The sequence below is a fragment of the Haliotis cracherodii genome, unplaced genomic scaffold (genome assembly GCF_022045235.1).
Source record: "Haliotis cracherodii isolate W230 unplaced genomic scaffold, xgHalCrac1.p SCAF_15, whole genome shotgun sequence".
NCBI classification, from domain to species: domain Eukaryota; kingdom Metazoa; phylum Mollusca; class Gastropoda; order Lepetellida; family Haliotidae; genus Haliotis; species Haliotis cracherodii.
In genome coordinates this window covers 8,619,397-8,691,485 of record NW_027266270.1, presented here as the reverse complement: position 1 = coordinate 8,691,485, position 72,089 = coordinate 8,619,397, and the positions used below count along the sequence as shown (strand labels likewise).

Sequence of the window (72,089 nt, the reverse complement as noted above, 5' to 3'; positions counted from 1 at the left end):
GCCGACCAGTCCTTGCTTTAACCCCTTAATGCCGAGCGCCAGACAGGGTAACAACGAGTACCATCTTTTAACGTCATTTGGTATGACGCGGCCGGGGATCGAACCCGGGCCACGGAGGCGGTCTTGACTGGATAACAGCGAGATGACAATGAAGACTTGCTTGTTTCCTATCATGTCAGACTAGAGTTGAGAATAATAACTCGACGTAATTAAAATGCATTACTGGACACATTTTCTGTGGATCCTTTTAAACTTTTGAAATCGTGGTACTTGAATTGTCCGATGGAAAATATCAGAACTGTGAAAAAACAATCCAAAACATTTACAGACATGTTTGTTTTCAGCGTAAAGAGAAAGACTGGAGCATTTTACAAAAATAAGGTATTGAGCATGAAGGTATCGGATCGATGTATGGAGCTTAGTAATGAAAGTCCCTCCAAGGTGACCTTTCTGCACACATATCGCATCGTGGTACCATATTTTTATTGGATTGATTTTTCGTAAGTATAATACTCTCCATTAAGTAATAAAACTGAATCACTTCTTCAATGCTTAGCAAGATTGTTAACACTAGTTCCTCCATCACAAACGACTACTTTGTGGTGTAATTGCTACGTCAAACCAACCAATCAAGAAACGGCGGTCTTAGCGAGAGAAAGAACAGCAAGTATTCAGACAAATAAGCGCTGAGGTTACAGCGCCTTGCGGCCTTCTGCTCCACACACTGCCTCATTGTCGGGCAATAGGGTTCGCACAAAATTAACGTGCGGATTAGGGTTGGTGTGATATTTTGGCCTCATTTCTTTAGCTAACTTGAGTGAGTGACTGAGTATGGTTTTACGCCTCTTTTAGCAATATTCCAGCAATATCACGGCGGGGTACCTAACATGGGCTGCACTCACTGTACCCATGGTGCGTCAAACCCGGGTCTTCGGCGTGACGAGCGAACACTTCAACCACAGGACTACCTCATCGCACCCTTCAGCTCAGAAAAAACCCATTACTTCGTATGTATTCACTAGGGTTTTGACGAATCATACACGGCTTATAATCTCTGTTATCTTCACGGTACAATAACCTACCAGCAAACTGTTTGCAAGTTGGGGAAAATGATTTTCTTACACTGAGTCAAGATAAGAAGTAGTCATCAACTGACATAATTTCACCTCACAATAAATTACTAGCTTCCGATATGTGGAGCGGGCAATTATGTTCCACGTAGCCCGCTGAGAAATCACATCGCAGGTAAATCTTTGAAAGGCATATATAACTGATAGTCTTAAAGAAGTGAATTTATGGATGTCAACTTGTTTATTATGAGGAACACAACGTTACGTAGTGTATACTTACTCCTTCATCATTAACCTGATGAAGGAGAAAGTATATACTCCGTAACGTTGTGTTCCTCATAATAAACAAGTTGACATCCATAAATTCTCTTCCTTACATCGTAGGTAACCTGCGTTTCTCGAATATGTATTGAGTTGAAATAAACCAACGTTTATCCGATTGTATTGAGCAAAGGGAAGTAACTCGGTTCTCCTACGTGCTCAGTGAAACTGCGGGCTCATATATGTATGTATTCCCTCAGAGCCTGGCGGCTCGGGGTACACAGCTTCACACCCAGGGTACATTACACCATATACCCCTCGAGATCGATTGACAACTTATCATGCCGCTAAAACGTAGGCCAACTAGCCCATTAAGGATGATTGTGTGCTTATAAGATGTCAACTGTACTTACCCCTCTCTTCTGATAGCACAGCACAACATCATAGCAAACATCATTCCCACAAGCTGTGAAGTAAACAAGTTATAACAGTTCATTGCAGGGATACAAGGGGATATATTCCGGGTAAAAACAGATCCCCAGCAGACTCTGCAGGAAGTAAAAGATGACTTATGAATCTACTGTTCAGACGTCGTACCCCTGTCGTTGCTCCTTATGTCAATCACTGGATTGTCTACCCCAGATTTTATTATTTACCGGCCGCGGTATTACAACTGAAATATTGCTATGTGCGGCATTATACAAGAAACAAACACATATTTTATTGGTTATTGTAGGCTGAATTGTTATAGAATATATAACAACAGAAGGGCACTGCTACTGAATGTTTGTTAGTTTGTTGTTTAAATCCCCACTCAGCAATATTCCACATATATGACGGCGGTCTGTAAATAATTGAGTCTGGATCCAGTCACAATCCAGTGATTGACACCATGAGCATCGATCCACGCAATCGATCAACCACGTCAGCGAGCCTGACCACCCGACGCATAGTCATCTTTTACGGCAAGCATGGGTTGCTGAAGACCTATCCTACCCCGGATCTTCACGAGTCGCAATTGAATGCAATACTTTCGTGATAGTAGAATCAGTACCTTTGCCACAATGTGCATATCCAGGCAACATTTAACTGTATATAAAAGCCTACCACGTCCATCGTTTTTCTGGGTTTAACAGATTGCTTGGTATCCGTTTGGAAATCGCTAAATGAGCAGGTAAAACAATGATGTGTCGAAAGGGCTGAGTTTAGTTTCGAGAAGCGTTTTGAGCTGATGTTCTAAAGACATATAGGTCATGTAGGTTTGTTTGTTTGTTTGTTTTTTAACGCCGAACTCAGCAATATTCCACATATATGACGGCGGTCTGTAAATAATCGAGTGTGGACCAGACAATCCAGTGAGTGACATCATGAGCATCGATCCACGCAATTGGGATACGATGACATGCATCAACCAAGTCAGCGAGCCTGACCACCCGATCCCGTTAGTCGCCTCTGTGGGTGAGTGATTGACTGAGTAATACTTTATGCTTTCAGCAATATTCAAGCAATATCAGGGCGGAGGACACTTGATGTGGGAGGAAAGCACGAAGTGATGAAGTTCTTAGAAAAAAGCCCACAAGAACGCGTATGGTGCAGACAAACCCAAAAACATTATCAGGGTGAATCTGGGATTCGAACCGATTATAAGTTTCTGATGGACGGAACTCTGACCTTCCTTTCTCAAAGTTGCTTAATAATTGATCTCAGTGTTGTTTTCACACTAGTTGTTTACAAAAATCTGTGATATGTTATCAGTTATTTCACTGTTCTTTGTTGACAGGTCTTTCAGTAAATAAAAATGCATTAATTTGGTCATGTGCCGATGTGATTTACAATTTTAACTCACAACAAATACTTTACTCACCAAAGGCAGCGCAAATACTATTGGGATGCAGATAATTAGTGTCGTGTAAGATTCAGGGACAATCTTGTCAAGACATGGCTGTAAATAAAAAGGAACGATCAAGGTTACAAAAATCGTGTATCGATCATGACATATCACATGTAAGTAGGAAATGCTTTTAAAGACATATGACCACGGTTTGTGTTCACAGGTCTTATAATGAATCGCACGTTCAGGCTCGGCTGAAGACTGATTATACTGTACTCGTCAGACGTTGGTGCTGAGGACTACTGACGTTGACGTTGGCACAGCTGACTACTGACGTCGACGGAATTGACGTTTGATGTGATGTACAGATGTTGACGTTGACCTAGTGGACAACAGATATTGGCTTTGTGGAGAACACATATAGAAGTTAGTGTCATTTACAACTGACACTGGAATTGCGGGTAATTGGCATTGACGTAGTGGACACCTTACGTTACCTTACACATCCGACTAGGTGTAGTGGATAACTGACGTTGATGTGGTGGACATCTAACGATGACACAATGGACATCTAACATTGACCATGAGGATAACAGACGTTGAGGTGGTGGACATCTTAACATTGACACATTGGACACCTTACGTTAAGTGGATAACTGACGTGACGTTGACATCGTGGATAACTGACGTTGACATTGGCATAGTCAACATCTGACATTGATGTAGTGGACACTTGACTTTACCATCGTGGATAACTTATTTTGACATTGGAATAGTCTATACATGTAGCTGGCGTTGACGTACTGAACAGCTGATGCTGACGTACTGAACAGCTGATGTTGACGTACTGAACAGCTGACGTTGACGTACTGAACAGCTGATGTTGACGTACTGAACAGCTGATGACGTAGTGGACATCTGATGTTGACGTCGGGGACACTACTGTGATAAGTCATCAGTTCGGAAGGATCACGAAGTCACGATTCTATTGTTGTAACTTTATACCCATCGCAAAATCTTGACTGGACAGTGATGACACAGAGAAGTGAGTGAGTGAATTGAGTTTAACGCCGCTTTGAACAATATTTCAGTAACATCATGGCGTGTCAGCTTCGTGTGGGAGGAAAGCCCGAAAAGGTGTAGGACCGAGCGAGTAATGCCGACAAGTCTAGATACACAATCATAGGTTTCTGGTCCTCCTTGGGGAAGCAACTTTGCACTGGGCATAGCGGAGCTTTAATCGATTGGCCCATCCGTATCTCTTGACACAAGGACGAATGTAGATGTGTAATCCCGAAGTGATGAAGTTACATGGTAAAACTCCTCCAGCATAAGTTATAAATAAATGTGCCCTACTGTTCGTCATACCACTGTCAAATGTATAAGTCTACAAGTTTAATACTTACCGTAGCGTAGTTAATAATGCTGCAGCTTGATGGCAATTGAAAGACGACGCTGTAATCAACAGCACCAATTGAGGAGCCGCAACAATCAAACTGCAACAAGCCGACAAATATATGTCAAGAAATACATGGTATGGGGACATTTACCCATTGGACAGTTGTACCCTAAAAACTGCCCCCGAGAATAACAAAAGCCACAAAACCCTTTCAATATGCATCAGAAGTCCCTGTTAAACGCAGAATAGATTTTACGGCTCCGACTATATGAGAAGCATGTGTTTATGAATCACTATCAGTGTCAATACTATCAATACAAAGTGACCATGAAAACACCTTTTTGTTTTGATTGGTTGTTTGTTTGTTTAACGCCGCTCTCAACAAAATTCCAGCTATATGACGGCGGTCTGTATATAATCGAGTCTGGACCAGACAGTCCAGTGATTGGGATACGATGACAGGCATCAACAAGTCAGCGAGCCTGGCCACCCGATGCCATTAGTCGCCTAACAAGCATAGTCCCCTTTAAGGCAAGCATGGGTTTCTGAAGACCTATTCTACCCCGGATCTTCACGGTCGTTGCGTACCTATTCACTTAAACACTGCTGTACGTATATTTAAGAAGCGCTTTCACTTTAGATTGAACACTACAAATATAATGCAAAATAAATAAAGATATAAATTGTCACCTGATTTTGAATGGCATCCATGTACTCCATTGAGACCCTGTCCGTGTTGTACGTGGCGACTCTCGCGTCAAGGTTTTTTTTAAAGAAGTTTCTAACCTGTGAAGGAAAAGAAGGTAATAAAGCTATCTAAGCTGGCGAGTGGGAAAATTTAATAAATGCTCATCGGTAATGTTTAAACCACATATGGACTGGGCTCCTGTCTTCCTAAACGAGTTGACAGGAGGTGGCTGATTTCTCGTAGGCTGCGATTGGTCGACACTAAACTTAGCAGTCATTGGCCCTCGCCATGGCAGGAAAACACAGAGTATGTGAATTTGTTTGTGAAGTAAAATTGTTCATTTATAACACAAAACAAATTTTCGAGGAGAAAAATACAAATGTCAAATATTAAAGTGGTTTTTTTTCAAATGCACTTTTTTAACGTTCTTGACATATGGCTGTATCAAATACTATATCCATACAGGGCTTTATGCCAAACTCCCTCACTCACTCATATTGTAGAGAGCAATCACTCTGGGAAGACCAAATGCTTACCGTGCCAGATACCATGTCCTTCAGGATAAAAAGGCGAACTGCTAGCCCTAATAGAGACATGAAAATGACGGCCAAGCTGATGAAAAACTGGAACAGAGACATAACAAACATGAATGTACAATAATGATCACTGACACGATCATAATCATAATCGCCAAAATAGGCTATTTCTATAATATTTGTCATTATCATGATAAAGATAATTCTCTTCTAATACTGGGCTAGAAAGGGGGCCTAGTTGTCTGAGGCGCCGCAATTCGCTGTGCAGAGTTGCGTCCCTTGGACACGCCAGAAACCTATGATTGTGGGTTTGAATCCTGGTTCACCCCGATCATGTTTCCAGGTTTGTCAGCACCATACCCGTGCTCGTGGGTTACACCTGCATCACTTCGGGCTTTTCTCCCACATTAAGCTGACACGCCGCGATATAACTGTAATACTAATCAAAGCGGCGTCAAAACCAAACTCACTAACTCACTCGGATACAATTGTTATCGGTATTACAATCATCATTACCACAATAATATCAATCTAATTTTCACGTGACTTCATCCGTTAAAACAAATAGCAGGAATAACGTGACCTTCACCTTTTCTTTAGCAAAACACAATAACCTATATACTACTCAAAAGAAATTAAGGACCACCCGATACTTTCATAATGCTGTAGTTAATCTGTCATGCAATACAATAAGGCATTTACTACAGCAATCTCATAGAATCGGGTGTTCTTCAAGTTGGCAATGACAAAAGACAACTTACAAATTACGACAATAATCAACATTATTTTGGTACAATTATACTCCTTTTTCATACAGTTTTCATTTTTTATACATTTTAGAGGGACCCGTGAAGATCCGGGGCAGAATAGGTCTTCCGTGCTTGGCGACAATGCTTGTCGTAAGAAGCGCCTCACGGGATCGGGTGGAATCTTCACGGATCGCTACATGATTTTTGGGGTTTTTTTTAGCTACAAAATCTAAAAACTCACCGAAACAAGTAGACACTGACTCTCTCTGAGCGCTCCGCAACATCCGAAAAAACCAACAACAGTTATGATGGCGCCGATGACGATGCAGCCGTAGGCACCAAGATGAGCCATTTCGATGCTGTCATCCTCCATATAACTATTCATATTCGGGTCAAGTCTGAACCAAATACCAATGGCAAGAAGCGCAAGACCAACGACCTGAAACAGAAACAATATAATTGAAACATAACATAACATGACTTTCTCATCATTGCCTTTGCATGTATTTATGACGAGTGCTACCGGTGGGGCAAGATTCGCTTTTAGCGAACATCTGGTATCATCACTATTTGATTCATGGGCACGTGCTCGTGATATGGTAGGATGCGTTCAATCGACCCTGCTTTTGAGATATCTAATAAATATGGATGTTTTGGCGCGTATATAACGTTCTTTTGAACAGTGTTTCAGTCATATCACGGCGTGCCAGCTTCATGTGGGAGGAAACCCCGAATGAAGCTGGTTTTGGACGTTCACCACTGTGGTAAAACCAACAAGCACAGGTAAGTTGCTGATGAGTCAATGATTGTTCTAATTACAAGGGGTGTGTGTGTGTGGGGGGGGGGGGGGGGGGGCGGCTACAGCCACAGTACACCTAACCCACATCCACAGTACACCTACACCCACAGTACACCTAACCCACAGTACACCTAACCCACACCCACAGTACACCTAACCCACACCCACAGTACACCTAACCCACATCCACAGTACACCTACACCCACAGTACACCTAACCCACACCTACAGTACACCTACACCCACAGTACACCTAACCTACATCCACAGTACACCTAACCTACATCCACAGTACACCTACAACTACAGTACATCTAACCTACACCCACAGTACACCTACAATATACCTACACCAACAGTGAATCTAACTTACACCCAAGGTGTAGTACACCTACACCCACAGTACACCTAGAACCACAGAACACCTAACCTACACCCACAGTACACCTACACCCACAGATCACCTAACCTACACCCACAGTACACCTAATCTACACTCACAGTACACCTACACCCACAGATCACCTAACCTACACCCACAGTACACCTAACCTACACTCACAGTACACCTAGCCTACACCCACAGTACACCTACACCCACAGATCACCTAACCTACACTCACAGTACACCTAATCTACACTCACAGTACACCTAGCCTACACCCACAGTACACCTACACCCACAGATCACCTAACCTACACTCACAGTACACCTACACCCACAGTACACCTACAATACACCTACACCCACAGTGCATCTAACCTACACCCAAGGTGTAGTACGCCTACAACCACAGAACACCTAACCTACACCCACAGTACACCTAACCTACACCCACAGTACACCTAACCTACACCCACAGTACACCTAACCTACACCCACAGTGCACCTAACCTACACCCACAGTACACCTAACCTACACCCACAGTACACCTAACCTACACCCACAGTACACCTAACCTACACTCACAGTACACCTAACCTACACCCACAGTGCACCTAACCTACACCCACAGTACACCTAACCTACACCCACAGTACACCTAACCTACACTCACAGTACACCTAGCCTACACCCACAGTACACCTACACCCACAGATCACCTAACCTACACTCACAGTACACCTACACCCACAGTACACCTACAATACACCTACACCCACAGTGCATCTAACCTACACCCAAGGTGTAGTACGCCTACAACCACAGAACACCTAACCTACACCCACAGTACACCTAACCTACACTCACAGTACACCTACACCCACAGTGCATCTAACCTACACCCAAGGTGTAGTACGCCTACAACCACAGAACACCTAACCTACACCCACAGTACACCTAACCTACACTCACAGTACACCTACACCCACAGTACACCTAACCCACACCCACAGTACACCTAACCAACATCCACAGTACACCTAACCTACACCCACAGTACACCTAACCTACACCCACAGTACACCTAACCTACACCCACAGTGCACCTAACCTACACCCACAGTACACCTAACCTACACCCACAGTACACCTAACCTGCACCAAAAGTACATCTACACCCACAGTACACCTAACCTACACTCACAGTACACCTAACCTACACTCACAGTACACCTAAACTACACCCACAGAACACCTAACCCACATCCACCTAACCTACATCCACAGTACACCTAACCTACACCCACAGTACACCTACACCCACAGTACACCTAACCTACACTCACAGTACACCTAACCTACACTCACAGTACACCTACACCCACAGTACACCTAACCTAGACCCACAGTACACTTAACCTACACCCACAGTACACCTAACCTACACCACAGTACATCTAACCTACACCCACACTACGCCTAATCTACACCCACAGTACACCTAATCTACACCCACAGTACACCTACACCCAGCAACATTCCCACACTACGAAGACGGCATGTAAATAATCGAGTCTGGACCAGACAATAAATTGATTGTAATTGTGATCGACGAATCACGCCGTCTTGTGAGTCCCCACGCAGTAACAGGTTGACAAAACTTGAAAGTAATCGTGTACTAAATAACACACGGACGCCCCTCACCCCCACCCTACCATACCCTTCCTCATCCCACCTGGTCGTATTTAACGTCAAACCTGAAACGTATTTAGATAAACTCTGTGTTAACGTAATCTGTACGATCAAGCCCCGGTCCAGTTGGCTGTAATTTAGTCAGTGACCCATGCAGTTTGACCTGAACAGCCACCGGCCATCCTTTGTGGTGAACTGACCAGACAGCTGACCATCTGGGCTGGAGGACAAAGACTTCACGCAAAGCTAATGCTCTTAGCACCGCCTTGGTGGCGTCGCGTTATTGGATGTCGAGCTATTCCCATTGACTCAAGTAATGCAGCGTGTGTTGAATATATTCTTTGAGATGATGTGGAGTAATATTGTGACGAAGACGGTTTCAGATAATGACAAAAGCATGATCTAACACAAATGTCACAGAGGATCTGTTCCTGTAGTGAAATGTTCTTTTGTATTAATGTCTCTAAGAAAATTATTCCCATGGAACAATTTTTAATCAAGAAACTATTTCCACGGTACATTTACACTGGTAATATTTGTAATTTAAATTTAAACCCTATAAATAAATAAAATAAATAAATAAATAAATAAATAAAAAATAAAATAAAAAATAAATAAATAAATAAATAAATAAATAAATAAATAAATAAATAAATAAATATACAGAGGACATAAAGGGGGCAGAAAAAACTATATCAAATAGCACAAGGTATACCTCTGATTCTAAACACACACACACGCGCGCGCGCACCCACGTGCACACAAGCATGGTTGCTAGAGCTGAAGGGACAAGAATGGCATGGGAGTTAGTGTGTCATACAATATATGCTCTGTACGGCATGTAATGAGAACTACACGACCCAACCGTTATTATCATGCCGTGATAAAATGTCATTCAGTAACTGGTAAATCTCCGCTCCGAAAATTGTGTCAATTATCCATAAACTACATGATATATTACATGGCGTGCGCAGCAGCATCGCCAGTGCTCAATGCGGTTAAATTGGCCTGTTGTGGTCAGGGACATCGGTAACTGTTGGTTCGACTGCACTGGGTGCCGTTTCTTTATGGCCGAGTCTGACGGAATGGTAAACAAGAATTCAAGAGTGGCATCCACGCACAGCGACAGATGAACGAGCTCATTAAACACAGAGCAGCGAACCGTGTCACGCTATGAATAAGCCTTCTGCCTTGCTACATGCACCAAGCAATTGAACCAACCGTTGGTAAGCAGAAGAAATGCTGATCTTAGCATCAGTAAGAGAGAGAGAGAGAGCGGTTCACATACCGAGAATAGGACGTTGAATCCAACAAGCAAATACTTGATGCAGGTGTAACATCCTCCCAAACCCATGGCTACTGGATCCTTTATCGTCTCAGGAATACGGTAAACCCTAGCGCCAGGCTCCAGCAGCTGCTATACCCACGATTGAGCGTTGATCCAGGCTGGCGGATGTGACGTGAAGACGCGACTCGCGGCGGTCTATTTATAAACTGACATCGATCTTAAAGTGCTGTTCATGTACACTTGACTTAATCATGTGTGGATACAGGAAATGTCAGACGAAATAATACATAAATACAAAATAAATATAAATGAAATATTGAACTTGGAAGACATACAAAGCCACCAACCCCACTACATCAGAAGCTATGCTCTACGGGTTCAACCATTGATGATGAAAAACACTATCTACTTCACTGAACCAAACACACTCGAAACTCTTTGGAAAAATATCCAGAAAAACATAAATGTCCACGATCATGAACACAATTTTTTCATCCCCTCAAATAAGGAAGCCATCAATATCAATTGCATGTCTTTCATTTCAAGCAATAAATATCCATTGATCTTAATCAACCGATGACATTTTATGTATAATATCATCAAATATGTAATATTGATATTTATATTTTGTAATTAGTTTTTGTGTTTACAGGAATGTATGTTTGTCTGTATATATGTATATATGAATCATAATGTTTTGTCATTCGCGGTCGGGTAGCCTAGTGGTTAATGCGTTCGCTCGTCACGCCAAAGATCTGGGTTCGATTCCCGACATGGATACAATGTGTGAAGCCCATTTCTCACTCACTGTCATTTTTAAAAATTGCATCTGTTCCGTAATGGAATGTTTCTGAATAAATATTATCTTATCATCATGTTCGCTGCTGGCCTTTAGGATGGGTTGTCAAATCTACAAATATGACATATTGATTACCAGCTATGTAAATACGCTGTTCCAAATTTGGACGGCATTACTTTACAGAGACCATTGTTTATCTTAACAAATCTGCAACTAATGTTTAAATACAGTTTATGTTTACATAAATTTCACATAAGGACAAAACCGTGCAACTTACAAAATTGACCGTATCGAAATATGATGATGATGATAAGTGAGTGAGTATGGTTTTACGCCGCTTTTAACAATATTCCAGCAATATCACAGCAGGGAAGACCGAAATAGGCTTCACACATTGTACCCACGTGGGAATCGAACCAGGGTCTTTGGCGTGAAGGGCGAACGTTTTAACCACTAGATGATGATGATGATGATGATGATGATGATGATGATGATGATCACTTACTTAGTTTAAATATAGAATCACAAGCAAGAGGGTGCTTGAGTGAGTGAGTTAGTGAATTTCAGTTATATCACGGCGTGTCAGCTCGATGCGGGAGGAAAGCCCGAAGTGACGCAGGTCTCAGACGTTTAGCACTTTAGTAAAACGAACACGTATGAACATTGTGCTGACAAACTTAGAAACATTATCAGGGAGAACTGTGGCCCCAATATTGATGAGAAATGTAAACATATCTGTATAGATTGTAATACGTGTGATTGGATGACTGCAAAATTATTAAAAAGATTATGTTATTTACCATGAAGATCAGACTCGAGTAAGAATCATAACTCAACACAATTAAAAGGCCTTGACTAGACACATTTTCTGTGGAATCGGTATTTTTGACACTTTTGAAATCGTGGTCCTTGATTCATGCGATAGATAGTATCAGGACTGCTTAAAAAATCAATAGTATTTGCAGCTATGAAAGGCAAGAAAAAAGGCAGGGAAATCATGCTATAATAACTTATTGAGCAAGTAGGTGTCGCATCAATGTATGCTGATATCTCAGGTATAACAACATTTGGAGTATGACGACACACCTGTATTGTCAGGTGTATCGTACCCCACCTGCTGATATCTCAGGTATAACAACACTTGGAGTATGACGACACACCTGTATTTGTTGTTAGGTTTATAGTACCCCACCTGCTGATATGTCAGGTATAACAACACTTGGAGTATGACGACACACCTGTAGTAGTTGTTAGGTACATAGTACCCCACCTGCTGATATCTCAGGTATAACAACACTTGGAGTATGACGTCACACGTGTATTGTCAGGTGCATAGTACCCCACCTGCTGATATGTCAGGTATAACAACACTTGGAGTATGACGACACACCTGTATTGTCAGGTGCATAGTACCCCACCTGCTGATATGTCAGGTATAACAACACTTGGAGTATGACGTCACACGTGTATTGTCAGGTGCATAGTACCCCACCTGCTGATATGTCAGGTATAACAACACTTGGAGTATGACGACACACCTGTGTTGTCAGGTGCATAGTACCCCACCTGCTGATATCTCAGGTATAACAACACTTGGAGTATGACGACACACCTGTATTGTCAGGTGCATAGTACTCCACCTGCTGATATCTCAGGTATAACAACACTTGGAGTATGACGACACACCTGTTTTGTCAGGTTTATAGTACTCCACCTGCTGATATCTCAGGTATAACAACACTTGGAGCATGACGACACACCTGTATTGTCAGGTGCATAGTACCCCACCTGCTGATATGTCAGGTATAACAACACTTGGAGTATGACGACACACCTGTAGTAGTTGTTAGGTGCGTAGTACTCCACCTGCTGATATGTCAGGTATAACAACACTTGGAGCATGACGACACACCTGTATTGTCAGGTGCATAGTACCCCACCTGCTGATATCTCAGGTATAACAACACTTGGAGTATGACGACACACCTGTATTGTCAGGTGCATAGTACCCCACCTGCTGATATGTCAGGTATAACAACACTTGGAGCATGACGACACACCTGTATTGTCAGGCACATAGTACCCCACCTGCTGATATCTCAGGTATAACAACACTTGGAGTATGACGACACACCTGTATTGTCAGGTGTATAGTACTCCACCTGCTGATATATCAGGTATAACAACACTTGGAGTATGACGACACACCTGTATTGTCAGGTGTATAGTACTCCACCTGCTGATATGTCAGGTAGAGCAACACTTGGAGTATGACGACACACCTGTATTGTCAGGTGTATAGTACCCCACCTGCTGATATGTCAGGTATAACAACACTTGGAGTATGACGACACACCTGTATTGTCAGGTTTATAGTACTCCACCTGCTGATATGTCAGGTATAACAACACTTGGAGTATGACGACACACCTGTATTGTCAGGTGTATAGTACCCCACCTGCTGATATGTCAGGTATAACAACACTTGGAGTATGACGACACACCTGTATTGTCAGGTGCATAGTACTCCACCTGCTGATATGTCAGGTATAACAACACTTGGAGCATGACGACACACCTGTATTGTCAGGTGTATAGTACTCCACCTGCTGATATGTCAGGTATAACAACACTTGGAGTATGACGACACACCTGTATTGTCAGGTGCATAGTACCCCACCTGCTGATATCTCAGGCAGAGCAACACTTGAAGTATGACGACACACCTGTATTGTCAGGTGCATAGTACCCCACCTGCTGATATCTCAGGTATAACAACACTTGGAGTATGACGACACACCTGTATTGTCAGGTGTATAGTACCCCACCTGCTGATATCTCAGGTATAACAACACTTGGAGTATGACGACACACCTGTATTGTCAGGTGTATAGTACCCCACCTGCTGATATGTCAGGTAGAGCAACACTTGGAGTATGACGACACACCTGTATTGTCAGGTGTATAGTACTCCACCTGCTGATATGTCAGGTAGAGCAACACTTGGAGTATGACGACACACCTGTATTGTCAGGTGTATAGTACCCCACCTGCTGATATGTCAGGTAGAGCAACACTTGGAGTATGACGACACACCTGTATTGTCAGGTGTATAGTACCCCACCTGCTGTTAGCTGAAGTATTGCAATACAAGGAGTAAGTTGTAAAACGATGTACAAAAACTCACCGAATGACTCATACAAAAATGCAACACGAAGAATGTGGAATGCCCCTTTCCTGCTTGAATGCAAAATCAGTTCCGATTGAAGAGCTCTTAAAATCTCCAACATCATCATCATAGACGCCAAGTATCCAAAATGATACATATCCCCATTATCCCAAATCGATCCTTATTATTATATGCATCTCTCATCTCCATAATCAGCCTCAGGGCAGGTAGTAGGTTGAAGATATTATTTTTTTTAAAGTAGAATTTTAAAAATATGCTATAGGTTGAGAATACATGAGTTGTATGAGAGGCATTTGGAAGTGTTATATAATTAGGAATATCCTGGATCACAATATAATACATTTTCTGTCTATAATATTCATTGTCATAACTAATTAAATTGTATGTTTAACATGATGCACATTGAAATCGTTATTGTGCTTTATTCGAAGGTCATCGGAGCTATTGCCACACACCTGTATAAGTTGGTCTCCGAGCCTGACCTAAGTCGCGTCTTACGGCCAGCATACGTTATTTAGGGTTCTATTCCATACAGGGCCATGGTGACTTAGATCGCTGCTGATGGCTGGTTTGTCTGGTCCATACTAAATCATCTACAGTGTGTGTGTGTGTGTGTGTGTGTGTGTGTGTGTGTGTGGTACCTGACTGAGACATATTTGTTTCCTTTTTAAACACTTTGTTTCTAAATATCTGCAATAGTTGTTTCCCTCGGCAAATGGTCACTATGTTTCCAGGGGTGGTAATCATATTCTCGCGGTGTTCTCAAACTGTTCAAACATGAAAACTCGCCGGAAGAGGTGAGGTGAGGTAAAATGGCTTTTAACTGCGCGTCCAAGATTATTGCACTTATTATATATGTGATAATCTTTCACCACAAATAAACAAAATTCATTTCAAATTAATATTAATTCATATCCTCCCGCTCAGAAATGTATAAGGGATACACAGTATTTTATAAAGATCGAATGAACCAATCAAATCTCAACATTCTGGCATGGAGGTAAGAGGATTTATCTTGTCCTGGATAAATATAGAGATCATGGGTATTGTGTAAAAGGCCAAAGTGTCGCCTTGAGACAGTTCCGCACAATAACGTGTCGGAAGCAAAGAAGCGGCTGTAAAATTTCTCAACATTTTGAAAAAAAACAGTATCGGGGCACAAAAAAGCGCCGTCTATCGACATCTTATATTTTACAGGACGCACACATTAAAATGACGCATTTAGACCAACACCATGTGCTTGAGGTGGCCATAGCATATTACACTGTTGGTAACGGGAAGAGAGGACAAGGCCCAGCCAGCGTCATAATCGTCCCAGGGTTGAGTCGTTCCAACACATACAGATGAGGTGAAATGGGGTTTAACGTCGCGTCCAACATTATATAGCGACGTGCATGCACGTGTGTGTGTTTGTGGCCGCTTGTACTGATGCCGATTGACAGTGCCAGCCCATGCTGCAGTTTAACATAAATACCCAACTCAGACACAGTGTCTTTGTTTTAGCCCATTAATGCCGAGCGCCAGGCAGGGTTACAACAAGTACCATCTTTTAACGTCTTTTGGTATGACGCGGCCGGGGATCGAACCCCGGATCTTCCGCTCTCCGGGCGGACGCTCTACCACTAGACCACGGTGGCGGTCAAAACCCAAACCTTACAGCCAACCACTTCTTCAGCTTGAGGCCCAATCACAACGGGTGTTTTTGTTTGTTGTTTAACACCACACACCAGCTACATGACGGAGAACTGTAATAATCGAGTCTGGACCACACAATCTAGTGACTGATGTTGAGAGCAACCATGCATGCCGTCGGGACACGATGACACGCAATCAACCAAGTCACCGAGCCGAACTGGTTGATCCTTGATTGCCTTATATTGCCCCCATAGGTAGCTGGGGACCAAGTCTTACCCGGAATCCCCACGGGGAAACACATCAGTACGCGAGCACCTTCTCCAACTTATTCAGACGATCAACATTTTCACAGCAGATACGACAAGCAGTTATTGCTTGGGACCAGTTATAACTCGGATTCCCTACGTGCGATTGATTGGTTTAATTAGTTCTTAGAGCCTATAAGCTCCAGGGACATAATAGCCTTGCTTTGTCGACATTGTCCCAGCTATAACACTCCAATGTCAGTTCTTGGCTGACCAAACCTGATTGTTATTTACCGATTTGGTTAGTTATTAAACGTGATCACCTGTCTTTCAGAAGGGACTTTTCAAACCAAGATTTGTCCCAAAACCATGACCCGAGCTGGCGAAACGAACAACGGACGACGGACGCTGTCATTGTGTACTGTCCAGATCTACGACCAACGGAGCTTCTATTGAAACCGAGAACAGAGTTTTGCTTTCTAAACTCCGTTCTGTCTTTAAAAGACATTTAGAAGTGATACACATTATGGATGTCAACTTCTTTATTATGAGGAACACACCGTTTCAAAGTATGTACTTACTCCTTCATCGGGTGAATAAATGCTATGAGGCAGAGAACATATGAATGTACCTGTAAGAACAACAGACGTCATAAGATAACAGATAATTGGCGCTGATAGGTGATTAACAATGGACAAATGGAAGCTGATAGTCAACAGACCAACGGATCTAATATTGAAACTGAGAACAGGGTTTTGTTTTCCGAATTCTCTTCTGTTTGTATTCTGACTAAACTTTCTTCACCGAACTTTATTCATTGTTTTTCGCAAACCTTGAAGGACATGTACATTCAGAACTGGCATGCGCCTCTTTCATTGTCGAGTAAACTAAGGTGATATTCTTTGTTTAAGAAACGTCTTGTTACTGAAACATATTTATTAAATGTAAACGTTAGTAAATGCAGAATACAACTTGCAAGATTGCGTTGTTGCTCCTATGAATTATTTATTGAGACTGGAAGATATACAGGTATTCCACATGAAAACAGAATTTGTCACTGCTGCGACTCAAACAAAGAAGAAGACAAATACCATTTGTTTTTTGTTTGCTCTACATATTCGGAGCTACCACTTAAGTATATTAATAAGTTTAGCAATTCTCTTTCTCTATTAAACTTCAGTGTACATGTCAACAGAAAATCTTATTTGTTCCACCCATCAATGTATATATTTCATGTAATGAATTATGGAAAATATGTTGGATAAAGATTTGTTTGTAATGCAAGACACTCACTGCTGGACAATTTGCAATGTACTATAGGCCTGTACATTGTCTGATTACTAATTAGGTCGTACTGTTCTTCTGGTCTACGACCAACGGAGCTAATATAGAAACCAAGAACAGGGTTTTGCTTCCAAACTCTCTTCTGTTTGTAATTTTATTAATTGGGTCGTTCTGTCCTTCGGGTCTACGACCAACGGAGCTAATATTGAAACCAAGAACAGGGTTTTGCTTCCAAACTCTCTTCTGTTTGTAATGTTATTAAGTGGGTCGTACTGTTCTTCGGGTCTACGACCAACGGAGCTAATATAGAAACCAAGATCAGGGTTTTGCTTCCAATCCCTCTGCTGTTTGTAATTTTATTATTTTAGTCGTTCTGTCCTTCGGGTCAACGACCAACGGAGCTAATATAGAAACCGAAAACACGTTGTTTACCAAGCTGCGTTCTGTTTGTATTCTTACTAATTGGGTATTTATTGTAGCGTTCAGCGTAGTAGGGTATGATAATCAAATAATGGTTAACGTTGATCTGCCACACTGAAACGTCACTGGCCCATCTACTATATCTTTGAGGGCACAATAGCTTGCGGCACAGCCAGCGCATGATTGTGTTTCTATTAATAGTCCGTTTGTAATATTGATAATTGTTGGCATGCATTCAACGCCTCAATACAATACTCACTCACTCCATCGTGTCTGAAGCCGCATTCATCATCACGGTACGTGTCCTCATCCTATCAACGTACAATGTGATTGGTTTGTTTGTGACCCAGCAATATATCTCTTTGTGAGCGTTGGAAGTATGGAATTACATCGGAGGACATTTATTCAGTTTTCTGGTGTGAGGTAAATGTTTGTTGAAAAGATTTGTTTGTTTGTTTGTTTGTTGTTATTTCACGTCGCACTAAGCAATATTCCAGCTATATGACGGCGGTCTGTAAATAATCGAGTGTGGACCAGACAATCCAGTGATTGACATCATGAGCATCGATCCACGCAATTGGAATACGATGACATGCATCATCCGTCAGCGAGCCTGACCACCCGATCCCGTTAATCGCCTCTTACGACAAGTATAGTCGCCATTTACGGCAAGCATGGGTTCATGAAGACCTATTCTAGACTCAATGTGATTGATAACTTATCATTTATATATATTATGTTAACGTAAATAGATTAGTTATACGACTCAATATCAGTAGAACCCCATTTATCCGGACACCTCAGTTATTTTTAAACTCCTAGGTTCTATACCCATTGGTACAATGTGTGATGTCCAGTGAAACCTCGTTTATCCAGAACACCTGTTAATGCAGAAATAATTGCGTGAAGCCCATTTCTGGTGTCACTTGTTTGTCGAGATATTGAAATATTGCTACAAAGAGGCGTACTCTCTCTCTCTCTCTCTCTCTCTCTCTCTCTCTCTCTCTCTCTCTCTCTCTCTCTCTCTCTCTCTTTTTCTCGCTCTCGCACTCATCGGAACACCTAAAACTACTGACAGACATACTGTATGTGACATGTTTGTGCTCCTAAGATATTCTTTTTTGCGCCACGTGTTTCATTAATTAATGTTTCCTGTGTATGGTGTTTGATACACGCCCAGACCGCCTCACTGGTGTAGTGGATAGAGCGGCTGCCTGGAGAGGGAAGCCGATGGGTCTATCCCCTTACTGGTTCATACCAGTAGACGCTTAGAGGTTGCACTTGTTGTTACCCTGCCTGGCACTCGACATTATGGGGACCAAGGGCAGGCCGGCTCGGGGTCAGTATACTGTGTGTCAAGGGGGGTATCCATGTTAAAATTCAGTTGGCAAGCACTATAAGACGCCATTAATCCGGACGTGAAGAAGCACACGAACGCCCGCCCGCCCGCCCGCACGCCCGCACGCACACACACACACGCACGCGCGCACACACACACACACACACACACACACACACACACACACACACACACACACACACACACACACACACACACATACCTGTATACAGGTGCAAGGCTATTTGGGATCAGAGTTTCGTATTTTATTTATTACTTGCCATTTATAACGTTTTTAGAATTATACTGTTGAGTATGAATAGGCTGACACCTACACGATCCACGGCATAGTCCAATTGAGTTTAACAGAATCACACTTCAAACACGTCAAAAGTTGAAACGTATGAATTCAATACCATGCAACGGTCCACAAGATTCACAAGATTATCATAGGGCTAAGACTATCGCAACTCACATACTTTAACTTAGACTAACGACTGTCGTTGCGCTACAATATGATCACCTTGTGGAACAGGCCTTGCACCTCAAAGTTTACAATAACGTCACAATACCCGATGACGTAATTTGTGGAATTTTGTTGCAAGATCCATCGGCGAAACAATGCCATGTGACGTCAGCCTGGCACCAAGGTTGCTGGGGTCATCGAGTGTGCATAAGCTCCTCTCAGTGATCTATCAACTCCACACGCAATGTCGTTGAATAAGCCAAGGGATGTTGAGAGCTTTCAATATTTGTTCCAGAAACGTGTTCCGAGAGTACATAAGCACGCGTTTTGGTATTACACAATGTGTAATACAGCTGTATGTTTATTAAACGGGTGATCTCTTCACGGGCAAGTAATAAATGTTGTTACTATGGCAACAGTTCTATTTATCACTCAGAGTATATATAACTAGAGTGCTGTCTCTCATATATGGATTTATAATAAAAGTGATTGTGGTGTCACAAATTAATTAAAACAGCGCTTCATCGTACCCTGGAAGTTGATATCCATAAAAAGTGTCATGCATTCACATATTCCATATTTCAAATTAAACAATCACCTATATATTGTCATCGCTAAATACAGCATCGTTCCCTCAGTAGGCGGTGCTTGCCTATGGTTGAGTCTAATTACTGACTCTTCGCATGGCCGTAAGTCATTCATGCTGCTGACACCGAAGTGTGATAAACAGAAGTGTTGCATAGCAACCAGACAATGCACCTCAGGCGTCTGGTCCAGCTATACACGTAGGTGCTAAACATGCCTGATATCACAAAAAAATGAAATAGTGGAGACTGAGTGACCCAAAGGTCGTCCTCTGAAGCGATGTAACAGTTTAGACCTTGTTGTATCCGTATCGGTACTAAGTCCTAATGGTCGCGTAACATGTTCGAGTTAACGAGGTTCGACTCCATGTCATATTATGAGATATATTTCTAAAGACGGACCACATTTTCTGATATAATTCATCCAGGCCATCGTGATATTGATCCACTGGAAACGAGCACCGGATTACGAGTTTAGCCCAATTATCAGCTTACTACGATATAATTTCAAGAGCATTTTGCATGGAGACTGGCGACATCTGCAAAACCAGATATATGTTTAATTAAAATTATGAGCCTCCATATGTTTTACTAAAACAACTTTCAACAATGTATTTTTTGTTGCTGACGATGTCTTCTTTTTTTCAACAGTCATAAGTACAATTAACGTTTTCATTTCCTGGAACAATCTATTCTTTTCGATAACCGGAATATATATGTACCCACAGCATTTATTTTGATATAATAATGGCGAGCTCGGCTGAAACGACAGCAAACACGCCTCATAGACCCGTTCCACAAAGCTATCGTAGCGCTACGACAGTCGTATGTCTATGTTAAAGTATGGGAGTTACGATCGTCTTAGCGCTACGCTCGCTTTGTGGAACGGGGCCCTGGCAGGTTGCTGGGAAGCAATGCTAAGACGGAATCCCCAGGGGTTGCACTGCTTGTTATGAAAGACTGTTATACGGACTAATTAATGCAAGAGTGCCCAGTTATACATGTCACCTGCAAGGGATTTGACTGATCCTTCTTAACAAGACGTGTATGGATTGGGGGGTAGGTGTCTGGTGAAATTGATTGGTTGGTTGGTAGGGCAAATGAAATTGACTTCACACACTGTAGGTATAAGGGAATCGAACTCATAAGGAGCGAACCCATTATCCACAGAGCTACATATCACTCTACAAGTGTTGTCTGATAAGACTGTACATCACTTGTTGATAGATATGAGTGTAGCTATATATGCGGTATATATTGTGCAATGCGTCTTGAGTCCAGATTTAGTTCAAACCAGCAGCAGCACACGTGACATACTTCTACCGTTTATTATATCCATAATTATTTTAAAGATCATATTAATTCATCATCCCAAATAATTGTGGTGGACATTGAAAGAATACGTGAGTGAGTGAGTGAGTGAGTGAGTGAGTGAGTGAGTGAGTGAGTGAGTGTGGTTTTTCGCCGCTTTTATCAACATTCCAGCAATATCACGGCGGGGGACACCAGAAATGGGCTTCACACATTGTACCCATGGACTCGAACCCGGGTCCTCGGCGTGACGAGCGAACGCTTTAACCACTACCCGACTGCCCCAGGACATTGAAAGACGGGGCCATGGACATAAATCAGGGGCGGTGGGGTAGCCTTGTCGTCAACGCTTTCGTCCTAAGACCAGGGTTCGATTCCCTACAGGTGTACAATGTGTCGGTAAAATGCGTGAAGCCCATTTCTGGTGTTCCCCGTCGTGATTTTGCTCGAACATTTTATAGAGCTGCGTAAAACCATACTCACACATAAATAAATAAATCAACCGCCGACGTTCCACAAAGTAGTTGCCCGGAATACGGGGTTTCCTGATTAATGAGATTTCACTGTATACTAAATATTGAATAACTCAGCCATGTTAGGTGTGAGGTTAAGTGTTTGACCAGAGCAAGGCACTTTGAAATCTTTGTATCCTCGCAAATGTAATAATATAAATGAAAGTCAGTCCGTCCAACAAAACAACATGAATCAATTCCCAAAGAGAACAGATTTACACATGCAATACAAAACATCCCATAGTATTCAAAAATGCCAGCGCTATCGCTAATCAAAGCTAACCGACTGAATGACAAAACAATGTAAACATATTCTAAGGTTTATTTAACACCCAGCTTCATCAACAACACATCATCGACAGCCACATCACATTATAGCCAAGTCAAGCGTCTCAGTGCATGCATACATGAATATATCCACAAAATTGAATGATATTGTTACGCCTCGGGTCTATTAATACTGACGAAACATTCTCATCGTGTAATCAGAAGAAATATTACCATGACAACCACCCAAGCTCTATGACAACCATTTATAGATGAATGACCAGATATTTCAACATCCTTGACGTGGGCGCCATCGCGTTGACAACTTTTTCAGAGGTGGTTGATATAATTTACAAGTGCCAGGCCAGTTGTGTTGGTATATGCATAAACAACGTTCATTAAACTATGTGAACACTCAATGGAACCTCGGATATGACCACCATGGCACAATGACCCGACGGACTCCCAAACCTGAATAAGCTCAGAGGGACAACCATATTGACTCAAATCAAAGGAATCGATCGTAGTCTGTACGTTGTCATCGGGTTTACAGCAAGTTTAGGTCATTTCGCTGTGCTAGGCAAGCTTGTTGGCCGGTAATCTCTACTAGAAAGAATCTGATCAATATTCCCATCGTTACTCACGGCAGTCGTCTGTACCCCACACTAGCAGACGACACACCTGTCACTGCGCCGCCATCTTGGATCCGGTGAAACAACTCCAGAGAGATGTTGTCAAGCTTGGAGGATGTGTAGACGAATGAGGAAAGGAGGTAGGATAATATTTGGTTGTATTTTAAAGTATTCATTCCGTTTTGTCAGTATATGCATTGTGACTTCTCCGTTATGACATGTCGACAACCGAGTTGTATATATTTGATGCCAACTGCGCATTTACAACATTTGGTTTTATTGATGCTTGATATTGATATCAGCAAGATGTCACTGCAGTGGACTGATTATTCTTAATAACTGGTGACATAGTTGCATTGTAATTTTAATGGATATTATTCACGTGTAGTGAGTGAGTATGGTTTTACGCCGCTTTTAGCAATATTCCAGCAACATCACGGCGGGGGACACCAGAAATGGGCTTCACTCATTGTACCCATGTCGGGGATCGAACGGCGTGGCGAGCGAACGCTTTAACCACTAGGCTACCCGACCGCCCCCTTTTTGTTCACGTGTAAGGGATGCATAATGTCCCAGGAAAAATAATTATATCAGCACAGGTAGAATGTTATTTATAAAATAAAGGAAACATTAAGCTGGACCTCATTGTTGTTTTCGATACTTTTTCAACAATGCGTGTCCTTTTTATTCATTTTTGTTAAAAAACAGTGAACTCTCAGACCTCCTTGTTGTCGTGATCGTCCATATATGGATGAATGTGCAAAAGGACTCTAAACGTTTAAGTAACAATCCACGCCAACAAGGAACGTAAAAAATGCAATCCACTAAGTCACCGAACAAACCACCCGATCCCCTTTTTGTCGATTGTTACGACAAGCGAAGATTACTAGGGAACAATAGCACTCGGAATCCCGACGGGTTATAATCCTTTAATGAATGCATGCTATACACAAGTTATGAATCCAACAAATTGAGTTTACTTGTAAGGTATGTCCGGTAAAGGTGGAATTCAACCACCACCACCAACAGCCACACATCCCTGATCAACCAGCGAATTAACAATCATTCATGCTAACATTATATATTGACTATTGTCTTGGTATTAATCGATTTATCGTTTCATAAAGATTTACAATCTCGGATCGACCATTACAAAATTGTGTCATCGTTTTCAAAAGAACATCACTGATATGCAAAGGAAAATATATATGAAATCTTTTTAATTCATAACCTTTATATATTTTTCCTTCCTGAAATATTATTAAAAAAACGCATACATGGAATAAAGGTGACGGATTATAACGTATTCAAGCTCTATCCTTGTATGGTGATCCCATGTAAAAAAACCATGTGTGATTATTTTGCAATTGTACATACGAATACATTGTAATTTACCGTCATGCAAAAAATCATACGTAAAGTTCCTTTTTAAATTCGGAAGATACTGATAGCATATGCTGTACATCAACCAACAGTGCATGGAGTGCGTTCCCAGTAGAAAATGCGTATTTTCTATTGTCTCCTCCGGTTCTTTCGCACCGGTGTCTGACCCACTGATTTGTCACTAATCCCCTGCAGGGACGTCGAATTTCCCTGGAAAGAAGTCATATGCACATGGCTTGCTTAATCCGGATTAAGAGGGGTCGTCTTCAAACCAAGGAGTAATTCAAACAGCACCATTTAAGCGGATTAAGCATCAAAGGATACGGCACTGGGACTTCATGTGAATAATTTTGGTTTTGAGGACGACGTCCTGCGACTACCCAGTCCACACCGCCGTCCGAATGGTTACACTCTGATCCTTGACTAGTCCCAGTTACGTCACACGGGACATCAACTTGACCACCTGAAGGCGATAATTACATGCTGCACACTCACGCATGAGGTATATTCAAAAGGTTGGCCTTGATTTTGAATCAGGTTAATTGGACGCGGGTGGAGCGTTATCTTAATAAGTTGGTCGGGTATAATAACCTTGTATTTGCCAAACTGTAAGAGAGAACCATATGTGTGCAAACTGCCTGTCGGGCAACGCATTGTTTTCGCATAGTTGGGTATTTGTGAACACCTGGTGACATTTTCAGCGAACCTTCGACATAGTTATCACCACTATATTGACTTTTACGCCCACGAAATCTGTTTTTCAGGATAATCTAGAATGATATTCTCTGGTGTTGGTTTTTATATTTAAGACAGGAATGGAGTAAGGTTTTTGGTACCTCCTAATCTGTTGACTGGCATTTGGAGAGTACCCGGGTTTGCTGCCAGAAATACAGCCCATTTGTGTAATGCAGAAGGCTGCAGTGTTTGGGAGTCTTCATATTCACCGAAAAATTCTCTGTGGGTTTGACCAGGCAGCGCTTCCTGGGAGAAGTGTCATTCGCTGTCTGGGCTGCGTGTAGAGGGGGCAAGGGCCCTGAGCTGATGATGAGCCTAACCAGAGTGACTGTGTCAGGATCACCCAAACCCTCTTTGCTGCATGTTCTATTTTAATCTGTAAATAATAATAATGACAATAACAATAACAACACTACTAATAAAAAATGCTTATCAATAATTGGCTGTAACTTACTTTACAGCCATATTTCCATATTTATGGTTGTTTCAACTTCCATGTACACCATGTGGAGCTTAGGCAGAAAAGCTAGAGAATGGTTCATGTATTTGCGTGAACGTGTTGCAGTTATTACTACTGCTACCATGACAAATACAGCCAAGCCTGTTAACAGCCCCAATACACCTCGGCACGTATGATCACATCTCGGCGTTCTTTGATTTCCATGGAAACAAATCTGTCTGTGTTGCCATGCAGGTATTACGTGCGGTATAATGATATAAATTCCTGATCGACATTGACAATTTTTGGTTGGTTGATTTGTTGTTTAACGCCGCACTCAGCAATATTCCAGCCATATGACGGCGGTCTGTAAATAATCGAGTCTGGACCAGACAATCCAGTGATTAATATCATGAGCATCGATCCGCGCAATTGAGATCGATGACATGCATCAACCAAGTCAGCGAGCCTGACCACCCGATCCCGTTAGTCGCCTTTTTCCACAAGCATAGTCACCTTTGACGGAAAGCATGGGTTGCTGAAGACCTATTCTATCCCGGAAACTTCACGGGTCCGAGGTTATGCAGGTCTTGGACGATTATTTCTTTGGGAACACCCACGAGCACTGTCATTGTGCTGACAAAATGAGGGCGAATTTTGGATTCGAACCCATGATAATAGGTTTCTGGCACGCCAAAGGGACGAAACTCTGCACAGCGACTTGTTACATTTTCTAAGAACATGTACATGTTTGAACTGTTCCATGGTAATTGTTATATTTCCTATAAATGCATCCCTCTTGTAATTTGCATGATATTGATGAATCAATCTTTGAGACAATCTAGAGGAGTAAGTGAGTGAGTGAGTGAGTGAGTGAGTCGGGTTTAACGCCGCTTTTAACAGTATTCCAGTTATATCACGGCGTGCCCAAAGGACGCTACTCTGGACAGCGAAATGCGGCGCCTTAGACGACTGGGCCACCCGTGCCCCCAAATCTAGAGGAACAGTGTTCGTACCAACATGTCGGCAGGCGTAGGTGGAATGTTGATATTTATCGATATGTACATATTTTTGCAAAAGCCGCAATTCGGACACATGGAAATAGTCGTAGCACTAGTATCGCTTTGTAGAACTGGGCCCTGATTCACACGCACGCACGCACGCACGCACGCACGCACGCACGCACGCACGCACGCACACACACACCTCCCGTCATAACCCCTCTTTATTTCCCCTAAATCAACCAGACGCAGGTCCCATCTCCCACTACTGTTAAAAACAACAAGGATTGTAGTGAACCCGACAGAGCCAGGCCATATTCTCCTTTCTCACCTCTAACCATACCATAACAGTAAACTTCCCTTCTTTACGCCTTAATTTTCCTTCTCACGGACAACCAGGTTTAAATTCTAAAATCTCTGGCTACCTTACCTACGCTTATTTTCAGGAAGTCAGGCCGATTTTTTTTATTATTAAACACAACCACACCTAACCTTCTTCGCAATTCTTTCCCTGCCTTAAACAATCTTTCTCCAACACACCTAAGCCCCTTGTTATTCCTTTCTAGCATGTCCTTAACAGGATCCACCTCCGTTGATATGTATCTTGTATAGCAATCGATTCCCCGAGACATGTTAGCCGTGATTGAAGATAGAAACGAAGGGTAATTACCGGTCGTTCCAAGACGCATGGAGTATTGAAGTATTGATTTCCACCTTGTGATATATTTAAATATATACATATATACAAATGTATATACAAACACAAAGTTTTACTTAAAAAAATAATTGTGAAACCGATTCGGGCATAACAATATTATTTGAAGCTGTTAATAACACGCGCTATAGTACCAGTAACCAAAGCTTGGCCACCTCTCTGGGGATCATGGGGACTTATGTTGCCTGAGCTTCCTGCTCGATACCCCAGCACAATCACACTACTAGCCAATATTAAAGAATGCTCAGCAATGAGTTGGACCCTTGAAGATCCGGGGTAGAATAGGTCTTCAGCAACCCATGCTTGCCGTAAAAGGCGACTATGCTTGTCGTAAAAGGCGACTAACGGGATCGGGTGGTCAGGCTCGCTGACTTGGTTGATGCATGTCATCGATCCCATTTGCGTGGATCGATGCTCATGATATCAATCACTGGATTATCTGGTCAAGACTCGATTATTTAGAGACCGCCGTCATATAGCTGGAATATTGCTGAATGCGGCGTTAAACACCAAACCAACAAACCAACTTAAAACTCTGGTTGATGATAGTCGATTATGTTTGTTTCTTTGTTGTTTTAGGATCAGATTCCCGTTCACACGGAAAAAAAGATCTTTCAAATTTACTGTTTGATTATCTGAATCCCTAGCAATTACAAAGTCAACAGTAAAGCAAAATATGCTTGACAATGAACCTTTCATCACAAGGGATACAATGAGGACGTTTGTGAGTAAACCGACAGTGGCCAATACGACATCGTCGTAAAACGGCCTCATCATGTCTTGACTGACAACACAAGTAGGTTTGACCCATTGTTGGTTTGAGTTCATGAAGTTTATTGATTCCTACCTGGGTGTTCCACCTTTTTTTCATTAGATTCCGAGCACAAATCTTGATAGTTGGTTCGAAATTGTTGTACGGGATAAGGAGTGGAGATAAAGGTTTGTCAAGAGCTGTTTTAGCTGCAGCATCGGCTTTTGAGTTACCTGCTGTGCCTACATGACTTGGCAACCAGCAAAAGACGATGTCACATTGGCCAGTAGAACGATCATTATATAGCTATTATATGTCGAGGATTATAGAATGATTCGAGGAGATACTTTTAAGCTGCCGAAGGCAAGACAATAAATCTGAAAGATAATGAAATATTTACATTGATTTTGTTGTTTTATCTGTGGAGATAGCTTTGGCATCAGCGGTGAAGATCGAACTATTATCGGGGATTCTTGAGGAATCAGTTGTGGATCTAGTGGTGGTGGCACTTGCAACTTTGCCACCATCCCTGGACCTGTCTGTAAAAAAGATATACTTTGCCTGTAATTGGTTATATTCTTGTTGATATATCAAAGGATTTGTTTTGGCTGATTGAGGGTAAGGTCTGCCTCCGGCTTCACCATCTGCCAGGGAGTGGAATACAGAAGTCGGTATGATGATATACTAAATCTATTTTAGCTGCAGTGATGTGTGACCAGGTTTTATAAATATCTAAACAGGCTTTCCAACACAGCTTTAAAGACACTATTGTACACGTGTTTGACTGATTTGAATGCAATTTAGTTATGTATTGCAATGGTAGTTTAATGCGGCGTTTTTCAAGGGATGGTTCATCAGCCTCCACAAACAGACTGTCAACAGGAGAGGTCCTAAAAGCTCCAAGGCAGGCCTTGGTTGTGTATAATGTCTAATGCAATGTCTTTTGCAGGATCCACCATAGACAATGGAACCGTAATTCGAACCATAATCTAGTTTAGAGCGTATTATTGAAGTGAAGAAGAGTTGTTGGACCCCATCCCACTTTTCATTTAGATACTTCATGTGTGGCAAGAATGTCAGATGACGGTCAAATATAAGGCCCAGAAAATTGGTCTCCTTACCACCTTGACAGGAGTACCATCTTACAATAAATCTGGATCCTTATCCGATTTGCATTTACGACAAAAGTGAATGCAATTAGTTTTGTATCTAGAAAGTGTAAATCACTTTCGTTGTCCCAAACTTGTAACTGTCTTTCTATCGTCTGAATATTCTTACCACGACAAGAAGTGTTGACATCATCCACAAAAGTGAACCATCAGAACTTTAGTGATACCAAATGGTTAATGGTACTTCCGTTTTTTTCTGAGACCACACTGCATCTCACTCGTGAGGGTATTGATGTCCAAGTACCAGGCTATGCGCACCATGGTTTAAGAAACACCTAGTTAATGCTATGGATCGGCACTTAGATGGCCAGGCTTGGGTATAGGAATGCCACAAAGGAGGGAAATGTCCGGTTGTCCATAATTCATCAGATATATTGAGTAGCATTTCCAGACATGAATCGGGCAAGTGTTCCAGGAGCGGATAATGAATGTTGTCGGCTCCTGCAGCAGTGTCATGAGCTTGTCGTAGGGCAGTATGTAATTCATGGAGTGAAAATGTTTCATTGTAGCCCTGACAATTATCAGAGTTAAAATTGATCCTTTTCTTTTTCTGTTTTTGTTTGTTTGTTTTGTTTTTGGTATATCTGAAATTGTGGGTTATACCAGTGATACCTTTGGAGATTGCAAATGGATTCACTTTGGTGGGTTCAATAACCATGAAATGTGGCCACAAGTCAGAACGAACCGGCGCAATCTCGTCAGAAAAGGATTTGTCAGAATCTCTTCTTTTTGAACCAAGGTGTTGGGAAGCCATGTCAAAAGAAAACTGATTCAGCACTCCTTTTACCACCCACCATCGAGTATCATCAAAAAGGACAGTCTCATGCTGCAGCGAATCTCAAAGCTGCAAAGACCGAGGATAAAAGGAAATTTTACTCCAGCAAATTTGAAACGAAAGGCTATAGTTATCACCGGGTAAAAAGTCGGCTGGTTCGGTTCGGTCCATAACAATCGATTGGAGACGTATAGAATTCGGAGACCAGCATCACCAGATGGGCCCATGAGCCACCGCCTTCGGAAGCTAAAAAAATCGTGATTTTTCGATTCCGAGCCATAATCCCACAGAATCTGTCCCGCCCAGTTACCTTTTTTCATTGGATCGTGTACACAAATACCACGCGTTGAGTCAGTTCGCACATCGTCACTCTTTCCGCGACATTAACCTCCTGGCATAATGAATTTACTTACATTTAATCGTCACAATAAGCCCTTTGCCGTGCCCTGTCCGACATAGACGACCTTGGCCTTAATAAACCCCTCACTAAAAAAAGCCAGCGATCTGGCTATAATGAAATATGCACGAACCTCCTCTCGAGTTAATCTCCACTACACTGTCTGCTGAATAAATGTACCCGTAGGAGACTGAAAAACATGACGCGCATAATTACGAGAATGACACACCTAATTATGTTTGGAATGAAGGCTTGTCTCTGCAAATAGAACAATGATAGACAAATTAGGAGGAAAGACAGAGTGTTCCAATCGATCAGCTTCTTACTGGAGTACATATTATAGCTATTACCAATTCATGTTGGTTGTGTTCTGATACCGGAAGAATGGAATTACGTCGGAGGACATTTATTCAGTTTTCTGGTCTGTAAATACTCGAGTCTGGACAAGACAATCCAGCAATTGGGATACGGGGGCATGCATCAATCCAGTGATTGATATCATGAGCATCGATCCACCCATTTGGGATATGTTAACATGCATCAACCAAATCAGCGAGCCTGACCACCCGATCCCTTTAGTCGCTTCTTACGACAAGCAAAGTCGCCTTTTATGGCAAGCATGGGTTGCTGAAGACCTATTCTACCCCGGATCTTGACGGGTTTTGTTGAAGAATACTTTGCACAAAACATTTTTGGAATAATACAATTTGACAACCTTTAGAAACATAATTGTTCGCTGGACACGATGGATGTGCTGAAAAATTGAAAAAGAAAATCGTTGCGAAACACAAATTGATTTTTCGGTCCTACCTTTCACAGAATAAATTGTATGGTTATAAACAAAGACAGAAAATATATGTTTGTAACAAAACTTCAGGGGTTCCAGAATCCTATGATTGTGGGTTCAGAGGCAATATTCAGTCTAATTACGACCCAATGTTTGCAAACTCGAGCGAGTGAATGTTGTTTTGCGCCACAGACAGTAATTTTCCAATTTTTCACGACGGCCTGTAAGCTAGCGACTATTTATTATTATATATTTTTGTTATCATTATTATACAGATGAAAAATAATGACCTCTACACATAGCCCACACAGCGAATGGGACTTCTCCCAGCAAGCGCTACCCAGTCGAACAACCCAGAACTTTTCGGAGTATATGAAACCATGCAAGTTTACGCCCTTGTCGAACTGCCCTCAGACCACAGTGACTTGATATTTAGCACTTTTAGAATTTTTTATTTTTTACGTTTCCATGGCAACAAGTTGGATTTAAGTTTTAATATAGGGAGGGTTCACTTATGGACTATAACAAATAAACAGTTGAATATTTCCTTGCCAAACATTGCATGTCTATGTATAAAGCACATACTGAACTGGTGCCATTTGATATTAAGGAGTTTTAGAAATATTTATTTTAGAATTTCCATTGCAGCTATTTCGACATGGGCTAAGGGAAAATGTTGGGTCAGTTACCTGGTTTGGGACCATAACGTGTTAAAATGGGCGGGGATATAGATGACTCCGTCGACTATACGCTTGTTCAGATTGACGTGTGGTCGCGTGAATGAAGGATTAAACAAGGTATTGATTCCAGCTTCTCAGGCCTGAGTGTGACTCGGCCCGAAACATCCGGTGAGCATTGCTGACAGTGATTACTGAGAAATCTGTCTGGTGTATCCAGACTTGTACTTTGCGGTTTAAGTAAGAAGTGGCAGGTTGGTCAGCAGGCAGCAGGAGAACAGCATACGACCGATATTAATTATGGTTGGTTGTCATGTCACTGTAGATAACAAGGAAAGGAAATAATTGTTGCTGAGGCCAACATACGGGAGTTTTGCGGCTCGATCGAGGCCCCAACAGTGGCTATTGCAAGTTATGTCCTGCCTATGTCCCTCCTAGTGACCAAGTGATTCCACCCCTCATGGCACTTTCATTTGCTTGAAACAAAATGGTGCCGCCCAAGTCGATCTAAGCAAGTTAATTGAAAAACACGTTCACATTCCCTGTCCCACAACGCAGTGCTTGTTTACTGGAGCACAACACTTGACCACTTTGGTTTTTTACATGAAAATATTTGGTAAATATTTTTCCGACGATATGCATGCTTTGGAAATCCTGCAATCGGCCGAAATCTTCATGGCAGCCGCCATGTTGTTTACGAGTGAGTGAGCTAAAATTTGAAGTCACATCGGCATTATTTTAGCCATATCGTGACTATCAAGGGTTAAACGTAAATCATTTGAGACATATTAAAACCTGCCAACGAAGGACAGTAAAATAACTTATCACAGAAAAAAATTAAAACAAGTATGGAATCATAAAAAGGATACAACCATACATAACAATACTGGATAAAAACGGACTATAGGGGTCGCCAGCCACTGACGGTAGAGAACCATATTTGGGAACATGGGGACGACTTACAGTACGTATGCTACCTGCATGGACCACAGCAGGATTAACATGATCCCTTGAAGTGTTGGCGGTTATTGGCAAAGATAGCATAACATTTTAAAATGACATAAAAACGTGATAGTTCTGAATTTACTTTGAAAGATGTGGAACACGTAACCTCTCAAGGGAACAATAATTTTACAGTACCTTAATCCCCTTTAAGGATACCGTCACTAACAATCTCAGTTGCTAATTTAATCTACCAATGTTAATTTTGTTTACGAACAGGATGTCGATTCGAATCTGATTGGACAATGTTTAGACTAGTCAGTCCATCCAAAATGCAACTCCGGAAATGCCAGTCTACCTCGGCAAGGAGGAAAATGGGCTTTTATTGTCAGTTACCTCCCTTGCCTCGAGTAGATAGGTCAATAGCTATTGACCATTTGTTCGAATTCAAGATTTGCGCCGATTATCGTCATTGATCACATAGAGTATTCTCAGCTCTAAGATTTCCATAATGCTATTCCCATACTTCATCAAACAGTCACGACCCATGACGATCCGGGGTAGAATAGGTCTTCAGCAACTAATGCTTGCCGTAAAAAAGCGACTATACGTGTCGCAAGAGGCGACTAACGGGATCGGGTGCTCAGGTTCGCTAACTTGGTTGATGCTTGTCATCGTATCCCAGTTGCGTTGATCGATGCTCATGATGTCAATCACTGGATTGTCTGGTCCAGACTCGATTATTTACAGACCGCCGTCTTATAGCTGGAATATTGCTGAGTGCGGCGTTAAACAACAAGCAAGCAAACAAACAAATTTAGATATCCCGCTCACATTCAGCGGATCGCCTGAACGACACTAGGAGTATACAGACTAACGAACTATTTAGTCTTCGTTTCCTTTATCGACTTTGACAACATTTTGATTCTCGTATTTTCAGATTCAACAGGCTTTTAAAGAATGGTTGTCACCAGACCAAATGGCTGACGTCACCGATGATACCAATGACGTTACAAGAGGCATGAAAGACGTTTCCAGTCGGGCAACTAACGTTGTTCATGACCTTAGCCCTGCTATTAGTGCACTCGCTGTGGACCGTGATGCCGGACAAGTTGGTGTCGAGACGTTCACTTTGATTGTTATCTGGATTTTGGCCGTGACGGGAAACTCATTCGTTTGTATTGTCATTAACAGAAGTCGTAGAATTCAATCAACAACTAATTATTTTGTCATTTCCCTGGCGTGCTCCGATTTAGCTTTGGCGTTACTATGTATTCCTTTCATCGCCTCGCGCGTTATCACAAGCCGTTGGTTGCTTGGAGACGCGATATGCAAATTTGTTCGATTTGTACAATTCCTTGTGCCTTGTGTCAACATGTACACCTTGGTTTCAATAGCCATTGATCGGTTTTACACCATCATTTATCCCCTTAGTTTCAAAGTGACTAAAGGCACTGCCAAACGAATGATCACGTTTAGTTGGGCGTCTGCGGCCATCCTCAGCGGATTCTGCTTTTATTTCTACGACGTCATTTCTGACGTTGACGGCACCGGCCGAAGCGTGTGCCCTACTTACGTCTCAACTGGGTCTTGGTCCGGGATTGTGTATATTTTGTTCGTATTCGCATGCGAAGTTGTTATTCCATCTACAATCCTATTAACGTGCTACATTCGGGTGTTCAAACATATTTGGAGGATCCACCTGGGGTCAAGGTTGATACAAAGGACGATGAACCCAGTTCCAAGGACAAAGGTCAAGGTCGTGAAGATGCTAATAATCGTGACCTTGCTTTCCGTGTTGTTTTATATGCCTTTTTATGTTTGTCAGCTGTGGTATTGTCTTGCTCAGCCGTCCCGCGCGGATCCAACGTTGTATATCGCTGTGGCCTGGGTCATGTGTGGAACTGGAGTGACGAAGCCGTTCGTGTATCTGTGCTACAACTCGAACTTCCGACGGGGATGCAAGGAGGTTTTGTGTATGTCTACAATGCGTTGTTACCGTAGCAACACTTACGCGATCACAAACACATCCTCGTTTGGGAAAAAGAACCACATCGGGGTCATGGAAACAAGTGTTGCCGATCAAGGAATTCGAGATTCTCCGTCCAAATCATTCAATCGATTACACATGTTGGAAAAAAGTGCCTGGCCTCTTCCGTCCGTGACGTCATCAACCTATATTTAGATCAGTTCGTGTTGTGCTTTATTTATGTGTAATTGTATTTGTTAACCATGGTGCCTGAAGTATTTTTTTTAAATATCATTGTAAAATTGAAACAATATTATATACGCAATTTTCATTTTCTACATAAGAATCTATGTCCCCGTCCCAAAAGCAATTCTTGCCGAGTTCCATATTTAATATTTTTGGGAAGTGTATCAATAGGATTTATAGTTTAAAACGCTTGAAGGAACATAAATATAAATGAATACCAGGTCCTGCTTAAAGATCACAGTTTCTGATGTGCAGAGAAATTCCATGCCTTTTTGTATGGAAACTATATTATTTATGACCAAACACAGTTTGCAGTTTGTGTTTGATAGTTCCTTCGTATAAATAATGAAATTATGTACGAAACAATGTATTTAATTCTTTCCATTTTGCAATAAACTGGCACTTAAGCCAGGGACAATTACAAGAATATGCGATCGTGGATTTTATTACGGAAATTTTTACTTAATTTGTATTTAGCATAATTTGTAACTTTTACTATGAAGGAGTCCAATTTGACCCAGTTTACTGAACATTACTTAGTTGTTACAGATTAAATGACAACTTTAAAAGACAAAATATGTTCACGTTTGAAGTTTTTTACGTGTTTATCAAAACTACATGTATATAGGCCTAGCTGACATAAGTACATCTATCCAGACATGTCATCGATCCCAACTGCGTGGATCGATGCTCATGATATCAATCACTGGATTGTCTGGTCCAGACTGGATTATTTACAGACCGCCGTCATACAGCTGGAATATTGCTGAGATCGGCGTTAAACAACAAATCAACCAACTATCCAGACACGAGAGCCAAAAAGGACAAGGCCAGTATTAAAGAAGGCGGCGATTTTGACGAGCATACCTCATAAGCATTTTATGTAGATTGAAATTGTCAGATACTATTTACCACACATTTCTGTTATGTCTATTCAATGAAGTTAGTAAAACATTTCTGCCAGATTATATCACGCTGCATATTCAAACGTATATTTCAATGAACAGAGTAAAACACTTCTGCCAGATTATATCACGCTGCATATTCAAACGTATATTTCAATGAAAATAGTAAAACATTTCTGCCAGATTATATCATGCTGCATATTCAAACGTATATTTCGTACATCTAAAATTCGATCTGATTGTTTATGCATCTGGGAAAAGGTTGAGCACAAGCCCCTTCTATATTTTTTATACATCCCGTATTTCCTTGTTTCGTTTGGACACGTTTACATATCACATTGATGTGGTAGAAAAGGTCTTCAGCAACCCATGCTAGCCTGACCACCCGATCCCGTTAGTCGCCTTTTACGACAAGCATAGTCGCCTTTTACAGCAAGCATGGGTTGCTGAAGGCCTATTCTACTCCGGAATCTTCACGGGTCCGTTTTGTCAGAAAAAAGCAGCATTTCACATTGTAAACAAAATCAAATAATATTATACATTTAGTTAGAAAAAGCCGCCGGATACTATAAACAAATATGACGATTTTATATGTAACTATAGAGAAAGCGGTGCTTAACCCTTTATCGGGTGTGTATATTTATGAAGTTATCAAAGTGTCTGGGCGGTACCTTAATAACCATCTTTGAACTTCCGATTTCTAAAACATTTCCAGAATGAATCCGTCCGAAGGTTTGCCACATTTGGTTTTGTATTGATGTGTAGCATACAAGTTATTAAATAAATCTATGAAAGTCTTTCAGTCAGTATTTCGCATTCAAGGTGCAACATGTGTATTTGCGTTGCATTTTATTGATTATTGTCATCGATTAGTTAACCAACCAGCACATGGTGTTATTTCTGATAATCCAGTGATCCAGTGATTGACATCATGAGCATCGACCCACGCCTTTGGGATACGATGACATGCATCAACCAAGTCAGCGAGCCTGAGTATAGTCGCCTTTTATGGCAAGCATGGATTGCGGAAGACCTATTCTACCCTGGATCTTCACGGGTCTCAGGCTTCTTTGGGACAAATCCCAACGAGAAATCAGAGCAGGAAAAATTCAAAAACTTAATCTACAAGAATAAAATGTCACATACAAGCTAAGGTTAACTGTTTCTAAAATACAAATAAGAGGTGGGTTCCAGTTGTTGCTCTAGATGTGAACAACATAAACTTGATGACACAAATTTGCCATAATCTTTGTATATATTGTTTAATCTTTAAATATTGAATAAAAGTCGTTTTGGTTACAATTGCATTGCGATTATTTGGAATTTAGGTGAACCGACCATTTTTGGCCAACCAAGTCGGCGAGTCTGACCACCCGATCCCGTTAGTCGCCTTTTACGACACGCATGTCGCCTTTTACGGCAAGCATGGGTTGCTGAAGACCTATTCTACCCCGGATCTTGATTGACATCATGAGCATCGATTCATGCAGTTGGGACATGACCACATGCATCAACCAAGTCGGCGAGCATGACCACCCGATCCTGTCAGTCGCCTTTTACGGCAAGAATGGGTTGCTGAAGACCTATTCTACCCCGGATCTTCACTGGCCTGCTTCCCTAATGATTAAAAGTGGTTAATAAAGTGCCTGTGAGCGGGTGGTTTCAAGAAAACAAAACGCGTCTGAGTGACAGTGGTAAATCTGGCATACAACCCCTTGCACGTGCTGCCTGAGGTCACGTGCTTCATGACGCGTCACAAGCTACATTCTTTCGGAAACGTTCTTGCCACATAAATCACTTATTGACATAGACAGACATTGGTGTATTTTCCTGTAGTTTCACATCAAAACAAAATGTCCCATACTTTTTTTGCAGAGTATATAAAAACAAGCCTTTCGTTGTTTGGTCGGCTCACACAAGGTTTAAATACTATGTTTCCAGACCATGATTTCCCTATTACCATTTGACCTTGATGGAATTGTTTCAAATTCTGATCTCATAGAAGTCTGAGCGAAAGCGATATTTATAGCCAGACACTACGTGCATTAACGAATGCAACGTTACCATAGATACGAGGTGGACACAGTACTTCCTCGTTTTCAACGTTCCGGAATTCAAACTGAGAATACTGCTCTTAATTGTTATTAACAGGAAGCTTGTGCGTGATTTCCGTGGCATTGTACCAATTGGAAATTCCTTCGTAATGAGGATGTAGAGGAAAATAAAACTGAAAGGTGAAATGGGTTTTAACATCGCGTCCAAGATTATTGCACTTATATAGCGACGTGCATGTACGTGTGTGTGTTTGTGTGGCTGCTTGTACTAGTCCGGACTGATGCCGATTTATAGTGCTAGATCACTAAGATACCATGCCGCAGTTTAACATGAATACCCCACTCAGACACAGTATACTGACTCCGAGCCGACCAGTCCTTGTTTTAGCCCCTTAATGCCGAGCGCCAGACAGGATAACAACAAGTACCATCTTTTAACGTCTTTTGGTATGACGCGGCCGGGGATCGAACACCTGGCCTTCCGCTCTACCACTAGACCACGGAGGCGGTTGTTTCCACTTGAAAAACAACCCAGGCTATTATATTTAACTCTATCCTCAGACAGTATAACACTCATAGTCGAGTTCGAAACCCAACATGGATACAATCGCGTCCGGATAGCTGTAGGAGTTCCTTGTGGACAGTAGAGGTCTGGACATTGTGTGAGACGAGTATTTCATAATGCATTAGGAGGAGGAGGAGGAGGAGCAGTGGTAGTAGTAGTAGTAGTAGTAGTAGTAGTAGTAGTAGTAGTAGTAGTAGCAGTAGTAGTAGTAGCAACAGTAGTTGTTTGTTGTGTCACGCCGTACTCAGCAATATTCGAGCTATATGACGGCGGTCTGTAAATAATCGAGTCCGGAACAGACAATCCAGTGATTGATATCATGAGCGTCGAGCCTGACCCGATCCCGTAGGTCGCCTCTTACGACAAGCAATGTCGCCTTGTACGGCAAGCATGGAGTATGGAGTTGACAGATCTAGAAACATTATCAAGATGAACCAGATTCGAACCCATGATCACAGTCAGCCTAAGGAACGCAACTCTGCATAGGGAATTGCAGTGTCTTAGACGACAGGGCCACCTGTTCCCCATTATTATCAAAAAGAAGAATGGACAACTCAATAGTTCAATCTCGAATGCAAAATGTAATAAATTGAGCTGTACAATTTCATCATGCGAGTTTGTTTTAACTATGCTCGTGAAAAGGTTTAAAGGAAGCCATTGACCGATACCCAAGGACACGCAATTAGGATCGATGACATGCATCAACCAAGTCAGCGAGCCTGACCACCCGATACCGTTAGTCGGGTATGGTGCTGACAAACCTAGAAACATAATGGTATTCGAACCCACAGTCATAGGTTTCTGGCGTGCACAAGGGACGCAACTCTGCACAGCGAATCGCGGCGCCTTAGACGATTGGGCAGCCCGTGCCACCTGCAACAGTTCAGCTTCGTATTGAAACAAAATACATTGGCCAGATTATATATACGCCCCACTCATAAAGTTTAAATTGCACGATATCCTCGGGAAATCCGAGAAATATGGTTTATCGTTCAAGATTGTATGTTCGTACGTGCTTCTAATAATACGGAATAATGTTGGTTTAAAAGTGCTAGCCCACTGAAACACCACGACGCAGTTTTACATGGACACCTTATTCGGTATACCGCCAAGCGCAAGGCAGGGTAGCAACAACATGATTTTGCATGACGCCGGCAGGGGATCGAATCACCGACCTTCCGCTCCCCGGAGGCGGTCTAGTTATTAAGAGTTTCAGGCTTTTTATTTATACTGAACAACAGAAGTTCCTGTGACATTGAATAAGATTAAATGCAAAGTTATGTTGTTTACCAAATCTGAAACGATTTCGGTTTGCAACAGATAAAAGACTCCTGTCAGTATTCAAATGGTTTAATTGCCATACTGACTACAGAAAATGCGTGATTTCATAAAAAAAAAACATGAACATGCCAAAATGTCAATTTACAAACCAATAGCGTGTGTGTCCACCTCTGGTTGCGATGCAAGCAACACATCTTCGTCTCATGGAATGGACCAGGCGTCGCACAAAGTCCTGTGGGACTGGAGCATGTTTCGAAGTTCCTGGAGTGTCCGTGGAACACGTGGTTGACGTCGATCCATCTCATCCCACATGTGCTCGATTGGTCTGAGATCAGGGGAGCGAGCCGGCCAGGGGATGACATTCACGTTGTTTTGTTGAAGAGAATCCTGAACAAGTCGAGCAATATGAGGCCGCACTTTGTCATGTTGAAAGGTAATGCCTGGGCCATGACGACGCAAAAACGGTTGAACAACAGGGTCGATGATCTCGTCGCGGTAGCGCTGTCCATTGAGATTTCCCTCTGCCACTATCAAACGGCTCCTCTATCTTTATGTAAGCCCACCCCATACCATAACGCTGCCGCCCCCGAACCAATCTTCTTTCATGACACAATGATTGACGTAACGTTCACATCGACGTCGGTACACTCGAATCCGTCCATCACTGTGGCTGAGGTGAAAACGAGACTCGTCAGTGAATAGAACTTGTCCCCACTCCATGGCCGTCCAGCGTAGACGCTGTCTGCACCACTGTAGACGTGCTTGACGGTGGTTTCCTGTCAAAATGGGACGTCTGGCGGGTCTTCTGGCGACAATCCCTGCACATCTGAGGCGACGACGTACGGTTTGTGAAGACATTCGTCGAATGCCAGGGATGCTTCTTGCAGCACTGCTGCTGGCTGGAATCTATTTCGTAGGTGTGTTGTTCGAATCCAGTTGTCTTGTCTTGGCCTACCACTCCGAGGATGGTCTCTGACTGCATTCGTCTGTTGCCAACGTTGCCATAAACACCAAATGGTGTTTCTGTGGACGTTAAATTGTCTTGCAACATCACGTTGACTCGATCCTGCTTCAAGCATAACAATGGCTCGAAGACGCTCATTTTCGGACAGGCGTGGCATTTCGTAATGTTGAATAATTGCGTATTTTTGTTGCTTTTCTGAGTGGTTGAGTATAGATCACATCAAGTTAACCAACAGCACATTGAGGAAAATAGCGTTGGCATGTGGTCCTGTGCATAGCGCACATGTCATGAACCGGTAGAAGCTAAGCAGTGCTGGCGGCGGAGAGTAGGTGGATTGGTGGCCGCGCTCTGCTCGCTTGACTCCTAGTGTCCTCCTCTACATCGAATCACAGGTTATGAAATGTGGTGTCTCCTTGTGTAAGTTTTGTTTGTTTGTATGTTGTTTAACGCCGCACTCAACATATGACGGCGGCCTGTAAAACATCGAGTCTTTACCATGAGCATCGATCCACCCAATTAGGATACAATAACATGCATCAACCGAGTCAGCGAGCCTGACCACCCTATTCTCTTAGTCGCCTTTTATGACAAGCACTGGTTGCTGAAGACTTATTCCACTCCGGATTTTCACGGGTCGCCTTGTGTAGGTAACTTCGTTCGAAATGTGTCTCCGTTCACCCTGCAGCGAATGGGTACCAGTTAGGATGAGACAGCAATGTGAACGCAAAGCCTAACTCCTAAAACGCAGCTTGGGTTGTATGATCCCCAGGAAGCTGAGAATGTAACTTGCGTGCACACTGATCCATTGAGTAATAATTGTGTAACCCTATGCCAAGTGTAAAGTTGCTTCCTTAACCCACAGTTAATCGGCATGTTAGCTGTTCCACCCGTTAACACAAATATCCAGTTTCCACAAGGAAGTCTAACCATGATAAATGACGTTATGACTATGACATGTACTCCGTGTTTACAGATAAGTCCATGTATATACATTTGAATTTAAATTGATACTGAAAGTCAAAAGACAGTATATCATTACAAATCGCATTAAACTATCAGGGAAATTTGACCGGAGCCTAGTTTCCCTGTGAAGTATAAAGTGACCATCCTCTATTTTAATAATAATTATTATTATTATTATTATGGTACGACCCGGAGGGCGTCATGGAAAATGATAAATACAAAACCCTTTGGAATATACAGCCTCAGACATATCCAGGCCAACAAACCTGATCTTTTCCTTTTTGATAAATCCAATGAAATCATTTATATCATTGGATTTTCAGTCCCTTTTGACAGTAATGTGATTGACAAGATTAAGCAAAAACTTGGCGAATATGCAGACCTCGCTTTCGAAATGTCACGCTTGCATCCCAAGTACCAAGTTGTCCCGACTCCCTATTGTTCTCGATGCCTTAGGTTTGGTACCTCCCAATCTGTTGACTGACATTGGGAGAGTGCCCGGGTTTGCTACCAGGAATACAGCCCTTCATACAATCTGGGTAATGGTGAAGGCTGCAGTGTTGGGGAGTCTTCACATTCTCCGAAAAGTTCTGGGTGGGATCGACTAGGCAGCGCTTCCTGGGAGAAGTCCCATTCGCTGTCTGGGCTGCGTGTAGAGGGAGGGGGGGGGGGGGAGGGGGCAAGGGACCTGAGCTGATGATGAGCCTAACCAGCCTGACTATGCCAGGATCACCCAAACCCTCTATAAAGCATTTATATGTTTTAATCTGCAAATAATAACGACAACAACAACAAACACGTTTCTGTGTGATGGATGGCAAAAATGATACCCAAGTCGCCAAAACATTTTTGAAAGTAATGATTAGATGGATTACTGACATTATGTTTCTTTTAAACATAAAAATAAGTCAAATACGTTTGGAACGAAACTACTTTATTATGCTTGATGTATGATACATGATAGAAAATAGCGTTAGTTCTGTACACTGTGCCTGACCACCCGATCCATTAAGTCGCCTTTTATAAGGTGAAGTGGGGTGAAATGGGGTTAGGCATGACGTTCAAAAGTCTTGCATTTATATAGCGAGGTGTGTGAGTGTGTGTGTGTGTGTGTGTGTGTGTGTGTGTGTGTGTGTGTGTGTGTGTGTGGCTGTCTGTACTTGTCCGGACTAATATCGGCTGTATAGTGCTAGCCCACTGAGATACCCCGCTGCAGTTTAACATGGATACCCCACTCAGCACACGGCTCCGAACCGACCAGTCCTTGTTTTAGACCCTCAATTTTGAGGGTCAAGAAGAGTAACAAGTACCATCTGTTAATTCATTCAGTATGACGCGGCCGGGGATCGAACCACCGACCTTTCGCTCTCCAGGCACACGCCTATCCACTAGACCACGGAAGCAGTCCCGCCTCTCGCGAAAAGCAAAGGCTGTTGGGGACTATATTCCTACTCGGAACCCACGGGTGAGAGAAAAGAAAGTACATGTAACTGCAACTGACACAACAAGCGTTCGCTCGTCACGCCGAAGACCCGGGTTCGATTCCCGACATGGGTACAATGTGTGAAGCCCATTTCTGGTGTCCCCCGCCGTGATATTGCCGGAATATTGCTAAAAGCGGCGTAAAACCATACTCACTCACTCTCTCTGACACAACAATTGCTCAGTGCGTTACCAATCTGGAAAACCCGTATAGGGGTTCACTGTATAGATCGTTCACGCCCTCGCAAATATATTTACAAGTATGAACAACGGCGTATACAAAAATACAAATGAAATGTTTCTACTTCCCTATTATTCGAGATAACATACAACCCCGTCAGTTGATCAAACGAACTCAATACACAAACTGAATATCTTCTTGAGATTAAAGTGACAAGGTGTGATTAGAGCCCCGTTTGTCCCGCTGGATCTTCATAATTGCGGACATTGAAAAAGCTTTAGAAATTGCTATTAGATATGTTCATATTGATGAGTACTATGCATTATTAATTTCAATTGAAAATAATGAGTCTCAATTATCACCTGAAACAAATTCCAGTTGGCGTAAAAGGTGTAATAAAAATCATGTTAACTGGTCATTGAAAATCATGAGTGTTTTGGACAAAACTACACTTTAAATGTATATGTAAGTACAGCTGTGTCTGCAGGGCTGATTTTATAGGCTTCCATGATTTGTTCTTTTAATATTTGAAGATATGCAAGTCTTTGACCAAACTGATTTTTCAACAAAAAATAATTTCTAAGGCAATATTATCGATAAAGATATATATATCCACTTTCAAAAGACCATGAGGACATAAATGACAGCTTATCACCGCCGGATGTAAGCCATCGTGAATATAAAACGTAATGGGTGTAAAAGGCAAAATAGTTGTGAATATTATAGAATTGGTCAATGAAAACCAGTAAAATGGTAAGCATGTCCCTCTCTGCCGGTGGCACCAACAATTAACACAATTAACACAAATTTGGTTAAAAAAGTAAGTGTTTGTTTGTTGCCTGGCGCCGGACAGAAACATCGTGAATTAAGAGCAGTTGTGAAATTGTCTAACTCTTATATCATGTATTGTATAATGGGCCGGTGGCCCCTTTACTGAAATCAAGCTCTCTCTCCTTCCAGTCGTGAATACACACATCGTCTTGTCCCTCTGGTGGTGCGTCGTCACTTGGTGCAGTGGAATGACAGTGAGAACACCAGTCCAAGAATCTGTTCGGAAGAGAGAGGTGTAAGTTGTGTTCATGTTTGTACATACAGAGACTACAATAAAAATATGCATTGTTGTTAGTGTGTTGTTTCAAACCGTACTGTATTATTCCTGAGCGGTGATGTAGCCTAGTGGTTAAAGCGTTCGCTCGTCACGCCGAAATCCCGGGTTCGATTCCCCACATGGGCACAATGTGTGAATAGGCGACTGACGGGATCGGGTGTCAGGTTCACTGACTTGGTTGATGCATATCATCGTATCCCAAACGCGTATATAGATGCTCATGGTGTCAATCACAGGACTTTCTGGTCCAGATTGGATTATTTACAGACCGCCGTTATATGGCTGGAATATTGCTGAGAGCAGCTAACAAACAAGAGATGTATGTTAACATCGTTTGAACTTACCATGACTTGGGCGAAACCGATGGAAAGTCCAGCCACTATAGTAGGGTATCTCATTAAGGTGTCTATACAGGTCTGTTAAAGTTTAAACAATCACACATACAATACAAACATGTTTGGTTATTCACATACTTCAATGTACCATGTAATAGGCTCCCTGCCTCTACTATTAATGATCTCTCCTACAGAAGCCAGCGATGAGATAATAATTAATTTCACATTGTTACATCTTCAAGGACTGAGATTACGGGAACAAACATTTTTTTCATGTTGGTTGGTTTGTTGTTTAACGCCGCACTCAGCAATATTCCAGCTATATGACGGCGGTCTGTAAATAATCGAGTCTGGACCAGACAATCCAGTTATTGATATCATGAGCATCGATCCATGCAATTGGGAGCGATGACCTGCATCAACCAAGTCAGCGAGCCTGACCACCCGATCCCGTTAGTCGCCTTTTACGACAAGCATAGTCACCTTTTCCAGCAAGCATGGGTTGCTGAAGACCTATTCTACCCCGGATCTTCACGGGTCTTTTTTTCTTCTTTTTTTTCTTTTCTTATTTTCATGTAAATGCTGGAAAAATATCATTTTGCCTCGGGATTTACAAAAATACAGCTGTTCGCCTCCTTCTTTCAGACTTCATTAAAATGAAAATGTGTTTTTGAAATAGCTGTATGTTTTGCAACTTCCCTAGGTAAGAGAGTTAATTGACTTTAAAAGTCCAGCTTCCAATAATCACACCCCCTACATAATGAAATGGCCAGCCCCTGACGTCAATTGATGATGACATTTTATGATTGGTTCACTGAAACAGGTGTTCGCGAAACAACATTGCGTTTTAGGTAAAGTCTGTTTACTAAATGATAAATATGTCTCAGTGTAAGTGTCCTTTCACTTAATCAACTATTCAGGGTTAAGACATGCGAATATTCCGGGGTAGAATAGGTCTTCAGCAACCCATGCTTCCTGGAAAAGGCGACTATGCTTGTCGTAAGAGGCGACCAACGGGATCGGGTGGTCAGGCTCGCTGACTTGGTTGATGTATGTCATCGTATCCCAATGGCGCAGGCTGATGCTCATGTTGTCAATCACTGAATTGTCTGGTCCAGACTCGATTATTTACAGACCGCCGTCATATAGCTCGAATATTGCTCGGTGCGGCGTTACACAACAAGCAAACAAATATTACAGGTGATAGTCACTTGCATTATAATCTACTAAAAAACTTCGCTACAACTGTAATAAAGAAGTTGATCATCCCTTTTGATAGAATTATGTTATCCTGGTGCACATGTTACAAACAGAAGGAATGAGGAATCTAAAATAATTCCATAGTTTTAATTTTAAAATAAGTTGGAAGAGACACGTAACAAATTCGCCAACTGACCTCCACATAGTCTTTGGTCCCATTGGAGCACTACAATAATATATATAATGCAGTAAACATCATGTTATTTCCACATGCGTATGTTGCTTGGAAAAGACATATTGGATTACTCTGGAACTGTTTTCAGCTTACCCATGCACGGGGGTTCACCAAAGTGGTAAACGTCTGAGACCTGCAAGAATCGGGCTTTTCAATTCTCCCACGTCAAGCTGACACGCCGTGATATTACTGAAATACTGTTCAAAGCGGCGTAAAACCCAACTCACTCACTTCCTCGATATTGATACAACCGTTGGAATTGATTAGCGTCTGTTATATATTATCATTCACAACATATAGTCAATGTTATATCAAGTCCGGACGATTATGATAATAGCCGATTATGATAATGGCCGTTTATGATAATGATGACACAAAACTCTAAAACGTTGTGTAAGTATATATTTGTATGATGGTTACAAATACCTTTTTCTGCAGGACCGTCGAAATTGAACTGTTTGTTTTCAGCGTCTCTCTAACCTCCAGTTCAATCTGTACAAGAACAAGAAGACATTACGTTATTCACAATGTACTCAGTGGTAGCCATACTGGTAGGAACATGCTATGTTGCGATGTTTGTAAAGGTGCCAAACACAGCAGTGAGAAAAACGTCAAAACAGTGTTTAAAGACATCAGTGTAATCATCATATTAAACACTATTTCTTTAGTACTGAAGATTTAGTTTGGCGACGTTTACATCGCTTTTTTGTTGTTGTTGTTGTTGTTGTTGTTGTTTAACGCCACACTAAGCAATTTTCCAGCTATATGACGGTGGTCTGTAAATAATCGAGTCTGGACCAGAAAATCCAGTGATCAATATCTTAAGCATCGATCCACGCAATTGTTTGTTTGTTTGTTTAACGCCACACTCAGCACTTTTTAAGCTATATGACGGCGGTCTGTAAATAATCGAGTCTGGACAAGACAATCCAGTGATTGATATCATGAGCATCGATCCACGCAATTGGGATCGATGACATCCATCAACCAAGTCAGCGAGCCTGACCACCCGATCCCGTTGGTCGCCTCTTACGACCAGTTTAGTCGCCTTTTACGGCAAGCATGGGTTGCTGAAGACCTATTCTACCTCGAATCATCACGGGTCGACATTTATATCTGTCAGACTAGGTAGCATGTACACTTATATATGGAATGCTCGTTTTTGAACAATTATCTGATATTGTCATCTTGCCGTCAAGTTTGTTTGTTTGTTTGTTGTTTAACGCCGCACTCAACAATATTTAAGCTATATGACGGCGGATTGTAAATAATCGAGTCTGGACCAGACAATCCATTGATTGATATCATGAGCATCGATCTACACATTTGGGATACGATGACATGCACCAACCAAGTCAGCAAGCTTACCACCCGAACCATTATGTCATTATTCCCACCAAGAGAGCTGGGGACAAATTCTCTCCCGAAATCCTCCTGGATTGTAACTGACATCACTACAATATAGCATTCCCTTTATCCGACTCTGCTGCCCTGAAATAATCTCGTTCGTTAGACCGCCTAATACGACGAATCAGCATTTCCATATAGCTGAGCCAAAAATGACACTCATTATTTGTTAACCTTTTCGGGGTGGGGTACCCCAGGGTTTCAAGCGTTCAATCGTCACGCCGAAGACCTGGGTTCAATTCCCCACATGGGTACAATGTTTGAAGACTATTTCTGGTGTCCACCGCCGTGATATTGCTAGAATAGTGCTAAAAGCGGAGTAAAGCTATACTCACTGATGCCTTTTTATCATGACGTTAAACTGTAATGTACCCGTAAAGATCCGGGGTAGAATAGGTCTTCAGAAACCCATGCTTGCCGTAAAAAGCGACTGTGCTTGTCGTAAAAGGCGACTAACGGGATCGGGTGGTCAGGCTCGCTGACTTGGTTGGTTCACGATCCGTGGATCGATGGTCATGATGTCAATCACTGGATTGTCTGGTCCAGTCTCGACAATTTACAGACCGCTGTCATATGGCTGGAATATTGCTGAGTGCGGCGTTAAACAACAAACACTCAAATAAACGGTAGTATTACTTACCTGGTCTTTGTAGTTGATTATAACAGCTCCAGTTCCCAGTAGGCCGGCGAAGATGATAAACAAGCTTATAGAGTACTGAAACATAAATACTCAGGTTACCCAAACACCACCACTGTGAAGTCAACACATGTCATTTGTTGTTGTTTTTGTTTTTTTGTTTGTGTGTTGTTTAACGCCGCACTCAGCAATATTTCAGCCACATGTCATTACTAGAATCATATACGCCATATGTTTCTCGGCAGGATGAAGGACTTTTGTCCTTGCCGTATGCTACTTGTTGTTTGTTTGTTTGTTTTGTTTGTTTATTGTTTAACGCCGCACTCAGCAACGTTCCTCCTATATGACGTCTGACTGTAAATGATCGAGTTTGGACCAGACAATCCAGTGATTGACATAATGAGCATCGACCGCCGTCATATATAGCTGGAATAATGCTGAGTGCGGCGTTAAACAACCATTTGCGTGGATCGATGCGCATGATGTCAATCACTGGATTGTCTGGTCCAGACTCGATTATTTACACAGCCCGCCGCCATTTGCGGCGGTAAACAACAAACAAAAGAAACAAAATTCTCTTCACCTGCATCGCACTAAAATGTCAAATGAGGTCGAATATACTTGCTCATGTTCCCGAGAACTGCTAACATTGAATGTCATGTCACACTTTAATTTTACATCCACACCTCGTGTTATAGTGTAGCTGTTTGTTCAGAACGCCGCAAACCCGTGAAGATTCCGGTATAAATAGGTCTTCAGCAACCCCTGCTTGCCGTAAAAAGCGACTATGCTTGTCGTAAAAGGCGACTAACGGGATCGGGTGGTCAGGCTCGCTGACTTGGTTGATGCATGTCATCGATCCCAATTACGTGGATCCATGCTCATGATGTCAATCACTGGATTGTCTGGTCCAGACTCGATTATTTACAGACCGCCGTCATATAGCTGTAATATTGCTGAGTGCGGCGTTTAACAACACACAAACGAAACCAAAGTTAACGCCGCACTCAGCAAACCTTTGCTATATGACGACCGGTGCTACTATTTTCAAATCTGAAACAATCCTTCATATAAGAAATTATGCAGATACATTTGTCTAAACATTATCAAACATCGACCTTTACTCACCCCAAGGAGACGACACGGGTTTTCCTTGATGGTTCCATGACATCCGATAATTCCGACGATGACGATGGCAAAACCCCCAGCGATAAGCGTGCCACCTACAATCTTCAGCACTTCGTCATCTTTAATTTCAGTATATCTCACATCTGGGTCAAAGATTGAGACGAGGATCCATATCCCAAAACCCACGATTGCCATCCCATGAAGCTGAAAATGCAAGGATTTGTTTTGTTTTGTGTGTTTGTTGTTTAACGCCGCACTCAGCAATATTCCAGCTATATGACGGCGGTCTGTAAAGTAATCGTGTCTGGATCACAGACAATCCAGTGATAGACATCATGAGCATCGATCCTCGAATTCCAACATATGGCAAGGACAGAACCAGATATTGCAAGGGACCGACCATTTGATATTTGAACAAAGAATTTAAAAAATTGTCTGCCACAAAAGTCTCAATTAAAAATTCCAGCCCCATCCACCACTGATTTTCAATGATCCATTTACATAATTTTTCCACCGCTATTTTCCTTTTGTTTGCACCAGTCGTGAAGATCCGGGGTAGAACAGGTCTTCAGCAACCCATGCTTGCCGTAAAAGGCGACTATGCTTGTCGTAAAAGGCGACTAACAGGTTCGGCTGGTCAGGCTCGCTGACTTGATTGATGCAGGTCATCGATCCCATTGTGTGGATCGATGCTCATGATATCAATCACTGGATTGTCTGGTCCAGACTCGATTATTTACAGACCGCCGTCATATAGCTGTAATATTGCTGAGTGCGACGTTAAACAACAAACAAACAAACAAACAAACATGTTATGTACAGGTAGTTCTAGGGATACTAGTACACTCATGGGTGTTGTTGCTAAATATACACGGGCATTCGTTGTTATTTATGAAACTTCTGTTTAAGTGTTGCATTATTGTTAGTTCATTTGAAATTATAAAGTTTGCAACCAGAGCAATTGAATCTGACACAGGGAAGAATTAAGTCAGGAAATATGAATACTTTAAGAATATTCATAGTTTCTGACGCAAATACTTCCGTGTGACTGTTCGAAATAATTTTGATGTATGAGCTCAAACAATTATCGGTTATAGATTTAGACTTGTAAAAATAATGTATTATTTCTCAAGAACCGTCTGCCCTGAAACTGTCCTTTATTTAACTTTATGTACTCGCCAAGCCATTTATAGAGTGTAATATTGGTACAGGAATCAAGTCGTAGTCACCCTGGTCAAGTCGTAGTCACCCTTGTCAAGTCATAGTCACCCTGGTCAAGTCCTGGTCACCCTGGTCAAGTCCTAGTCACCCTGGTCAAGTCATAGTCACTATGGTCAAGTCATAGTCACCCTGGGCAAGTCCTGGTCACCCTGGTCAAGTCCTAGTCACCCTGGTCAAGTCCTGGTCACCCTGGTCAAGTCATAGTCACCCTGGTCAAGTCCTGGTCACCCTGGGCAAGTCATAGTCACCCTGGTCAAGTCCTGGTCGCCCTGGTCAAGTCATAGTCACCCTGGTCAAGTCCTGGTCACCCTGGTCAAGTCATAGTCACCCTGGTCAAGTCCTGGTCACCCTGGGCAAGTCATAGTCACCCTTGTCAAGTCCTGGTCGCCCTGGTCAAGTCATAGTCACCCTTGTCAAGTCCTAGTCACCCTGGTCAAGTCCTGGTCACCCTGGTCAAGTCCTGGTCACCCTGGTCAAGTTATAGTCACCCTGGTCAAGTCCTGGTCACCCTGGTCAAGTCCTGGTCACCCTGGTCAAGTCCTAGTCACCCTGGTCAAGTCCTGGTCACCCTGGTCAAGTTATAGTCACCCTGGTCAAGTCCTGGTCACCCTGGTCAAGTCCTAGTCACCCTGGTCAAGTCCTGGTCACCCTGGTCAAGTCATAGTCACCCTGGTCAAGTCCTGGTCACCCTGGTCAAGTTATAGTCACCCTGGTCAAGTCCTGGTCACCCTGGTCAAGTCCTAGTCACCCTGGTCAAGTCCTAGTCACCCTGGTCAAGTCATAGTCATCCTGGTCAAGTCCTAGTCACCCTGGTCAAGTCCTAGTCACCCTGGTCAAGTCCTAGTCACCCTGGTCAAGTCCTGGTCACCCTGGTCAAGTCCTGGTCAAGTCCTGGTCACCCTGGTCAAGTCCTAGTCACCCTGGTCAAGTCCTGGTCACCCTGGTCAAGTCATAGTCACCCTGGTCAAGTCCTGGTCACCCTGGTCAAGTCCTAGTCACCCTGGTCAAGTCCTAGTCACCCTGGTCAAGTCCTAGTCACCCTGGTCAAGTCATAGTCACCCTGGTCAAGTCATAGTCACCCTGGTCAAGTCCTTGTCACCCTGGTCAAGTCCTAGTCACCCTGGTCAAGTCCTAGTCACCCTGGGCAAGTCCTGGTCACCCTGGTCAAGTCCTAGTCACCCCGGTCAAGTCCTAGTCACCCTGGTCAAGTCCTGGTCACCCTGGTCAAGTCATAGTCACCCTGGTCAAGTCATAGTCACCCTGGTCAAGTCCTGGTCACCCTGGTCAAGTCCTAGTCACCCTGGTCAAGTCCTGGTCACCCTGGTCAAGTCATAGTCACCCTGGTCAAGTCAAAGTCACCCTGGTCAAGTCATAGTCATCCTGGTCAAGTCATAGTCACCCTGGTCAAGTCGTAGGGTTCATGTTCAAGCTAAAACAGGTTAACTTTCACAGATGTGGCATCTACTAAAGCATTAAGATATAACCATTAAATCTTCCCTCCCTACCCAGTATTTTAACTGGTCTAACCTATACTTTCTTAAAATGATCCTTAATCTGCCCATTTGTCACTTCCTATATTTTTGTGTGACCCCCATCCCCCACCCCCCCATCCCCCATCCCCCACCCCCCACCCCCTACTCCCCACCCCCACTTCCACCGCTACATGTGGGATGGCCTGCTGGCTATGTCAACCAGAGGTAACGTATATACTTTGTGTGACGAGAGTGTATAATCAGTGTTACTAAAACCTTACTCACCCACAACAAAAAGTTGAACGCAAGCAGCAAATACTTCACCCGAGTGTGACATAATCCTGTTCTCATGGTTCCAAGCACAGTCACAGTGTAGGCAACCAAAAGGGCGCTTCTAGAATGTCACTCTTGTTCACAGCATTGACAGAACTTCAAGATCAACCCAACACACTGATTTGAGATACGCAAAGTATTCTATGCGCTGACGCACAAAACGAAAGTACGATAGCGTCAAACAGGAAAGTCGTACTTCAATTATTTCCGGGTTTTAATTTTGCGAAATGGATCAGAAGACAATCAAGGAGTTTCCCCAATATGAAATGCGTTACATAGGTCAAATTAATGGCTTGACCATTTTCAAAATTAGGTATTGAGATTTATGATCAGGCAGTCGTTGTTATTATTTATCTAGCAAAACAAAACATTTCGTAATTAAAAACTACATTTGTATTCAGGTCGTGTGTTGGTTTCGCTATTGAAATATCATGTTGTATTTGTATCTGACTTCCTCATCACTTCGATGCATTTGATTACTGTTAATGTCTTTCCTTGTTATTCGATATGTATTATCATTTACTTCCCATTATTTTGAAAATGCTGATTCTCTAGTCATTGAAATTGATGCTGATTACGTATAAATCAAATGTTCACGTGTAGGCGTGACTGAATCCGGTTTTAAGTTGGTTGGTTGGATGGTTGGTTGGTTGTTTAACGCCGCACTCAGCAATATTCCAGCTATATGACGGCGGTCTGTAAATAATCGAGTCTGGACCAGACATCCAGTGATTGACATCATGACCATCCATCCACGCAATTGGGATCGATGACATGTATCAACCAAGTCAGCGAGCCTAACCCCTAACGCCGCACTCAGCAATATTCCAGCTATATGACGGCGGTCTGTAAATAATCGAGTCTGGACCAGACAATCCAGTGATTAATATCATGAGCATCGATCCACGCAATTTGGATCGATGACATGTATCAACCAAGTCAGCGAGCCGTAAAAGGTGACTATGCTTGTCGTGAAAGGCGACTAACGGGATCGGGAGGTCAGGCTCGCTGACTTAGTTGATACATGTCATCGATCCCAATTGCGTGGATCGATGCTCATGATTCAATCATTGGATTGTCTGCTCCAGACTCGATTATTTACAGATCGCCGTCATAAAGCTGGAATATTGCTGAGTGCGGCGTTAAACAACAAACAAACAAACACACAAACAAACAAAATCATCCATTTTTCACCACTATTTTACATTTTACGCCCTTATGGAATCTGATTCGGGAGATAATCGAGACTGGTTATTTTCCGGTGTTGACCTTATGTTTTTCCAGATGTGCACTGGTTCGTCACCAAGATCTTGCTGTGAGGGATGCCAACGGACGAGACGGTTGAGTGAAATATCACAATGGCTAAGGAAAGAAGCAACAGAACCGCTTCCTCCATATGTACCATATGTATATAAACAATCATTTATTGAATCGGTTCCTGTATTAATTTTCAAACGAACAGATTGATTTATGTAGACAGAGTAATATGCTCACATTGTTAAAATACATCCCCGATATCGAGTATCTAAATACTGTTTTGTAATGGTTTTATGTCACCAGCGTCGAATTGCTTGCGCCTGAGGCGAAAGACACGCACGCACGCACGCACGCACGCACGCACGCACGCTCGCGCACACACACACACATACACACAATTTCAGTGAGTGTTTACATCCCTGCTTTGTATTCTGATAGCATAGACGAATACAATGACCATAACAATGAAGATATGAAGTACATGTTATTTTATTTGTATATTATGTTTACATTGTTGAGTGCTGACACAATACATCAATTATGATATTAATCAGTTATTTGTAGAGCTGGTGTAAGGGTTCAGTCAAACATTCAGGATTTTTACTTCCGTCCTTGATAGGAACATTCCCGATTACAATTTGTCAAAAGTCTGATCAAGATCCTGTGATTTGTGGCGGGAAATTCACAAACAATCAGATATTGTTCAGGAAGCGTCAAGATTCAGGCGTTTTCAGCCGAATTCGTCCCGATTCTCCCGTTCTCAGTCCGAATCTGATCCGATTTGTATCTTCCGCATGGTAAAAAAACGACAGAATCTGTACCGACAGCGTCCCGATTCTACCGAATGCGATCCGACATAGATCAGATAGTGAACCGACAAAGACGGTTCGCATTCGGCATGATCTGGACGCAATCTGGACTCAATCGACAAGAAGCGGCAATGAACAATTCTTGCCCGTTCATCACCACAGCGTCCCGATCCATAGGACACCGTCCAGGCAACACAGGACATTGTTACGATTTTGATCCGATGCAAGGGAATCAGGCTTCACACATCGTGCTTCAGCAATATTCCAGCTATATGACGGCGGTCTGTGGATAATCGAGTCTGGACCAGACATTCCAGTGATTGATATCAATCCACGCAATCGTAGCCTCATGCACTCCCTCCGTAATTTCTATGATACAGTGAAACCTCGTTAATCCGGAAGGTATCGTTTTTAACGAAATCGTCCGGATTAACGAATTTCCGGATAATAATTGGTTAGCAGTTATGTCAATTGACCTTATCAAAGGCCTTCCTAACAGTACTTGTCCGGATTACGCGGTTTCCGAAATGAAGAGTTCGGGACTTACGAGGTTTCACTGTATACATGCATTACATAGTCAACATTGAACATGAAAAAATGTATATAAAAATGCGTCGTGAAATTTGACTTAGTGATAATAACACATCAAAAATTGCGTTACTCATATTAAATGACAGGCGGTGTTGACACACAAAAAACACGTGAATACATACTGCAATGCATAAAAGTACTTGATGACATTCACAGTTGAGTGAGTGAGTTGGGTTAAACGCCACTTTTAACATTATTCCAGTTATATCATGGCGTGACAGCTAAATGTGGAAGGAAAGCCCGAAGTGATGCAGGCCTTAGACGTTACCACTTAGGTGAAACCCACGAGCACGGGTATGGTGCTGACAAACCTAGAAACATAATAGGGGCGAACCGGGATTCGAACCCTAAATCCTAAGGGACGCAACTCTGCGGAGCGAATCGCGGCGCCCTAGACAAATGGGGCACCAGTGCCCCCCATTCACACTTGAGGCACATATAGTACGGAGGTTTCTGTGTATGGATGCGTGCTGAAATAAAATAAACAAACATAAGTCAGAAATCAGCCGGAACATAAAAACGGGAAAACATAAGGAGGATATTTTCTGTGTCGTGTGAAATATCACGTTTCTCTCATCGATTGAAGGAGGGAGGAAGATATTTTCACGAGTGGCGTATACTTGTTTACCGTGCTGTTGTTTACCGGAAAATTAGATTATTTTATTACAAATGTAAAACCTTGAAACGTAAATTCAGTAAATTGTATTTGCGACAGAAATCTTTAAAAATATAAACAAAAGTTACACAAAATATTTCGGGTCACCAACATTCTTTATCATACATTTAGATGTGATTATACATGTATACCAAATTAACTTCAACAAAATAATATTCATGAAATTGATGTGGGAAGCGAAAGAATACACGCTATTCAAATAACAAAAATGGCGCATCGCGAAACGAACAGTCTTGAATGACGAATTAAATGGGAAATTTACAGTTTATAACGAAACATTTTCAAGAGAAAAACAAAGGGCAGGAATCTCCATAAATGACCATCTGTCATTATTTTGTCTTGTTATTGTGGAACTAACGTAACAAGGAAGTCAACAGTTTGTGTACGGGCTGGACACTTACGATAAAGGGAGACAATTTGCAATTTAACTCTTGTATAACAATGATTTCGTGTTCGCTACAGTGAAATACCAAGTGTTACAGGTATGTTCACTGCAATGAAAATATCACTTTTCGTAAAAAGCGACTAACGGGATCGGGTGGTCAGGCTCGCTGACTTGGTTGATACATGTCATCGATCCCAATTGCGTGGATCGATGCTCATGATTGTCTGGTCCAGACTCGATTATTTACAGACCGCCGTCATATAGCTGGAATATTGCCGAGTGCGGCGTTAAACAACAAACCAACCAACCGCGATTATTCAGCATTGATGCTGCGTTTAATTGAGCAATTCTGCTGCGGTACTCTTGTTGAACTGTCATTATCAAATCAGTTGGGACTGACACAAGACACTTACCTTATCTCTCTAATGACGCACAGCAACAACATCGAGATGATCATCCCTAATCCCTGCCAAAAAGAACACAACTTGTTGACCATACTCCACACACATATGCACGTAAATGTAGATCCATAGTGACAACCACCTAGCTTTCCTCTACTGACATTGGAACTTAAATTAATCGTGTGATTGAAGATATCACAAACACCCTTGGCAGGCTTGGTCCTCAAGAACCTATGCTGGTCTTATAGGAGATCTATTATGAAAACGTTATTGGGAACACACACACACACACACACACACACACACACACACACACACACGTTATTTCATTATACAATTAGGAAGAAACAATTGCCCTGATCCCAAAGCCAGCCCGCAGGCAAATTGAAACCCCAGCTGGAGGCCAAACGGTAGCTGTGAGGTCATAGGGGAGAGACGTCCGCAATTTTCCTTTGTTTACAGTGGATTTACAATCTAGTGATTTTCCGTTAACCTCGGCGTATTGAAGACGCGAAATGGCGTATTGTGTTGTGTGGGGGTGTACTAGTTCATCAAACAAAAGCAGAGTGTCATTTCTTCAAATTTACAAGCAAAATGGACGATTCAGCGTGGAGAAAACAAAAATGGAAAGCTGGAAACTGAAACTTGACAAACAGTTTTGTGTTCCTTGTATTTTGAGGCATCTGCATGTGTGAGAGATAAACACAAACTAAAGAACTTGGCCACGGAAATAAATATTGCATTCATTGTTACAAATAATCCATGACTGCGAAAACCCGCCGTGTACCTGGAATATTGCTGAGTGCTAAACAACATACAAACAAAACACATGCTAAAGCAATATATTTGACGCAGTCTTGGTGCACACAAATTCACATATTTAGTTAACCAATGCTTGCCGTAAAAGGCGACTATGCTTGTCGTAAGAGGCGACTAACGGGATCGGGTGGTCAGACTCGCTAACTTGGTTGATGCATGTCATTGTATCCCAAATGCGTGGATCCATGCTCATGACGTCAATCACAGGGTTGTCTGGTCCAAACAAACATATGTAGTTCAGTTTAGCATACGTGTGTGTGTCTGGTTCTGCAGGAAAGGCCTCTCTTATTTTATTCACAAGACATGCAGAATGAACACTATTACATTTGTAACACGTCTTTGGTACATTAGACTTGAAGGTTACAATTTTCTGTATGCATAGTATCTAAAATCCCTGAAATTAATCGATTTCTCATTTAAAAAATAATATAAAACAAGTTAATACTCATTACTACGTACATAAAATACACTGTTTTAACAGGATAGATGATTAAATGAAGATGTCTTGGTCATGAAAATTCAACAATAAAAAATATCAAGCAATTGTATTTGCCCTGGGAATGACTTTACGATAAATGTCAACGTGAACAAAAGTGTTTGTGTTAGTTTTCTTGGATAAATGTCTATTATTGATTATTAATGATCAGAGGCAGATCCAAGTGTTTTCACCCGTGACCCTAGTCCCTTAATCCCAACCGCCAAACAGGGTAACAACAAGTACCGCCGTTTATCGTCTTTTATGACGCGGCCGGGGATCGAACCCTGGACCTTCCGCTCTCCGGGAGGACGCTCTACCACTAGATGAGGCACAGGTGGCCAAGTCGTCTAAGGCGCCGCGATTCGCTGTGCAGAGTTTCGTCCCTTGGACACGCCGGAAACCTATGATTGCGGGTTCGAATCCCAGGTCGCCCCGATTATGTTTCTAGGTTTTTCCGCACCATACCGTGCTCGTGGGTTTCACTGAAGTGGTAAACGTCTCAGACCTACATTACTTCGAGCTTTCCTCCAACATTAAGCTGACACGCCGTGATATAACTGGAATACAGTTAAAAGCGGCGTTAAACCCATCTCACTCACTCTCTACCACTAGATCACGGAGGCAGTCAGGATAACAACGAAGTGCATGTAGACACCTATGAATATAGCATCCTTTCCGAGACGATGGATCCCCGGCCGCGTCATACCAAAAGACGTTAAAAGATGGTACTTGTTGTTACCCTGTCTGGCGCTCGGCATTAAGGGGCTAAAACTGGTCGGCTCGGAGTCAGCATACTGTGTCTGAGTTGGGTATTCACGTTAAACTGCGGCATGGTATCTCAGTGAGCTAGCGCTATAAATTGGCATCAGTCTGGACTAGTACAAGCAGCCACACAAACACACACACGTACATGCACGTCGCTATATAAGTGCAATAATCTTGGACGCGACGTTAAACCCAATTTCACCACCATCACCACCCGAGACGATGGGCTTAACACCATCCCCGTCATAGTAAAGTGTAAGTGCTAAGAAGGCTTATGTGTTCACTACACTCACCATCACTAACCCACATCCAATCGCCACTTCGGCTATAACCGTGTGTCTCTGGGAGGTGACGACAAACATCTGATCAGCACAAGACTATAAACAAAACATGTAATAAGATACAACATACAACACAAGAAACTGCTACAGTCTTAATATGACGTCATACGACTAGGCTTAAGAATCTAATAAACACATAGACAATAAATATAGGCCCCACTCCCCACGTTCCATCGTTCTTGTTAGCGATAAGACCCGTGAAGATTCCGGGATAGAATAGGTCTTCAACAACCCATGGTTGCCGTAAAAGGCGACTATGCTTGTCGTAAAAGGCGACTAACGGGATCGGGTGGTAAGGCTCGCTGACTTGGTTGATACATGTTATCGATCCCAATTGCGTGGATCGATGCTCATGAAGTCAATCACTGGATTGTCTGGTCCAGACTCGATTATTTTACAGACCGCCGTCATATAGCTGGAATATTACTGAGTGCGGCGTTAAACAACAAACAAACAAAAATGTTAGCGATAAATTTGTGATCTGCCACTATTACAATTTTCACGGGGTCCTCTTCCCTAAACCTTTATTGCTATCCTATATGTATACCTAATTGTCTCTGCATACGAAATGCCATACCTTATTTAAGTTGTCCAGTGTGCATGGGGTGTAATTGCCAACATGGTGGATAAAACAGCAGTTCATCTGAATAAATGACATTTAAAGATACAGTAAACTATGGTTATAACGAACACGTTTATAACGAAATCACGTATATAACGAATTTATTTTTTGGTCCCTGCCATTTGCTGTATATGTGCTGTATATAAGCTTATAACGAACTACGGTTATAACGAAATAAAATTAGCCGTCCCTTTGAGTTCGTTTTAAACGTAGTTTATAGTACACAATTACAGTTACTATGGACACCTGAACATGGGATACGATTTTACACAAAGACAGCCAGTCCCAAACTAATGGCACAAGACAAATTAGTTGTCAGAAAAATGTGTTGTTTTAAAGTTTAAGAGAACCCTTACGCCCACCACCGCCGCTACTGCGGCTTAACATCCCCATCGCTCACTCAGTCGCTATACTCTACTGTACTAACTACTAACTATACTATGCAATACTACACAATAGACATACTATACTATACTATACTATACTATACTATATACTACACTACACTACACTACACTACACTACACTACACTACACTACACTACACTACACTACACTACACTACACTACACTACACTACACTACACTACACTAAATATAATATACATTACTACACTGTACGGTACGATACCATGCTATACTATACACCCACACAAACACTTTTATACCATACAGTATGGGACATAGCATCCGGGGTAGAATAGGTCGTCAACAACCCATGCTTGTCGTAAAAGGTGACTATGCTTGTCGTAAAAGGCGACTAACGGGATCGGGTGGTAAGGCTCGCTGACTTGGTTGATACATGTCATCGATCCCAATTGCGTGGATCGATGCTCATGAAGTCAATCACTGGATTTTCTGGTCCAGACTCGATTATTTTACAGACCGCCGTCATATAGCTAGAATATTGCTGAGTGCGGCGTTAAACAACAAACCAAACTTATGTTACACTTTACTATACTAAACATGTACCATACTCTAACACAATATATTGTACTATACTACAAACGCTCACTCACTCACTCACTCACTCACTCACTCACTCACTCACTCACACTCACTCACACACACTATGCTATACTATACTGTACAATACCGTGATGTATTATTCTATACTATACCTATCACTACTCAATATTTTTAGAAAAATGTGTACATTAAATATTTTCAAATGAAAAGGAAGATATAGAGTAAAGACTTGTACCGTTTTCTGGAGGCGATCAATGGTTATTTTATCATGTTGAGTGTTGTTAAACTTCTTGACATAATCTTGCAGTAAACCATCAATAGACGCTTTCGCCTGAAAAATATATAAACAGTTTAATTGAAAGCTTCTACATGCAAGTGCGATTGATTATTGACTAAACAACTGAAACAATAACGAGAGGAAAAAGTACATTTCTCATAGGGAAAAACAATGGTCATAAAATAATTATAGATACGACTAATCACCAAATGACACGCAGAGTATATCAACATCAACACGTATATATACTACTCAAAGTTTGCTAAGGATCATCACTTTAAAACATACAGTAAAATACGGTTATAACGAACTCAAAGGGACCGCTAATTTCAGTTCGTTATAACCGTAGTTCGTTATAAGCATATATACAGCATATATACATCAAATGGCCGGGACTAAAAAATAAGTTCGTTATATCGGTCAGTTCGTTATTAGCGTGTTCGTTATAACCGTAGTTGACTGTAATACATCAAATTGTGCCAATCTGTTGAAATAGCCATAGACAAATTTCGTGAAGACATGTTTAATTAACAAACAACATGACACCAATTATCAGTCAGATCACCCGGCGAGCAGCAGCTCGTTCCACATCTGTTCCATATAGTTCAACACTTGAGGCCTGGTGACCGGGCTCCATGCGGACAATGGTTTCCTGTCTTAAGTAGGCATCAACGGCCTTCATGAGGTCGTGCGTTATCGTTCATGAGGATGAAGTCGGTCCGATTGCACCAGTATACTGTCTCACGTACACATCCAGAATGTCATCCCTGTAGGCACACCAATCACCGTGCCCCGCTGTAAGGCATGGAGATAGGTTATTAAAGCTCTACTAATCCCACCCCAAATCATATTTTAGACACCCTCCATAGCAGTCATGTTCAGCTCCTGATGGAATCCTGGATGGAATCTCCCCTTGTCTCCGCCACACTCGGGGATGAAGATCTGTGAAGCGTAGACAGCATCTCGATTTTTCAGCAAAAAGTACTGGAGCCCAGTTCTGGTCTGTTCATTTGACATGATCTTCAGCCCAATCCAGACGTGCCTGCCTTTGATGTTGGGTCAGTGGATTCGATTGCATACCATCCACAGGTCATTTCTGAGTGTGGTGGCAGTCACGTAGTGTTGACGTCTTCTGCAAGCAGGAGAAAATATGCTTTTCGATGTGTGTTGGAACGCTGTCGACCATCTACATGTCGCTGGGTAGCTGTTTCAAACGCCTAGTATAGATTCCATGCCCTGCTGATAACACTTTGGCTGACACGTGATGTTGTGTTGACCCAGTTTCAAGCATGTATATGCATCTGTATAATTCTTTGGTCGTGAAGCGACGTCTTTGACGCTGAGGGAGCATAAGTGCATTCAGTTGTTGCAATCCTCAATAGCAAATGTTGACGTGCTCTCTGATAATGCTGTGCAACGATTCTGTCTCGATACATCCAAACACAGGTTTTCAAGCACCTTGTGCACGTTGTGCCCCTGACTGCAGGCATCTGTCCGTTCACCTTGAAATTAAGGTCATATAGGGGTTCCCCAGTCATTTTGTATCGGGATATTTTGTATCTATATTTGTTGGATATCTCAACGGCTAGATCGAGTAACTGGTTCACTGACAAATGTTTGTAGAAAGGTGTACAGGGATTGACCAACATGTGTATTTCTCTTGATGGTCGTGATATAAATGGAATACTGTTAAAAGCGGCGTTAAACCCAAGTCACTCACTCACGCACTTGAAGGGCCCAATCCAGGTGGCCTATTTCTTCTTGCAGAGTTGCGTCCCCTTGCCAGCCTTGTATCCGCAGGTCGTGGGTTCATATTCTATTTTCCTCCGGATGATTATCCTTGGACTGTCAACATAATACTTGTGGGTTTCACGAAGTGTCAAATATACATTGAAGACGACCCCTGTCATGTTTGGCGTTCTTCCCATTTCAGCTGGAGCCGCGAATATCCGGGTAAGAATAGGTGTACAGCAACCCATGCTTGCCGTAAAAGGTGACTATGCTTGTCGTAAGAGGCGACTAACGGGATCGGGTGGTCAGGCTCACTGACTTGGTTGATGCATTTCATTGTATCCCAATTGGGTGGATCGATGCTCATGATGTCAATCACTGGAATGTCTGGTCCAGACTCGATTATTTATAGACCGCCGTGAAATATGAAAATATGATTTTATTTATATTATGTTTACATTGTTGAGTACTGAAACAATACATCAATTGTGATATTTATCAGTAATGCGTTGAGTTATATGTAGAGCTACTAAAGATAAGGTGTAAGGGCGCGGTCACACATTCAGGATTTTTACTGCCGTCCTTGATAGGACCATTCCCGATTAAAATTTGTCAAAAGTCTGATCAAGATCCTGTGATTTGTGGCGGGAAATTCACAAACAATCAGATATTGTTCAGGAAGCGTCAAGATTCAGACGTTTTCAGCCGAATTCGTCCCGATTCTCCGGTTCTCAGTCCGAATCTGATCCGATTTGTATCTTCCGCATGGTAAAAAAACGACAGAATCTGTCCCGACAGTGTTCCGATTCTCCCGAATGCGATCAGACAGAGATCAGACAGTGACCGGACAGTGAACCGACAAAGACGGTTCGCATTTGGCATGATCTGGACGCAATCTGTACTCAATCGACAAGAAGCGGCAATGAACAATTCGCACATTTAGCTTTACCCCCTTGCTAATTATATGGCATGAAGACGACATAATGAACAATATTTTTTCATAAAGTAAGCGTCAATCTACACCTGGCACATTTTACACAAGAATAACTGTCTCGCGATTTTTTTAAACATTAATAAGCATCCATTATGTTTAGAAATGTCAGGATAGCGAGAAATATCAGACTGTATTCCCTAGTCCGATTTGACATTTGTATTTACAGACATATTGCTGAAATATTGCGGCGTTAAACAGCAAACAAACAAACAAAACAAACATTTTAAGCTGAGAAGCCATGATAATATAAATGAATTGCATGTTATTTCATGGCATGTGATTAGCTAACCAAGCAATCTTTTGCGTTAATGTTTATATAAACATGAAAACAATTAGGCCACGTTCACTTGCGGGCTCTCGTCACGATATGGCTGAAATATTGCCGATGTGACGTAAAGCGCGGGCTACTGTTTCCTCACTGGCTGATAAAAGAGTGGGCGGGGCTTGTGTTGTGTTATTGCACTGAATGATGTCACTCATTTCGTATCTTTGTCAACAGTGTATTTTATGTTAATGATTAAACAAGCAGTCTGGAAATATATTATTGTTTACGTATGTATATATAAAGATCAACGATAATAAACCTCGAAACCGGTGTGCACACTGAGGAAATCCCCGTATTCTTACATAACTGTAATACTGCTTAATAAAGTGCGTAATACAGAAGTTACTCACCAAAACACCAGAGTAGAGGTGAAATGGGGTTTAACGTCGCGTCCAAGATTATTGCACTTATATAGCGACGTGCATGCATGTCGCTGCTTGTACTAGTCCGGACTGATGACGATTTTTAGTGCTAGCTCACTGAGAGCCGCAGTTTAACATGAATACCCCAGTCAGACACAGTATACTGACTCCGAGCCGACCAGGCATTGTTTTAGCTTGTAGAGAGCGAGGCAGGGTAACAACAAGTACCATTTTGTAACGTCTTTTGGTATGACGCGGCCGGGGAGCGAACTCCGGACCTACCGCTCTCCGGGCGGACGCTCTACCACTGGACCACGGAGACACCAGAAACAGACTTCTGCATGTGACGCTGTAACCTGACTTTGAAACTCCCGCACTTCCGCATTCACTCGCCCATTTTTGAGGAAATCAAAAATAAATAAAACAAAGCATAAAGTGTATAGGGTACCACTTACCTTATCCCTCTGTGCCAGAATGTTCACACCAATCCCAACCATTGCGGCGGATGTTATAAGGGCTCCTAAAGATATCTGAAATGGTTGTATAAGTACCGTATTGTCTAATATAAATCACCAGGCAAAAGAAAGTATACACCCATATTATATGGCGGCTAAAAATGTTTGTTTGTTTGTTTGTTTGTTTGTTGTTTGTTGGTTAACGCCGCACTCAGCAATATTCCAGCTACATGACGTCGGTCTGTAAAATAATCGAGTCTGGACCAGACAATCCAGTGATTGACATCATGAGCATCGATCCACGCAATTGGGATCGATGACATGTATCAACCAAGTCAGCGAGCCTGACCACCCGATCCCGTTAGTCGCCTTTTACAAGCATAGTCGCTTTTTACGGCAAGTATGGGTTGCTGAAGACATATTCCACCCCGGAATCTTCACGGCTAAAAATGAGGCAAACAAAAAATGATTATCTGATAGTGATGTATTGCATGCATGTTACGACATGTAGTTGTGTTTGGGATCTTCCGTGTTTCGGGGACTGTTTTCAGACTAGTAACGTGTCGATAACGTTTATATGGTCCAATACAATTTTAATCTATAGTATCTTGGTTGTGGTTCGGTGACTTCAACAGAAGATCAAAGGTGAGGTGAAATGGGGTTTAACGCCCCGTTCAAGATTATTGCACTTATATAGCGACCTGCATGCATGTGTGTGTGTGTGTGTGTGTGTGTGTGTGTGTGTGTGTGGCTGCTTGTACTAGTCCAGACTGATGCCGATTTATAGTGCTAGCTCACTGAGATACCATGCCACAGTTTAACATGAATACCCCACTCAGACACAGTATACTGACTCCGAGCCTTCCAGTCCTTGTTTTAGCCCCTTGATGCCGAGCGCCAGACAGGGTAACAACAAGTTTTAACGTCTTTTGGTATGACGCGGTCGGGGATCAGCGGGCGGACGCTCTACCATTAGACCACGGAGGCGGTCAGAAGATCAAAACATGGGGTAAGTTGAAATTTTTTCGTGATTTATCTTATCTCTAATTTAGGTTTTGTGACATATTTGCAAACACAAAAATTGTCATCATTCTTATTATTGTTATCAAAACGTGCCCTTGAAACCGGAAACACGGCTAGCCCAGTCGTAGACATCTAATTTGCTGTTAGGCTTGCCACAATTCTATGATCGTTCTTTCGAATTATGTCAAGGTTCGTCAACACCACACCGTCTCGGTGGTTTCACCATGTGGTAAATTACCTCACGCTTTCCTCCCACATCAAATTGAAATAACTGAAATACTGTTCAAAGCAACGTAAAACCAAACACACTTAAAAGTACGTTTGTCTCTGTTTACGTATTGCATGTGTACGGAAGCGTAGTAGGGCCACGGTGAAATGTTTTTGTCTCAGTATCTCCTACGTAGGACTTAGTATCTCCTACGTAGGATTAGATAGTTATTCTAGGCTATACTAAGTCCTACGGAGGAGATAGTAAGTCCCACGTAGGCCATACTAAGTCCTACGTAGGAGATAATGAGTCCTACGTAGGAGATAGTAAGTCCTACGTAGGAGATACTTAGACAAAAACATTCACCATGGCCCTACTACGCTTCCGTACATTGGTGCACATAGCACATACAGCTTGTACAGATATCACCTACAGCTTGTAGGTTCAACCACAGACGTCTGCTTTAAATCACTTTATACTATTGGCGTCAGACGCGTGTACGACTACACTCACCCCTGTCAAAAACAATTTGTTGTGCATGACAGCTCCGCAACATCCGCAAGATCCAAGAATGACCGTAATACAACCAACAACAATATACATGTAATCTGTCATGTATACTCCGGCAATGGTGGAAATGACTTTGTTGACCGGGCTCTGCCATAGTTCAAAACGACTCCAAATTCCAAAGGACAGAACTCCCGTTCCCAGTAACTGTAATATATTGAAAACAAGCATGAAACACTCATATCCCCGGTCATGTCCGGTCTAAGTCACAATCGTTGCCATGGAAACCCGAAAAATATTTTTTTGAAAAATCCCAAATCATCAAAAGAAACCAGTTCACCACTAGACCTGTCTATGAGCAAAGTTAGGTTAAGATATCGCTCATGTTTTTTTAGTTCTGCGTCGGAAACGAAACGTTAAAGATGGACGGAGGGATGGACGGACGGCACCCATTCATATATCCCCCTACCACTCGTGGCGGGGGATAATAACTGCATTTAGGAACGAAATTAGTCTTTTATTGATAAGCACGATATTTCGTCGTCTCAGGTACCGTACTTCCTTGAGATGCGTCCCTTGTTCGCGAAGAATTACATTATCATTGTTTGGAATCCCAGACTCTCTCTGATGATGATTCTTTGTTTGTCAGCCCCAAACCCACGAAGATCCGGGTTAGAATTGATATTCAACAACCCATGCTTGTCGAAAGACGTGACTAAGGAGATCGGGTGGTCAGGATCGGTGACTTGTTTGATGCATGTCATCGTATCCAAATTGCGTACATCGATGCACATGATTTCAATCACTAGATTGTCCGGTCCAGACAAGTAATTACAGAGCGCCTTCATATAGCTGGAGTTGTGCTGAGTGCATCGTTAAACAACACACAAACAAACTGATATAGTGCCCAGGACCCCTATCACTTAATATGTTTTTCCCAACGTCAAATTGAGACCACGTCAAGTACTTGAAATACTGTTTGAAGTGGTGATAAACGCATGTCTCTAGTGAGTGAGTTAGTATTTAATGTCACATCGGCAATTTTTCAGCCATATAAAACACACACACACACACATGCAGTCACTTTTTCTCTTTCCCTCTCTCTCTCTCTCTCTGTTTCTCTCTCTGTCTGTCTCTCTCACACACACACACACACACACACACACACACACACACACACACACACACACACGAGCATGTACGTCGCTATATTAGTGCTATAATCTTGGTCAACCCATCGACGTTCACCTTACCTCCAGCGGCAGCACGACCACTCCACACGATAACTGATTTATTCAGGCAATGCAGACTACATTCAGTACAGATGGTTGTGTTCATACGCTATTATAAAAATGTATTGAAGCATACGTAAAATATATATATCAAGCCCATTGTCAATACATAACAAACAAGTTACTCATTAATAATGATACATTATGTCACAGATTTGTATTTGAAACTAGCAATGTGACCATACATAACAATACAATATCAAAATGGGCCATAGATCACCAGCAACCAAAGGCAGGAGGCAAGGTGACATGAGGTTAATGTCGCGTCCAAGATTATTGCACTCATATAGCGACGTGTGTATGTGATTGTGTGTGTGAGGGAGAGAGACTGTGTATGTGTGTATGTGTGTGTGAGAGAGAGAGACTGTATGTGTGTGTGTGAGAGAGAGAGAGACTGTATGTGTGTGTGTGAGAGAGAGAGAGAGAGAGAGAGAGAGAGAGAGAGAGAGAGAGACATGAATACCCCACTCAGACACAGTATTCATACACCGCACCGAGCCGACCAGTCCTTGTTTAATCCCCCTAACGTCGAGCTCCGGGCAGGGTAACAACAAGTCCCATCTTTTAACATCTTTTGGTATGACGCGACAGGGGATCGAACCAAAGGTAGGACATCATGCTGGGGACAATTCGGGACTTACAGTACTTCTGCTACTTGCATGGTTCCCCCAGCTCTCTACATCAAGGATCAAAATATCATCACTCGATCCAGACTTACGTCGCCTGTAACGACAACAGTTGAACAATTTCCACGCATATATGGTTGACAGTGATTTGGGGAAAGGGGTTGTTTTGCCTCCAGTAACATATTAATTTGTGCAAAATTAGGCAAATTAGTCTACTTACCCAGAGGAAAATGTTGAAAGTGAACATCAGACATTTGGTGCAAGAATAAAACCGCCCAATATCCATGATGGGACGCCACAATACAAAAATACGATCTCACATTTCTCGACACTGCAGTTGTTTACATTGAAAGAACCGCAAGCGGATATGATGTCATAAAGGATCGCCACGCTAAAAGTGTTCATTTTGTAATGTTCAATGGACACAATGCATCCACAAGATAGTTTTACTACTAACTGTTCGGTGTTTCTTTCATGTGACTGGAGTTAACTTGGCTTGCTGACTTTAGTTTCCATTGTTGGTGTTTCAGTGTGAGGTGGGCACAAGGAAATGTCTCAAGCGAATACCGGCTGGTGTCAAATCTTTTCATGAGGAGACTATTAAGTTTTAATCCCATGCAACGCATACCGTAGTATTCTCATATTACACTTATTGCTTGTAAAGAACGTCTCGCTGTAAACGGGTTCTTAATATCAAGCATGTCTCACTGTAATCTGTCATCCTGTAAACAGTGTCTCACTCTAAACAGTGTCATGATGTGTCTCCCTGTAAACAGTGTCTCAGTCTGTCTCGGTGTACACAGTGTCTCAGTCTGTATCGCTGTAAACAGTGTCTCGCTGTGTCTCACTCTAAACAGTGACATGATGTGTCTCACTGTAAATAGTGTCTCAGTCTGTCTCGCTGTAAACAGTGTCTCGCTGTGTCTCACTGTAAACAGTTTCACTCTGTGTCTCACTATAAGAGGTGTCATGCTGTGTATAACTGTAAATAGTGTCACGCTGTCTCACTTAAACAGTCTCACGCTATCTCACTGCAAACAGTGTCACGCTGTCTCTCTGTAAACTGTGTCTTTCTGTCTCTCTGTTAACATTGTCTCGCTGTCTCACTGCCAACAGTGTCTGGCTGTCTCACTGTAAACAGTGTCTGGCTGTCTCTCTGTAAACAATGTCTCGCTGTCTCTCTGTAAACAGTGTCTCGCTGTCTCACTGCAAACAGTGTCTCGCTGTCTCTCTGTAAACAGTGTCTCACTGTCTCACTGCAAACAGTGTCTCGCTGTCTCTCTGCAAACAGTGTCTCGCTGTCTCACTGTAAACAGTGTCTCGCTGTCTCTCTGTAAACAGTGTCTCGCTGTCTCTCTGTAAACAGTGTCTCGCTGTGTCTCACTGTAACCAGTGTCACGCTGTGTCTCACTGTAAACAGTGTCTCGCTGTCTCTCTGTAAACAGTGTCTTGCTGTGTCTCACTGTAACCAGTGTCACGCTGTGTCTCACTGTAAACAGTGTCTCGCTATAATCGTGTTCCAATATTAACCGTAGCTCCATTTATATCTTCCAACAAACGGCGTCTAAATGTTAGCGAATCTTGATATATATGGCGTCCTAATGTTTTAAGACACGGTGTCCCACAGCAGACTGCCCCAAACTTAACATATCTATTATCTTCGAGATAAATTGGAAATTCACACTTGAAAAGTCTCAATCACCCTTCTCGTCATGTAGGTAGGTACAGAGGTCGCCATCATTTGGAATATCTCTGCGTAGATCCATGGTTTTAAATTTGCATTTTTGATTTCCAACTCAGTGAGATCTTAGATCTTACATTCCAACTCTAGATCTGGTGGACGCATGAAGTGAAAATTCTCATCAAAGCGTTTTATGGTAGATCTTTGAAGAACATTTCCACATTTGATGCATCAGTGATTAAAGTGAATGGGTGAATATGGTTCTACGTCGCTTATAGCAATATTCCAGCAGTATCACGGCGGGGGACTCCGGAAATGGGCCTCACACATTGTGCACATGTGGGGAATCGAACGAGCGAACGCCTTAACCAATTAATCAATAGGCTACCCCACAGCCCCAACAAACATAGTCGGGTATAAGATCCTGGGTGTCACGACCGATGTATTAAGTGAGTGAGTGAGTATGGTTTTACGCCGCTTTTAGCAATATTCCAGCAATATCAAGGCGGGGGACACCAGAAATGGGCTTCACACATTGTACCCATGTCAGGAATCGAACCCGGGTCTTCGGCGTGACGAGCGAACGCTTTAACCACTAGGCTACCCGACCGCCCTTGCGATGTATTGAAGGGCCATCTCCACCGACAACTTTGTTGAGAGAATGTGTACCGTCTAGAAGAGGTCAGCCAGCAGCGCAATGTTCATCACACCAGCAACTGGATAAAAGAACGTTAAGCCACAGACGTGTTTCCTTCACATTAACTTCTCTTTGGATAATCTATCTCTCACCATTAAGTGATCTCAACACTAAGCACCTTTCAGTCAAGACGAAAAACATCCTTGTTCCGGAAATACTGTCTGGTTTCATATGCAAATGTACTTTAGTCTGCAGTGTAGTCATACGTGTGCTCATTGTCTGGTTTGTATGTCGCGTTTTATGCAATTTGTATGAAAGGCGGGTGCCACCGGTCGGGCAGGACATGCTTACCCTTTTCGCGAACACCTGGTGTCATGACTGATTTTCAGTGGTCCATTCATATAATTTCAACAGCTATTTGACTTTTACCCCAAGTGGAACCTGTATAGGCAGAAAATCTAGGCTGGTTATTCTCTTGCATTGAAAATTCATATTTTCAAAAAGAATCGCATCTCAAGCACTAGACACGACTATCTGCTATTATCTAGTTTTTACCACTTGTGCGAATGTAGCAGCCACTCTTGATTGGATATTATTATAAATTGATTTTTTATTTATTTTATTTTAATAAGCCTGTTCATGATAACCTTTCTTGCATTCTTGTAACGATAGTATACGATGACAGCTTGATATTTGCGTTAAAACTGTTAAAAGTAATCTCAATGTAAGTGTATTATATGTGATTGCCTGTTCAGAAAATAAGGTAGATTGAGAACGAGTTGAAATACAGTTATGGGAAACAGAGGTATTACCACCGTGATACTGGGGAAGTTTTTTTGTTTCAGTACTGTATGTCCCAGTAATGTGTTAAAGCGTTCGCTCGTCACGCCGAAGACCCGAGTTTCATTACCCACATGGGTACAATGTATGACGCCTATTATAGGTGTCTGAGACCTGCATCACTCCGGGCTTTCCTCCCACATTAAGCTGACACGCCGTAATATAACTGGAAAACTGT

The 72,089-nt window shown here is 42.3% G+C and overlaps 4 protein-coding genes across 4 annotated transcripts in view; 1 reads left to right on the top strand and 3 right to left on the bottom strand.

The window, feature by feature from the left end:
- Positions 1–10,846, bottom strand: part of LOC139461779 (CD9 antigen-like) — a 13,416-nt gene extending 2,570 nt beyond the window's left edge. The window contains exons 1-7 of the mRNA XM_071243239.1: positions 10,700–10,846; positions 6,776–6,973; positions 5,786–5,872; positions 5,252–5,347; positions 4,569–4,658; positions 3,196–3,273; positions 1,745–1,797 (exon numbers count right to left, since the gene is read on the bottom strand). Coding sequence (XP_071099340.1) covers positions 1,745–1,797; positions 3,196–3,273; positions 4,569–4,658; positions 5,252–5,347; positions 5,786–5,872; positions 6,776–6,973; positions 10,700–10,765 — 668 coding nt within the window. The 5' untranslated portion in view covers positions 10,766–10,846. The remainder of the gene's footprint in view (positions 1–1,744; positions 1,798–3,195; positions 3,274–4,568; positions 4,659–5,251; positions 5,348–5,785; positions 5,873–6,775; positions 6,974–10,699) is intronic.
- Positions 10,847–23,445: 12,599 nt separating this feature from the next.
- LOC139461778 (probable G-protein coupled receptor 19) lies at positions 23,446–35,380 on the top strand. Its single transcript, XM_071243238.1, has 2 exons — positions 23,446–23,523; positions 34,095–35,380. The coding sequence occupies exon 2, from the start codon at positions 34,134–34,136 to the stop codon at positions 35,337–35,339; it is 1,206 nt and encodes a 401-aa protein (XP_071099339.1). The 5' UTR covers positions 23,446–23,523; positions 34,095–34,133; the 3' UTR covers positions 35,340–35,380.
- Positions 35,381–43,030: 7,650 nt separating this feature from the next.
- Positions 43,031–52,962, bottom strand: LOC139461777 (tetraspanin-8-like). The gene is made up of 7 exons (XM_071243237.1): positions 52,793–52,962; positions 49,815–50,018; positions 48,690–48,764; positions 47,069–47,134; positions 46,604–46,633; positions 45,217–45,288; positions 43,031–44,811 (listed from the first exon to the last, which is right to left on the bottom strand). Exons 1-7 carry the CDS (start codon positions 52,856–52,858, stop codon positions 44,767–44,769), a joined length of 558 nt encoding a protein of 185 aa, XP_071099338.1. The 5' UTR covers positions 52,859–52,962; the 3' UTR covers positions 43,031–44,766.
- A 2,956-nt stretch (positions 52,963–55,918) lies between these two features.
- Positions 55,919–69,046, bottom strand: LOC139461776 (CD9 antigen-like). Its single transcript, XM_071243236.1, has 8 exons — positions 68,974–69,046; positions 66,842–67,042; positions 65,098–65,172; positions 61,189–61,284; positions 59,940–60,005; positions 59,315–59,398; positions 56,972–57,024; positions 55,919–55,967 (listed from the first exon to the last, which is right to left on the bottom strand). The coding sequence occupies exons 1-8, from the start codon at positions 69,037–69,039 to the stop codon at positions 55,919–55,921; spliced, it is 690 nt and encodes a 229-aa protein (XP_071099337.1). The 5' UTR covers positions 69,040–69,046.
- Between the last annotated feature and the right edge of the window lie 3,043 nt (positions 69,047–72,089).

Excerpts from the sequence above, each read along its gene's own strand:
- LOC139461777 (XM_071243237.1), bottom strand. The coding sequence starts at position 52,858 with ATGAGAACAGGATTATGTCACACTCGGGTGAAGTATTTGCTGCTTGCG. Across the intron at positions 45,289-46,603 it reads GGACCAAAGACTATGTGGAG|ACCTGTATAGACACCTTAAT; the intron begins GTCAGTTGGCGA and ends AAACTTTAACAG. Across the intron at positions 44,812-45,216 it reads TCGGTTTCGCCCAAGTCATG|ATTCTTGGACTGGTGTTCTC; the intron begins GTAAGTTCAAAC and ends TCTTCCGAACAG.
- LOC139461776 (XM_071243236.1), bottom strand. The coding sequence starts at position 69,039 with ATGGATATTGGGCGGTTTTATTCTTGCACCAAATGTCTGATGTTCACT. Across the intron at positions 61,285-65,097 it reads TTCTGGCACAGAGGGATAAG|GCGAAAGCGTCTATTGATGG; the intron begins GTAAGTGGTACC and ends TATATTTTTCAG. Across the intron at positions 57,025-59,314 it reads TTGGATGTGGGTTAGTGATG|GGATTAGGGATGATCATCTC; the intron begins GTGAGTGTAGTG and ends TCTTTTTGGCAG.
- LOC139461778 (XM_071243238.1), top strand. The coding sequence starts at position 34,134 with ATGGCTGACGTCACCGATGATACCAATGACGTTACAAGAGGCATGAAA.